At 35.9% G+C, this 72,089-nt stretch overlaps 3 protein-coding genes, 1 non-coding gene and 2 pseudogenes across 8 annotated transcripts in view; 3 read left to right on the top strand and 3 right to left on the bottom strand.

Annotated features, from left to right (window-relative positions):
* Positions 1–6,508, top strand: part of LOC116126882 — a 14,575-nt pseudogene extending 8,067 nt beyond the window's left edge.
* On the top strand, positions 4,138–4,244 carry LOC116126902. Its single transcript, XR_004127551.1, has one exon. It is a non-coding gene; the product is annotated as a small nucleolar RNA R71 (small nucleolar RNA).
* A 7,483-nt stretch (positions 6,509–13,991) lies between the features above and the next one.
* LOC116126881 lies at positions 13,992–17,689 on the bottom strand (annotated as a pseudogene).
* Positions 17,690–33,235: 15,546 nt separating this feature from the next.
* On the bottom strand, positions 33,236–41,882 carry LOC116126889 (ABSCISIC ACID-INSENSITIVE 5-like protein 2). 3 transcript variants are annotated; one of them, XM_031412570.1, is made up of 4 exons: positions 41,755–41,882; positions 40,825–41,423; positions 40,674–40,745; positions 33,236–33,636 (listed from the first exon to the last, which is right to left on the bottom strand). In XM_031412570.1, exons 2-4 carry the CDS (start codon positions 41,404–41,406, stop codon positions 33,556–33,558), a joined length of 735 nt encoding a protein of 244 aa, XP_031268430.1. In that variant the 5' UTR covers positions 41,407–41,423; positions 41,755–41,882; the 3' UTR covers positions 33,236–33,555. The 3 variants fall into 3 exon arrangements, with proteins under 3 accessions (XP_031268430.1, XP_031268429.1, XP_031268428.1); XM_031412569.1 differs by having other exon boundaries at positions 40,825–41,416; positions 41,755–41,881; XM_031412568.1 differs by lacking the exon at positions 41,755–41,882 and having other exon boundaries at positions 40,825–41,727.
* Positions 41,883–49,538: 7,656 nt separating this feature from the next.
* LOC116126886 (la-related protein 1A) lies at positions 49,539–64,010 on the top strand. 2 transcript variants are annotated; one of them, XM_031412564.1, is made up of 15 exons: positions 49,539–50,011; positions 50,110–50,641; positions 51,346–51,508; positions 51,785–51,875; positions 52,046–52,117; positions 52,547–52,769; positions 52,848–53,082; positions 54,433–54,502; positions 58,410–58,514; positions 58,641–58,981; positions 59,207–59,350; positions 59,430–59,493; positions 60,162–60,307; positions 60,488–60,592; positions 63,415–64,010. In XM_031412564.1, the coding sequence occupies exons 1-15, from the start codon at positions 49,826–49,828 to the stop codon at positions 63,563–63,565; spliced, it is 2,628 nt and encodes an 875-aa protein (XP_031268424.1). In that variant the 5' UTR covers positions 49,539–49,825; the 3' UTR covers positions 63,566–64,010. The 2 variants fall into 2 exon arrangements, with proteins under 2 accessions (XP_031268424.1, XP_031268423.1); XM_031412563.1 differs by having other exon boundaries at positions 52,547–53,082.
* Positions 64,011–64,944: 934 nt separating this feature from the next.
* The window catches only part of LOC116126885 (protein argonaute 4-like), an 8,558-nt gene continuing 1,413 nt past the window's right edge, over positions 64,945–72,089 (bottom strand). For both annotated transcript variants that reach the window (XM_031412562.1, XM_031412561.1), the window contains exons 3-24: positions 71,237–71,509; positions 70,925–71,130; positions 70,609–70,833; positions 70,386–70,522; positions 70,213–70,310; positions 70,023–70,120; positions 69,708–69,879; positions 69,472–69,588; positions 69,278–69,385; positions 69,085–69,147; positions 68,895–69,008; positions 68,641–68,806; positions 68,442–68,554; positions 68,228–68,365; positions 67,991–68,121; positions 67,722–67,787; positions 66,755–66,818; positions 66,553–66,664; positions 66,405–66,478; positions 65,486–65,580; positions 65,362–65,393; positions 64,945–65,258 (exon numbers count right to left, since the gene is read on the bottom strand). In XM_031412562.1, the coding sequence (XP_031268422.1) occupies positions 65,083–65,258; positions 65,362–65,393; positions 65,486–65,580; positions 66,405–66,478; positions 66,553–66,664; positions 66,755–66,818; positions 67,722–67,787; positions 67,991–68,121; positions 68,228–68,365; positions 68,442–68,554; positions 68,641–68,806; positions 68,895–69,008; positions 69,085–69,147; positions 69,278–69,385; positions 69,472–69,588; positions 69,708–69,879; positions 70,023–70,120; positions 70,213–70,310; positions 70,386–70,522; positions 70,609–70,833; positions 70,925–71,130; positions 71,237–71,506 (2,775 nt within the window). In that variant the 5' untranslated portion in view covers positions 71,507–71,509 and the 3' untranslated portion in view covers positions 64,945–65,082. The remainder of the gene's footprint in view (positions 65,259–65,361; positions 65,394–65,485; positions 65,581–66,404; positions 66,479–66,552; positions 66,665–66,754; positions 66,819–67,721; positions 67,788–67,990; positions 68,122–68,227; positions 68,366–68,441; positions 68,555–68,640; positions 68,807–68,894; positions 69,009–69,084; positions 69,148–69,277; positions 69,386–69,471; positions 69,589–69,707; positions 69,880–70,022; positions 70,121–70,212; positions 70,311–70,385; positions 70,523–70,608; positions 70,834–70,924; positions 71,131–71,236; positions 71,510–72,089) is intronic.

Genomic DNA, 72,089 nt, shown 5'->3' with positions numbered 1-72,089 from the left:
GCTATTGCAAAAATGCAATCCTCCATCACTGATGATTGCCCGTGGTACTCTAAATCTTGAGAAAATGTTCTTTCTCACAAAATTAACCACCACCCTGGCATCATTGGACGGCAATGCAACTGCTTCCACCCATTTCGATACGTAATCCACCGCTACCAAAATGTACATGTTTCCATAAGAATTAGGGAAAGGACCCATAAAGTCAATTCCCTACACATCGACATCTCAACAACTAGGATATTGTTCAACGGCATCTCATCTTTCTTCGAAATATTTCCACTCCGTTGGCATTGGTCACATTCCTGAACCATCTGGAAAGAATCCTTGAAAAGGGTTGGCCAATAAAACCCAGATTGAAGAACCTTGGCTGATGTCCTAGCTCCTTCAAAATGGTCACCCACTTCCCTCTGATGGCAATGCCTTAGAATACTCTCCATTTCCTCTTTCGGGACATATCTACGTATCATCTGATTAGCACAATGTCTATACAGAAATGGCTCTTCCCAGAAGTAATACTTCAAATCTTAGAAAAACTTCCTCTTTTGTTGGAAGGTCATGCCAATTTGGAGCACTCTCGCTGACAACTAGTTTGCAAAATCTGCATACCACGATGCTTTCTCCACTCTCATCAATTTCTCATCTGGGAAAGTTTCTCTGATTTGGGTTTCTTCTTCATTTCCCTAAATTGGTCGTTCAATCCTTGACAAATGGTCCGCAACCACATTTTCTGACCCCTTCTTATTTCGTATCTCCAACTCAAACTCTTGTAGCAATATGATCCATCTTATTAGCCGATGTGTCGCTTCTTGCTTTGCCAATAGGTGCTTGAGTGCTGAATGGTCCGTGTAGACTATCACCTTGGCAACTAGCAAATATGAACGAAATTTGTCAAAAGCAAAAACCACAACCAACAATTCTTTTTCAGTGGTGGTGTAATTCAATTGTGCATCAATGAGTGTTTTGTTTGCATACTGAATTACATGCAACACTTTGTTTTTCCTCTATCCTAACACTACTCCTAATGCAAAATCACTAGCATCACACATCAATTCAAATGGCAGTCCCCAATCAGGAACTGCAATAATAGGTGCAGACACTAATAATTTTTTTAAAGTTTGAAAGGCATGCATGCATTCATCATTAAAATCAAAAGCAACATCTTTAATCAATAAATATCAAAGGGGTTTAGAGATCTTAGAAAAATCCTTGATAAACCGTCTATAAAACCCTGCATGCCCCAAGAAACTCCGAACTGCTTTAACATTTGAGGGTGGTGGTAGCTTTTTAATCACGTCTATTTTTGCTCGATCCACTTCTATGCCATCCCTTGAAATTCTATGACCAAGCACTATTCCTTCCTAGACCATGAAGTGGCACTTCTCCCAGTTGAGCACCAAGTTCGTCTCCTTACATCACTGCAAAACAAGTGAAAGATTAGATAAACAATTATCAAAAGATAAACCAAAAATAGAGAAGTCATCCATGAAGACTTCTATAAACCGCTCCACCATATCTCTAAAGATCGACATCATGCATCTCTGAAATGTGGCTGGTGCATTGCATAACTCAAAAGGCATCCTTCGGTAAGCAAAGGTTCCATAGGGACAAGTGAAGATCGTCTTCTCTTAATCCTCAAGAGCGATGGCAATCTGATTATATCCTGAATAACCATCCAGGAAACAGTAGTAAGCATGCCCTACCAATCTCTCCAACATCTGATCAATGAAAAGAAGTGGAAAATGATCCTTTTTTATCGTTTCATTTAATTTCTAGTAGTCAATGCATACTCTCCAGCCTGTGACCGTCCTAGTTGGTATCAATTCATTGCTTTCATTTTTTATCACTGTGATACCTTTTTTCTTCGGAACTACTTGCACCGGGCTCACCTATGGACTATCAGAAATAGGATAAATTATGCCCGCATGTAGAAGTTTAACCACCTCCTTTCTCACCACTTCCTTCATCGAAGGATTCAGTCTCCGTTGTGGTTGCACCCTAGGTTTGACATCATCTTCCATAAGTATCTTATGCATACAAAATGACAGAGATATGCCTCTAATATCTGAAATAGTCCATCCAATTGTTGATCTATGTTCTCTTAAGACCCGAATCAACCGCTCTTCTTCCAATTTGCTCAACCTTGAACTGATGATTATTGGGAAGGTTTCTGCTTCACCAAGATACACATATTTGAGATGGGAAGGCAAAGGCTTCAGTTCGAGCTTCGGAGGTTCTTCCTTTCTTTCCTTTTCCTTCTCCTTCTCAAAATCAAATTCCTCAAATTCTAGATCTTAGCTCTCATCAATAGGCTGAAGTGCTTCCAACAATCTTGTACATTCATTCTTCGCCGACTCATCTACCTCTACTATTTTTTATTGGGCAATACAAGCTTCTAGAGGCAATTGTGGAGTGTTCTCTTCAATAGCCTCTACTACTAGTTTATCCACCACATCAACGCTAAAGCATGAATCCAACTCGGATGGAAACTTCATAGCTTCAAACACATTGAACGTTATTGTTTTATCTTGAACTCTTAACAGTAACTTTCCTTCTTGCACATCAATGAGTGCTCTTCCCGTGGCTAAAAATGGTCTTCTCAAAATGAGAGGAATTTCTTTATCCTCTTCCATGTCCAAAACAACAAAGTCCGCCAGAAAGGTAATCTTGTCCATTTTCACCAACACATCTTCGACTATACCTCTCAGATGTTTGATGGATCTATCTGCAAGTTGCAACGACATGGTCGTTAGCTTCACTTCACCAATTCCCAATCTCCTGAAAACAGAAAAAGGCATTAGATTGATGCTTGCACCTAAATCACACAAAACTCGATCAAAAGTAATGTCTCATATAATGCAAGGAATAGTAAAACTCCCTGGATCTTTGAGTTTTGGGGGTAGCTTCTTCTGGAGAATGGCGCTGCACTCCTCCGTGAGCATCACTGTTTCCTCATCTTCTAGCTTCCTTTTGTTTGATAAAATCTCCTTGAGAAATTTCGCGTAGCTTAGCATCTGTTGCAATGCATCTGCAAAAGGAATGTTAATATGCAGTTTTTCAAATATTTCAATAAATTTGGAAAACTACTTATCCTGATTCTTTTTCTTGAGTCTTTGAGGAAAAGGCACGGAAGGAGTGTGATGTGCCAATTCTGGTGGTATCTCGAGAAATGGCAATTTCTCTTTCTTTTGTCTTTATCTCTCTTCCCGCTTTTGTTCATCAACCCTAGAACTGGTTGGTTTCTCTTCAGCAACTATCTCTTCATCAACTTCCTCATAAGAATCTTCCTTTTCTTTTGGTGGGCTTCCTTCTTTCCCTGATCGTTCTACTTCTTCTAACACTGTCCCACTTCTTAGAGTTATTGCATTTGCTTGCTCACGTGGGTTAGTCACTGTGTTGCTCGGTAGGGACCCTTATGGTCTCTCATTTAGCTTTGCAGCCAATTGCCCCACCTGTACCTCCAGGTTCCGAATGGAAGCCCCTTGATTTCTGAAATTTGTCCTCGTCTCATTCATAAAACCTGTGGTCTCTTGCATAAACTTTCCAAACATGTCCTCCAATTTTGTCACTCTTTGCTCTCCTGGTTGATTGTTCACCCCTGCTTGGTTGTTTGGCAATGCTCTTTGGTTCCATTGATTGTTTTACTGATTCTATTGGTTCTGATTGCCCCAAGATAGGTTCAGATGATTCCTCCAACCGGGATTATATGTGTTGGAGTACGGGTTGTTCGATTGCCTTTGATTTCCTGCCAAGTAGTTAACCTACTCCGATGATGAAGACGTTGAAGCAAACGTGTTCCCCACTTGGCATTCACTGCTCACATGACCACCTGCACAAAATTCACAAATTAGTTGAGGAGCTTGAATAGAATTTACCTGCATACTTCCCAACTGTTTCTGAAGTGCTGTGAGTTCGGCTGAAATGGCTGTGTATGCATCAACTTCATGAAGACCTATAGATTTCTTCGGTTGCACCTTTTCATTAGGTCTTTGATAGTTGTTACTTGACAGAACTTCAAGCAACTCATGAGCTTCTTCAGGTGTCTTATTTTGTAGTGCTCCTCCCGAGGCTGCATCCACCATAGTTTACACATTTACCATCAATCCATTATAAAACGTTTGAACTTGCATCCAAACTGGCAACCTATGATGTGGACACTTCCTCAGTAATTCTTTGTATCTCTCCCACACCTCATATAATGATTTAGACTCTTCCTGTAGAAAAGATGTGATATCATTTCTCAATTTCGCTGATTTTGCTAGAGGAAAGAATTTGGTCAGGAACTTCTGTGCTAAATCATTCCATGTTATGATCGTTCCTGATGGTAGTGCCATTAACCATCCCTTAGCCTTATCCCTCAATGAAAATGGGAACAGTCTCAATCTGATGGTATCATCTGACACTCCGTTTGACTTGAAAGTATCACAAATCTCCAAAAAATTTGCAATGTGCAGATTTGGATCTTCCTTCAAATCTCCCTTGAACTGTACCAACTGTTGTATCATATGGATGATTGCCGGCTTTATCTCGAAGTTGTTGGCTTGTACCACTGGTCTAGTTATGCTCAACCCACTGCCATCAACTGAGGGAACTGAGAATTCCCTTAATGTTCTATTCTCTGCCATCTCAATAACTATGACTTCTGGTTCAACTATAGCCTCTCTTTCTCTTCTTTCTCTGTTAAGTCTTCTAGTGGTTCTTTCAATCTCAGGATCAACAAGAACCACTGGCTAACGTTTTGCTCTTCGCATAAACTACACAGAAAGAGAGAAAAAGTGAGATCACACACCAACCAAAAAGAACAAACAAAAATTAAACTAAAAACAATTAAACAAAGAAAAATAAAGCTCCAATCTAGCTAACACAAGAAAAATTTAATGTTAACATACAACTCAATCCCCAGCAACGGCACCAAAAACTTGAGGCGTTGTAACTATAACATGCAATGATAGCCAGTGCACTAGTCGCACAAAGTAATAAAGTGATGAGTGAGTATCGTTCCCACGAGGATTGATTGTTAAGCACTAATTTTCCTAAGTATTTTTCAAGTTGGAGAGATCGAAATTGTTTGGATTAATGGGAGATTAGAAAATAAACTAAAAACAAAACTTACTAAGTATTAAAAACTAATTAATGAGAGCAAGAATTTAAAGGCAAGAGTAATATCAATTTAAGAAAAGGTTAGGGTTTTGACTTCATTCAGACTCTATGGATGAATTTTACGGATTATGCTATTTTCACACTTATATGCACGGATTGTAAATCGAAATCTCTAAGTTGTCAAACATACCTTCTCAGGCTATGAATTCCTACTCTTCCCTATTAAACTTCCACACCCAACAATTTGAAGAATAATACATCCAAGTTCATTAAGCTAATGGAATCCTAGATTGATTTCATTGATTCTCAAATCTATCTCTAGCATTCAATACTACAATGCTGATTACCCAAGAAGCTCAACATGATTCATTTCTCAATCTCATCATATTCATCAAATAAAATCAATAAAAACAGAATAACCACACAATCTTTGCAATAGAATATGAAAATAACAATAATCAATTGATTAACCCATAGAAATCTGAGTTACATCAAAACCCTAACCCAAAATGGGTTAGTTCATAACTAAATCAACACAAAAAGCAAGAAAAACATTAAACATAGTAGTCAACATATTGAAATAAGAGAAAAGAGAAGATATCCCCCCTAGTTGAAGAATCCACAAGGTTGACTCTCGAATCTTCTCCATTTCTCCACAAAAATGTCAAATATATTCTAAACTCAATGAAAATCAGACGAAAACTACATGAACCTCCACGAACCTCTCTCAAAATGGTAAGGTTTTCCTTAAATAGCTCGCCCAAAAGACCTAAAGACTTTCCTAAAATAAAACTATGCATTTTAGAGAAACTAAAATTCGCAGACTTCGCCGCGGCGAAGAAAGAATTTCGCCGCGGCGACGAGGTAAAATGGACTCTCGTGCTTAACTGCTTTCGCCGCGGCGAAGAATAGACTTCGCCACAGCAAACCTTCATAAAAATTATGAAATTACATAATTGCCCTCTACTTGCTTCTTTGCTTAAATCTTCGATCTTCGATGCTCTCCCATGGGAACAAGTTTCATAGTGCCTCACTTTGCTTCAGAACTTTCCCAAATTCTGAGATCCGCTTACTTCTGGGTCCAGAAACTCCAATTCGTTCATTATTTGCTCAAAGTGTCCATTTTGGCCTACAACACAAAATGTATAGAATTAAGTAGCAATTCAGGCATAAATGAACTAAGAAGTATCTAAAATCCGGCCAAACAGCCTAATTAAAACAGTATAATTCTCGAATTATCACTAAGCCAGGGACAACAATTAGAATTGTGAAGAATCTTCGAGTATGTGGGAATTGTCATTCTGCAACGAAGCTAATATCAAAGATCTTCAATAGGAAAATTATTGCTAGAGATAGAAATTGTTTCCACAATTTCAAAAATGGTTCTTGTTCTTGCAATGAATATTGGTAAAATTCAGACCTTGAATGTACAATATCTAGGATAAATTTGAAGCACTAGTCTCATTAAGAAGGTTGCCAACCAACATAAGAAAAGAACCACTATAGGAGACTAAAAACAAATTGTAAACCTTAAAAATATTAGTAATGAACCCTTTCCACTCATGTAACTGTGTTTTAAACCTAAATATAAAAGAACCGCACCTTTCGATTTTCTACTATAAATAACAACAGACCTGCTTCACTGTCTGAAACTGAATCAGGGAAAGCACCCATCACAAACCACAACTTTGAATAAAAATAGTTGTCCACTCCCACTTATAACAAACTTCACTTTCTAAAACTTAAAAATCAGGCAACATAATCCCCCCCAGAAAATGCCAATGACCAAAGCAACAACACTAGGCTAAAATCAAGCTAAATTATAGATTTGTCAGCTCTATGAAAAATGTCAAATGCCAACATGCTTTTCTCACCACCTAAAATGCATTTATAGAACAAACATCCTTTGAGACACAAGACTCCAAAATGACCCACATCAGCATTGCAGCCTTAAAGAATTAACCACAAAATATAACAGTCAAATATTGGCATTCTTTTTCATCCATGCAAAACTAAAGCATTATGAAGCACAAAATAGAGAGATTCACTGAAAATAGCTTTGTCATAATAAAACACTTCCAACAAATCTAAAACCCCTTGGTCCGAAGAGGGTGTGCCAACAAAATTCCATGTTCTGAAACCCCTCGCACAACAAAATTCCCCCAAATTCGCACAAATCATCCATTTTCTCGTCCAATTAAAAAAACAAGTAAAAATATGTACCATTTCTTCGCCCGCGTCCTCCTCGTCGCCTAAATTCTCGTTAGCGTCCTCCTCCTCGCCTGAATTCTCGTTGGTGTCCTTCTCTTCAGAACCGTTTTGCGATTCTTCTCTCTGTTGTTGTGCTGCCGTCGTCTCCTCTGCCTGTGGACCACCTTCACTGATCGGATGGTCCACCGGAGCAGCCATTGAACTGCTTACACCGCCAGACTCTAGGATTCAAAGTGGCGTTGGGTTTTCCTCCTCTTTGTGAATGTCAACCATGGTTTTAAGAAAGGAAGCTTTAGGATTGAAAATGGATCGAAAATTTGCAAGAATGTGGGACTGTAGCCGCCGGAAATCGCAAAGAATGGGTTTAGGGTTCGTCGGTCGATATTTGCCTAATACATTCGATTAAGCGATTTTGAATAGGTGGGGCTCATTTTTAATTTTCAAATTTTAAATAACTTTCATTAATTATGATTTTGCCCACATATGTTTAAATCTTTTCATTTGAACCCATTTTACATGTTTAATGAATCCTAACTGTGCCACGTCAGCTTTTCTAAATTAAAAAAAAAAAAATCAAAAATATTTTCAGGGCCATTTTGTTAAATGGAAACTTTGGATGTCCGAGAGTTAAATTTTCTCGAAATTGCTCCCCTCCCTCCTGCCATTACCATCGGAACAGCCCCTCATGTTGCTGTTTGTTCTTAGAAAAACCAAAGCCCCTCCTCCCCCTCTACATCTTCTTCTTCCTCCACCCTTCTTTTTTAGTTTAATTGTGTTTTCTTTTCAAGTTAGTTGTGATTACTGTACTTGTAATTGTAGAGTCTGCAGATAATTGCATAAAGATAGTAAATTTTTTTCTTAAATACTCAGACAGTTTGTCCCTTTTATACAAGTCTTTGGATTTTTCCTATTTGAAATGTTTTGAAACTCTCACTCTCTTCCAGATGTTACATAATTGTAAAGTTGCTCGTGTGCTTCCTCGCATAGCTGATTGTGCAAAGAATGATCATAATGCAGTGCTCCGTGCAAGGTATGACTACTCTTCTTTGAATTGATGATGCAGTTTTATGCTGTTGTTCAAATCATCTTTTTTTGGATTGCAGGTGTTGTGAATATGCCCTATTGATATTAGAACATTGGCCTGATGCTCTAGAAATAAAGCGATCTGCTGATCTATACGAAGCTTTTATTAGGTGTTGTGCTGCTGATAGTGAGGTATTTAGGTTGGAAATTTCATTTTCCTTTTTTTTTTTTTTTTTTCCAAAATGTTTGGAGACCTGCATTTGGTCTCTACGTGCTTTCTTATACTGTCTATATAATTGACTAAAATACTTCATATCATTTTCTTTTTCCTTGTTCTCTACATTGCCAGTAATATCGGTTGAAGCCTCATTATTTACTTTGTTATCAATTTTATTCTTGAATCTTAACAGGTACAATCAATTGCAAGAATGTGCTACACACTTTTTGCAAAGACTTGCCCAGAGCGATCCCATCGCTTATTTTCATCCTTTGATCCAATCATTCAAAGGGTATATAGTTTGTTCTTTTCCAAAGAATGTTTTTACATACTACCATTGGTAAGGCCATAGTTAAAGGGATTGTGGTTTTGACAGATAATTAATGAAGAGGATGGTGGGAGGCATAGGCGAAACGCTTCTCCTTCTCTCCTGGCCCTCCTGTCTTTACTTCACCAGTTAGGCCTGCTACTATGCCTTTTCGGACATCTCCTACAACTCTACAGCTTGTCGCTTTCTCTTTAGGTTCATCTTTGCCCACATCTTCACCTCTCTATTTCTGTAATGGGTCAGTTGAGTTGCAGCACCAAGTTCTTGATGTTATTGAAGAAACAACACCTTATGGGGAATCTTTATGTGTTATGTTTTCAGCTCATAAGGTACCCCTCTTTCTCTCTAATTCATTGCAAAGGCATCCTTATTCATCATGAACTGACGTTGCTGTAGTATCTCTACTATTTGCATGTGTTAAATCATGAATATTACGTGTTTTAATATTTCATTACATTCACATTCATTTTGTTATGTAGGTGTTGAAACAGAAGAAACAAGCAAATGTACCCAGTTTAGGTTTTAGGGCACTAGTTTCTCCTGGGAGAGGTTTTACCAATTTATGTTTTACTTAGTAGATGAAACCAGCATTTAGTAATGTAAAGTCATTCGATGATGCAGTGGTGACTGATTACTTGAATGATTGATGAGTTAAAGTGTAAATCAATTATTAGTAATCAGAACCAACTTTAAAGCAACGAATGGAGAAAGAAAAGAAGGCATTTGAAGCTAGTGGAGATATAAAAGCATGGAATAGATTTAGCTGTGTTTTTTTAGCAGCAGAAAGTGTATTTAGTTAGAAAGGGTTGGCAAGATCCATAGAATCTTTAGAGTATGGACTGAAAGTGTATTTAGTTGAGACAAAACGCATGGTTTGGTAGGTTGTCATTTTAGGAACTGTTGGAACTATCATTTTTCAGATTTCTTTATTGTATTTGCTTCTTATTAATCAATATAATTTCCTTATTTTTTTCTCTTAATTGATTATTTGCTAAGTGAGGATCTTGGTTGACAGATTTTTAGGCTATTGTTTTATCGGTTTTTCTCTTAATTTGTTGAACACTTATACTGAATCAGAAAACAATTTTCATGGTTTTGATGAGTACTTTATATGAGATTATCAAATTAGCCTTGGTCGCTTAAGAGATGTGGGCTATTGCTTAAGCGATTAAGGCTTATCTATACTGGATTGCTTAAACGAGAGCAGACATCGTTTAAGCAATCATGTACTTGAGGATTATTTAAATACAAATTAGCCTTGGTCGTTTAAGCGATGTGGGTTATCGCTTAAATTATCAAGGCTTATATATGTTGGATCGCTTAAGCGAGAGTTGCATCACTTAAGCGATTGTGTACTTGAGGATTATTTAAACACAAATTAACCTTATCGCTTAAGCGATGTAGGCTATCGCTTAAGTGATCAAGGCTTATCTGTACAGGACCACTTAAGTGAGAACTGATATCGCTTAAGCGATCTTGAATTTGAGAAGGAATAGTCAAGTATCAAGAAAATTGGTCTTGGTCGCTTAAGTGACGTAGGCTATCGCTTAAGCGATCACGACTTATCTGTATAGGATCACTTAAGTGACAGTTGACATCGCTTAAGTGATCAAGGGTAATTTGCTTTTGTGCTTAGAATAATCCTTCTCAAATACACAATCGCTTTAGTGATGTCAGCTCTCGCTTAAGCGATCCAATATAAATAAGTTGTGATCGCTTAAGTGATAGCTTACGTCCCTTAAGCGACCAAGGTCAATTTGCTTCTTTTCTCCTCAATCTTTTGATATTGTGTGTTTGAGTGAGAAATTATATTCTGTAATGTATGTCAGTTGTATGTTCAATTATAACCATCCATATTTGTGAAATGAGGTACATTTCTACTAACGTGTCACACTAGTGTGCTATGACATTCCTCCATGTATCATAGGGTTGTTAGTCACATATCATAGCTGTTATATTTTAATGTTGTGAACGTCCGAAGTTTAAATTAACATTGATAATCTTCTTAAATGGCCTTAATATGTGTTGATGGAATTAGGTTGTCAAATAATCCTTCTTAATTGGTCTTAATATATGTTAATAACCGATGTCGCTTAAGTGATCAAGGCTAATTTGCTTCTTTTCTCCCGAATCTTGTGATGTTGTAAACGTCCCAAGTTAACATTAACATTACTTAATATGGGGTTGTCAAAAAATCCATATAAAAAAAAATCACTTAAGCGATCCAGTATATATAAGTCTTGATCACTTAAGCGATAGCCCACATCGCTTAAGCGACCCAGGATAATTTGTGTCTAAACTCGTCCTCAAGTACACGATCGCTTAAGCAACGCAGCTCTCACTTAAGCGATTAGTATATATAAGCCTTAATTGCTTAAGTGATAGCCCACATCGTTTAAGCGACGAAGGCTAATTTGTGTCTAAACTCGTCCTCAAGTACACGATCGCTCAAGCGATGCAGCTCTCGTTTAAGCAGTCCAGTATATATAAGCATGGATCGCTTAAGCGATATCCCACATCGCTTAAGCAACCAAAGCTAATTTGTGTCTAAACTCATCATCAAGTACACGATCGCTTAAACGATACAGCTCTCACTTAAGCGATCCAGTATTTATGCCTTGATCGCTTAAAGCGATAGCCGACGTCGCTTAAGTGACCAAGGCCAATTTGTGTCTAAACTCATCCTCAAGTACACGGTCGCTTAAGTGATCCAATATTTATGCCTTTATCGCTTAAGCCATAGCCAACGTCGCTTAAGTAACTAAGGCTAATTTGTGTCAAAATAATTGTAATCGCTTAAGCGATGTCAGCTCTCGCTTAAGCGAGCCTACACAAATTAGCCCTGATCGCTTAAGCGATCAAGGCCAACTACTGTCAAAATCATCCTTACTATCATCTATTTAAAACTTCAAACAAAAAGATATCCAATTGTCAACAAATTGGCCTTGGCAACTGATAAAACAGCAACCTAAAAATCTGTCAACCAAGATCCTCACTCACCAAACAATCAATTAAGAGAAAAACTGAAGAAATTTCATTGATTAACATGAAACAAATTGTTAGAGTAGGTGCCCTAGAGCCAATCAATTATTGTAGAATTGACTCTTTGTAATAATGTTCATTGATCAATAAAAGGCATTTTATACTATATCACGTAAATCATCATTGTATATATTGATATATGTCCTTAGAATGACTCTTTGTAATAACGTTCATTGATCAATAAAAGGCATTTTATACTATATCGCGTAAATCATCATTGTATGTATTGATATATGTCCTTAGAATGGTAAAACCGTGACGAGGGTATCAAGTGTTTCAAATCTTGATAGTGAGAACCCTATAAGCACATAAGGTGGTCATTCTAGAAACGTCCGTAGCCCCAGTATTATTCTGAAGTAAGGGCACAGATAATACGGTAAGGCTATCATAGTGTTGAACGACCCTGTCGAAAGGCAGTGACTGATCTCACTTGTCAAGGTTGTTTGGTGACAACCTGGTGCAACACATGGGTGCTTGCTGTAGGCAAGTTCACTGGACTGACCCACCAGAGGATTCCATATGGATGGTAACCCCAGTGTCTATGGAACAAATCCTCTAACGAATGGTGGAGCATGTGATCCTTAGACTTGAGATCACCGGAGCGCCTTGTGCACCGATTGGTATAGTTTGACACTAGCCTAACACAGTTCTATTTAGAGCTGTCAATACGGTGGTGATTGGCTGCATTAAGGAGTGTATCAAGACTATGGTGGATAGACAAAAGATTTATCACTCTCGAGTACGGAAGAAGTTATCTCACGACGCAATTCAATAAATAGCAATGACACTAAAACTGTGGCCACAGTGAGATTGAGTTGTTGCTCTATCCAGTTTATAATACAGGTCATTGGTCCAGTAACTGAATACATAATATCGAGAGTAACTGAGGTTAACACTATTTCTATGCCCCGGTCTTGTCGAGATAACGGATAATGAAAGGATCGAATTGTATGGTAACCATATCGTTGACAGATAGCTACTTCGCTAAATCCGAATCTATCGAGTGGCCATGATGCCTTGCTAGGGGCCAATCTTGGTTTGTGTGTAGTGAAATGATTAATTAGTGTTAATCGCGATACTATACACTACCGATATGATGAGTAGCCTATGGGTCACACACATAGAAAATAATTTAAGAACCAGTTTATAAGAATAGCGTTTTTGTCTTTTTAGACGAAATGGTATTTTGGTAATTTCACAGTGCAATTAAATTTGCTGAGGTCGTAGCCTTTATTTAATTTGATATTAAAATTAAATAAGTGAGATTATGTTTAAATATGTGTTCGCATATATTTAAATAAATTATCATTATTGTTAAATGTTAATATATATTAATTTAATTTAATTGAGATAATGATAAATTAAAATTAAAATATCTAAATGGGAATGTTTGGATACAAGGGGTGTTTGGGTTGGAGCCCAAGCTTATTCCATAAGGGAATAGGGCAATTACACTTGTACTATATAAGTGTAAGTTTTTTTGTGAATGAGATAGATATATTCATTCACTCATTCAATCATTGAAATAAATATTTCCAGCCCTTTTTCTTCTCTCACGCCAGTTTTGGTTTTTGCTAAAATCAAATACACTTTGTGTTTCTTCTTGGTTCTTAAAAGCTAAAGAGGATCTAGCAAATCTCTCTCTAGTTCCTTGAGGTTATCTTCGTGTGTACTACATCGGTTCGATCCTACACTTGGGTTGGTAGCGAAATACGTTCAGAGACAAGTTGGAGGAGCCTCCAAACGTGCGTATGATTTCTTAAAACTCTAAACTAAAATCTGCAGATTCTTATTTAATGTATAAACTGTAAATTTGTACCCTGATCTTGGTTCTAAGGAACGATCCGTTGTTGTAAATTATTTTTGTTTTCCATTGCGTAACTGGATCGTTTCCTAACACAAATACAATCAAGAAATCTGGAAAATGATAGTTCCAACCGTTCTAACAATTCCCAGAATAACAGCCTACCAAAACAGGCCAACTTTGCCTCAAACTAAATACACTTTCAGTCCCTACTCTAAAGATTCCATGGATCCTGCCAACCCTTTCTAACTAAATACACTTTCTACTGCTCAAAAAACATAGCCAAATCTATTTCCAGTTCCTCCAACAACCCTGCCAAAAGTTGATCCTTGTTGGCTGCTGAAACCTCTGAATCCACCACCACCTACAAATGTTTACATAAGACAATTGTTAGCAAAACCATCTCACCTTCACAAGGACTTAACCCAAATATAGAAACAAACAAGACATTTGGTACCATCCTCTATGTTTTCATGGATTTCAGTTTCTTATCAAGCTTTCTTTTTCTTCTCTGCAATTTTTGTAACATAGACAACTGCTGCTTATACACCAACTGAAACAATGTAAAGAACTCCTCTGTGAATGGATTCCCAGCTTCCTTAAACTTCTTTAGTTCCTCCAACGTCTCGACATACCTTTTCTCATCAACCCTGTCACGCCCCCTCCCGAGTATCCCTATCCCACTGGATCCAGGCGCTCCAGGAGACTCAAGATCCCAAAAGGAAGGTGAATACTCTTTATAAAAAAAAAACATTCCTAAAAACAATTTCGTCTATAGACGAAAGTGAAAAGTAGTGCATTTGCATGTTTAAGGTTTAGAAAGTGGAAATACACAAATAATTATTCTAAAAACAGGAACTGAAATCCAGTTACAAAAGAAACATAGTATCAGAGTCCACTAAAGTTTGTAAAAGATGCAAATCATCATGCGTCAAGGCCAACCTAGAGCGTAGAGTATGCTCCACACGAACCCGATCTACGGTCCTGGGGGAGGAAACATAAAACAGTGAGCTGGGAAGCCCAGTGAGCGGATAATATAATTTATACGAAAATAACTTTAACTTTGAAAACATGTATGAATAATTGTATGCCACACAACACTAATGCACTTACATGATAAAGCAACAACAGTATATATATATTATTCTCGGATTCCATGAAATCACACACCACTATCATATAAAATAAATCAATTATCACCACCCTACTAGCACTTAGGGGCCGGGATCATAACTATCTGAACCAGTCCCTAACTCAAACATGAAGCTACACCACCCGCAGTCTACCCTGGGGATGGTACGAACATCATTGGATAACCATGCTCAACCCACAGTCTACCCTCAGGGTGTCATGATATGGTATCAAATATAATCTCGCCCACAGTCTACCCTCGGGGCATCCAAAATCCCACACCGGCCAATAACCGTCTGGTGTAATCCCGCCTGGAACTCGTCAGGCGTCCGTCTTGTTCTAGTAGGATATACCAATGGTTCGGTAGGACGGACCATCTCAATGCGCGCATGAGGATAATGTCAAATACTAGCTTATGTCTGGAAGGGGGATGGGTACGGTTTCCAATCCGGGAGTCAAACATAACAATAATCATGCATCCACAATTTCATTCCAAATATGCATCATGCATGCCTTATGCATATATAAAGTATAATATGATATAAATTCCAATAAAAGGCATGTAATCATGAATACAATGCTCACCACGTCAAAATACAAAAGTATGTAAAATTCTATTTACACCCTATATTTATCATCAATCATAGTAAGGTCCCAAAACTTCTAAAAATGACAATTAACCCCCTGCTGCCAAGAGCCTAGTGCCCATAAGAAAAAATCTCACATTTTTATTCAACACTCTTTCCGCAATTTCCAAAATAAAAATGGACCATTTGTACTATTTAATATCTCATTAACTTCATATCCATTCTACCTTAATATCAATTCTACCTTTTTACCAACTTCAAGCACTCATTCCCACTCAACAATCACGTTTAAGTCAAGTCTGCAGTTTATGAAAATGCACCAATTACTACACTGATGGCTCCAACAATATCAAGCCAACAATGCAACAACAATACAGCAAATATATATATATATATACACACACTTTAAATAAACCTCCAGCTCATGATTTCATACCCATTGCCTCCAAAAAAATCCAGCCAATCTCTAACCTTTTAGGCAAAGTAAACGTCCACATTCTATACAATATAGGCCAACAGTTTCATGCCCATTATTTCCCAAATTTTCTAGCCATCCACTCATCACAAAGTTTAACAGAACATTCAAATATAAATTCAAAAATTCATTTAGTATCCACCCATATTCATGTTTCTAATCAAAGTCAATTTTATAACTAACCCACAACCTTCCAATTCATTCTACACCATTTGTTTTCAAAACAAATAAAATACTCCCAATTGTAAACAAATAAATGAGCCCAATAGCCAATCAAATCAACCAACCATAGCATGCATTTCCGTATAATCCAAAGGAAAGATTAAAAAAATTACATAAACACAATTTTATAACCATTCCTATTAATGAAATTCACTGGCCCAATCTTAACACCTTCTTAATATAATCTTTCTCTTCCACTTCCACTCTAGCACATAATTAAACCATTTCATTAATTAAAAGAAACATTCAGCAAGGTCAGCACCCATATGAACAAAATAGAATCCAAACGGAGATGAAATTTTAGATGCATGAATTCTTTTATGCAATACTATTCCACTCACACTTTCTCCTTTGCTTTTAACTCAAGTGCTCGGTCCTCCTATCTTCTTCACCTATTTGATCCAAAATTATTATAGGAATTAAGATCTAAACAAAGAGAAGGTGAAAGATTGATTAAAAAGGATTGAAAATGCATGCGTAACCTTATTCCTTTACCCAAAAATTTCTCTGAAAACTCTTCTCCTACAAGCACCACTCGGTTCTCCTCTATTTAACTCAAATGTTATTTTTTTCTCTTTTTCAATGTGCGTAGGAGAATGAATGTAAATGTGAAAGACAAAGAATAAACAAGCTTCTCCTCACACTTTATTTCTTTTTGTTTCTCTCGGCCATCTCTTTCTCCACTCCACCATTCCTCATCTCAAAATTAATAAAATTTCACACCCATCAATGGCAAAACAATGTGCCAAAACCGTGGGCTAATTCTCCTAAAGAAATTGCCTTTAATCCATCTTGCAATGGCCAATTATGCATGCATCCCTTAGTCTTTGATTCTTACATCTTGCACCCCAAAATCCTTTAAATAAAGTTAAGTTTTATCATGATCTCACCCCTGGAGAATTATGCATGTACCCTTGCATGACACAATATTAAAAGGACCCCTCATCTTAATCAATTTCATAAAGTTGTTAAAAGATTTTCACACTTCCAATTTCGCACAAGTACTCTTGCAAAACTACCTAATAACCCACCATGCCTTATTTCTTACTAAAACATCCCTGAAAAGTTTCAATTCTTACATATTACCCCCTAGATTCACATAAATAAAATTAAATAAAACCCATAAAGAAAATACAGAGTATTACAAACCCCACCCTGTAATCCCATTTCTTCCTCAAACTGGTTAATGGCAAGCTTAATAATTAATTGGCTGTTTCGAGCACACTTAAGGCAATTCTTGATTATTCCATATATCTTTCTTCCATTCTAGAATTACTTTGGCCACTTCTTGGTTAATATCAAGAAGAGATCCGGTGACTTCTTTGAGTGAGTCAAAAGACAAGGAACAAACCTCAACACCGGTAGAAAGTGAGCTGATAACACGGCTGGTACTTTCATGAATAACATTATCAAAGGATTGCAAGTCCGGATCAAGTGTACAAGCGGCCTCATATGAGCTAAGATCAGCTGAGAATTGGGAATCAATGTTTATTGGGAGGGCTGGTGGCGTTGCATCACTACCTTTCTTCTTGCTAGATTGTCCTCCTTTCATGGTGATCCAATTGATTGCAGCGGAAAAACCCAAAATTGTATTTCAGGAACTTATATTTACAGCTTTACTATGAAAAAGAATCGGTATGCAAGCTTGGGGTACTGAATATTTTAGCTTAAAAAACCCCAGAAAACTAAGATCTTCATAACCGAAACGGCAATCCTTTAATTTGACTAAGATGACAAAGATATTTATGATAAAGAAAGAGTACAGAATGTCAAAACTAAGCAAAACCAATAAATTAAAGCTGAACCAAATTGCACCAACCACTACTCTACGAAATTGAGTCAAGCTTAGATCTAAATGAAAAACCCAAAATCAGTATGTAAACTTTAATTGAGAGAAATTTTGTTGAACTTAAAAGTACCTGAATTTCAATCGAACTAAATAAGATAAGACGACTTTACTCTCACTTCGATCCTTCGCGAAAAGTAAACAAGCTGAAATATGAGCTAAACCCCACAACCAGCTCTCTTTCCATATAATTGAAAATGCGACAATAGATATTTGATAATATATAATAATGTGTTATCAAAACCCTTTAGTAAATGTAATGACACCGGAATTCACATCCGGGTAACATAGCGTTCCCCTTTAAGAATTAGTTTCAATTAAAGCGAACAACTTTACACAAAACTGAAAGTCAACCCTTAATTCCTGTAACGATACCAAAATTCTCATCCGGGTATAAAAGAATTCACACTTAACAAATAATACTAAGGAACTTCCCATTAAAGCAAACACATTTAGTAAAAACCTAAAATCAAACACAATCAGGTACCTCAAAATTCATAGCTCAAAAGTAAACATATACTGTAAATTCTCCAGAAGCAGTCCGAGCAGACAACTCAGCCCTCTGTTTCTCTCAAGAAGCCGCTCCACTCTCTTCACTGCACCATCTCCCGGCTCAGGCTCCCTCCCATTTGAAGAACAGCACGTCACTGCCATAAACAACCTCCCTAGGGGCCTTGGCTTCCCCGATCCTCTAGAAGCCCAAAACACCCACTCCTCCAATGCCCTCCCATTGCTCGACAAAATGCAACAATGACCCTACCAACAAACACCAACCAAATATCCCTAAATTAGCACCAACAACCAATAATTTCGTAAATTATATAGATTGTTACTTGTTTTTCATCTTCTTCCACCTCCTCGTTGGAATTTGCGCCAACGTCCTCCTCTTCAGTTTCAATTTCAACTCCTGTCCTTCCTTGTTCCGCCGACGAGATGTCTTTTGCTGACGCTGTCTCCTCTCCTAGTGGAGCATGAGAGAGAGGAAGGTGTTTGAATCATGTTTTGAGAAAGAGAAACGGAGAGAAATGTGTTTTGCCTTTCAAATTTTAAATTATTTCTTTTTATATCCTTTAACCCACAAACATTCAAATCTTTTCACCCTAACCCTTTTTGCTGCTTTAATTACACTTAAGTGTGCCACGTCGGGTTTTTAAACAAAAAAAAAATCGAAACCTTTTCAAGGTTATATTCTCACTTCTCAGTTAAATTTCCTGGCCGTCAAACCTAACTATTCTATTTCACCACTTTTATTTTATTAAAAGAAAACAAACAAAATTACCGAACTTTTTGGTTTTTATTATCCACCCCTAAGAGATAAGGACTATTCAAAGCACCCACAAGAGTTTTGCATTAGTATTTAAAGGTCCTTATAGAGAATAAGCAAAAATTTAAATGATGCAAGGGTAATATAATAATGGGACATTTTATTAAAAGACCATTTTAACTAAAAATTTAATTAAAAGGCTATAGAGTTTGTAAATTTTAACTAAATGGCCTTGTTTTTTATTAAGCTTAATTAAACATAATTAGGAGGTTAATTAGGATTAATGAATAATTGTGTAATCTTTTAAAAATTATAATAAATCTCCAAAGAGTCGAAAATCTTGCAAACAAACCCAAACACCTTCTTCTTCTTCCTCCCGCCACATTAACGCATTCCTCCGCCATTAACATCTTCTCCAACACAGATCCTCCTCCTCCTCCTTCTCCTCCTCCTCCTCCTCCTCCTTCTGCTGAAATTCCGTCCAGGTATGTGTATCTCCCCTTTCGATTTACAAAGATTTAATGATGGATTGGGTTTGGGTTATGATTTTGATTTAGTTGTTTAGGTTGTTGGGTTGTGTTTGATGTAATGGAACTTGAAAGGAGTTGAATTTGTTGAAAATTTTCTTGCATTGTGGGTAGCTGGGGGTGGTAGCACCGATTGTAGGTAGAGATGATTAAAAACGTGTTCTGGTTATGATGGATCGCTTAAGCGATCTGGTGTATCGCCTAAGCGATCTGGTATGTCTGGTAATGCAGCAGATAGATCACTTAAGCGATCTTCTAAATTCTGGTGTATAGCAACAGATCGCTTAAACGATCAGTAAATGGCATAATATCGCTTAAGCGATCATGCCTATTTACACTGGATCGCTTAATCAATCCATTATATCGCTTAAGCGATCATGCTTATTTACACTGGATCGCGATCCATTATATCGCTTAAGTAATCCTGCAAACGATATACCAGATCACTTAAGCGATACACCAGACTGTCAAGCGACTGTGCAGATGTTTTTAAAAAGATTTCAACCCTTAGTACATCAGTTAAGAATATTTTTTTTCTTGCATTATAGGTAGTTGGCTATTATTAGACATGGGACAAGTTGTTTTGGGTGTTAAATATTTTGGTGAGTGGGTGGTGGAAGAAAGTAGATGGAAGTGGATTGGGAAGAGCAAAGAAGTTATACCAATTGATGTGAGCACAGAGGTTAGTTTTGATAAGTTGATGGATGAAATAATTAGAAGAGGTGATTTGAGTTGCTCACGTAGTGATATAGTTGTGAAATATGTTTTAAGCAGAGTTCCTGAACATTATAAGGTACCTCCTGCTATATTAAAGTCGGATGAAAGTGTGAAGTTGATGTGGCCGATAATGGTTCGAGGCCGATTTTAAGGGTTTCTTTTGTAGGAAAACCGTTGGAAGTTGGTTCAAAGGAAGGGGATAACGAGGAAGTTGACAGAGATTTGCCTGGTTTTAATTTGAACTACGAGGGCATTGATTTGTTAGTTGAAAAATCAAAAGTAGACGGTGAATTGAGTGGTGAGGAGGACACTATAGAAGAGGTTGGTCATGGGCGGCAAAATAAAAATGTTGAGGAGGAGGACCCCGTACATGTTCCTGCAGATGTAGAGATTCCTTTAAATAAAAATTATACAGAAGGTGTAGTTTGTGAGGAAGATAACACTATGGTCATTTATGCAGGTTCAGAGGGGGCAATTGCAGGTAATAATGAATCAGTTTATGTTTTTACGGATGGATCGGAGTTGCGCATAGGGTATTTATTTGACAACAAAGAGGAAGTGGTAAGGAATCTAAAACCTATTGTGGTGAGAGGTAATTTTGAGTTCAACACCAAAAAGTCAAATTCATTGGTTGTGACGGTTGCATGTCATAACCGAAAGTGCAAGTGGCAGGTTTATTGTAAAAGGTTGGCGGAGTCAAAAAAAATTATTCTTAGCACATATACCCATGAGCACACATGTGGTTTGGGACATATTTCAGGTGAGCATCAACAAGTCTCTGCTGATGTTATTGGACAATTTGTCAAAAGTCAGTTCGTTGAAAGGAAAGGTCCATCTCCTAAAGAGATTCAAAGACTTGTGCGCACAGAGTTGGGATGTGTTGTTAGTTACTGGAAATGCTGGAAAGTGAGACAACGTGCACAAGATTTTGTGAGGGGCACGCCGGAGCACAGGTACGCAGTATTAGAAGCGTACCGTTATATGCTTGAGTTGACAAATGAAGGTAGCAAGACGACTTTGAAGTGGGACAGGAATATGATGTTTAAATATTTTTTTGTTGCTTACGGTTCTGCTATAAGGGGTTTTGTAAACATGAGAAAGGTGTTGGCTGTTAATGGTTGCTTTTTGACGGGAAAGTATGGAGGTACATTGTTGGTGGCCATTGCACAGGACAACGAGAATCACACATATCCTCTTACATGGTGTGTGGTTGACTCTGAGAATGATAAGTCATGGACTTGGTTTTTTCAACAATTACGTACGATAGTGCTTGACGGTGACGAGTTGTGCATAATATCTAATAGGCACAACTCTATAAAGAAGCGGATTGCCACTATTTACCCTCAAGCACATCACGGATTCTGTATGAGGCACCTTGGTGAGAACATAAAACAAAAGTTTAAGTGTGTTGGCCTCCTTCAGACATACTACATGGAAGCAAAAGCTTATCAGGTTTATGAGTTCAAGGAGCACTTCCAGCAAATCCGAATCAAGGATGATAGATCTGTTGCTAAGTATCTTGAGCATGATGTTGGTTTCGAGAGATGGAGTAGAGCTTACTTTCTTGGAAGAAGGTTTGATGTCATGACCACAAACATAGCCAAGTCCATAAATTCGAAGTTGTTAATAGAAAGAGAGTTTCCAATAGTTGCACTTTTTGATGCAATCCAAAGGACACTGTCGCGGTGGTTCCATGAGCGTCGTACGGAGTCAGATAATTTTACTACAACCCTTGTTTCGTCAGCTGAAAAATTATTGCGATAACATATGGAACTGTCAAATGCCTTATTTGCCTATCCTCTTAATTCTCAAGAGTTCACTGTGCACGGTTATAGTCCGGATGCCCTAGTTAACCTTGTTAGTAAAACTTGCAGCTATAAAGTGCTTAACATTCAACGTTTACCTTGTCATCATGCACTAGCAGTACTGAAACACCAACGGAAGCCGGATTTTGGTTCCAAAATGTACATGGAACTTTGCTCCCCTCTCTATATGGCAAATCACTACATGCTAGCTTATTCAGAGACAATATATCTAGTGCCTCCAGAAGAGCAGTGGGTAGTGCCGCCAGAGTTTGCTGACATTATCATCCATCCACCATTCAAGAAGACAACAAGGGGGAGAAAAAGAGTTAAGCGTATTCCATCAGCCTCTGAGGTTCCTCGAAAGATGAATAAGTGCTCAATTTGCAAGCAACTTGGCCACAAGAGAAGTAGTTGCCAGAAGTAATCACATGTAGATCCAGAAAATTAGGTTCGAAGAAGGATGAAATTCAGGGAGTTACCAAGGCCAACCGTTGATAAGTTAGTGTTTTCAATTATTGATGTTTTCAATTTTATTGTTATCTTGAATAAATAATTCTTTATATTTAGTATTCTTGTTACACGGCCTAAATATGTGTTGGTTGGTGATTTTGGTTTGGAATTAGGTTGTCAAATTGAGGAGAAAGTATGGAATTAATATGTGTTGGTAATTTTAGTTTGTAAAAAATCAGGAGAAAAGATAGAAAAGTATGTATTGCCTAAGATATCACGGATCGCTTAGGCAATCATGCACTTGGGCAGATATTGATTCTGCCTATCACATGATCGCTTAAGCAATCTACGATCGCTTAATCGACCAAGTGAAAAAGAGAAGAATCGCTTAAGCGATATCACGGATCACTTAATCAACCAAGTGAAAAAGAGAAGAATCGCTTAAGCGATACCACGGATCGCTTATCACTTAAGAGATCATGCACCTAGGCAGATATTGATTCTGCCCATCACATGATCGCTTAAGCAATCTACGATCACTTAATTAAGCAAGTGAAAATTTAACCGTCTTCTTCTTTATCCATATCTCAACTCTGAAGCCATTTTCTTACTCGAACTCTGAACATATAGGGTGTATGATTCGTTCAATGGAACTTGACCATTATTATATTTTAATTAAACATATAGTTCTTGTACATCTATATCAAACATATATGGTGTAGAGTGTTTACATCTATATTAAACATATGTCCATAAACTTGGAAAAGAAAAATGGTAGTAAATTACCCTTAATCACTTAAGCGATCCCGTCTATTTAGCAAGCGATCGCTTAAGAAGATTACAACAGTTGTGCTGAAAACCTTATTGTGATAACAGGAGCCGTTGTTAATAGTCAAAAAGTTTCTGAAAAATTCTGGCACTCTCTTGGTCTACGGACTACAGATCATATGGTTACAGGGTTCAAATTTTTATTATTATTATATTTTAGTGTTAAGCGAGACATTAAATCGCTTAAGCGATTAAACGAATTTCCTTTTGTAGAGGCGATCAAGGATCGCTAGATCTTTGGGTCGAAGAGAACTAGATAACCATGCAAGCTTAGTAAACATATCTTCTTCTTCTTTCTTCAGAACATAAAGAGTGTGTTTGGTTGAATATTCCTATCCATATTCCCAATCATATTCCCAAAATATTTGTTTGTTTAATTATTTAGGAAATATTAGTATATTTTTTTTAATTAATTAAGACCCCTTAAGTTTATTAATTTCATTAAATACCCCCAGAAAAAAAGTTTAAAAATTAACAGAAACACCCTCACCCACCCATACTTGCTAGATTCTGGCAACCACCGTCGGTGGTAGCAGGAATTTGTGACAACGGCCTACAAACGATCGAAACTAGCCAATAATTCATCGATGTGGCCTTTTTCGGCCAGAACCACAGTGAATCTAGCCGGAAAAGGCCAGATCTGACGGCCAAATCGTGGCCATCATTAACCGACAACGACGGCCATATATTTGGCCGTGGCTGACACCTAGATATGAACTTTTGTGATCGTCGACGGCCAGATCTGGCCAGATCCGTGGTCGATGTGGCCGGAAAAGGCCATATCGACGTCGTACCCGCTAGATCCGATAGGTTTGTGTCGTAACGCCCTTTTCCAGCCAGATTCCGACAGTGGTGGGTAGGTGGGGGTGTTTTTGTTAAATTTCAAAATTTTTGCTGCCGATTTTTATGCAATTAATAAACTTAAGGGGTCTAAAAGTAATTAAAAAAATAAACTAATATTTACTAAATAATTAAACAAACAAATATTTTGGGAAAAAGATTGGGAATATGGATAGGAATATTCAACCAAACGCACCCTTTATGTTCTGAAGAAAGAAAAATAAGATATGTTCACTAAGCTTGCATGGTTATCTAATTCTTTTCTACCCAAATCTCTAGCCTTGAATTTGAGAATGATTATTGTACAATACAAAGGAAATTAGGCATGATCACTTAAGCGATGCGAGATATCACTTAAGCAAATCATGACTTATGTATATAGGATCGCTTAACCGATATATAAAATTAACTTTGTAACAATATGCTCTGCATTCTGTAGACCAAGAGACTGCCAGAATTTTTCAGAAACTTTTTGACTATTAACAAGGGCTCCTGTTATCACAATAAGGCTTTCAGCACAACTGTTGTAACCTTCTTTAGCGACCAAAGCTAAATAGACGGGATCGCTTAAGTGATTAAGGGTAATTTACTGCCATATTTCTTTTCCAAGTTTATGGACATATGTTTAATATAGACGTAAACATTCTACACCGTATCTGTTTAATATAGACGTAAAAGAACTATATGTTTAATTAAAATATAATAACGGTCAAGTTCCACTAAACGAATCGTACACCCTATATATTTAATATAGACGTAAACATTCTACACTATATATGTTTGATATAGATGTACAAGAACTATATGTTTAATAAAAATATAATAACGGTCATGGTCCACTGAACGAATCGTAAATGACTTAAGCGATCCTGTGTATTCGGATTTTATTTATTGTATTTCAGAAGATTGGTTAAGCGATTAACGCTATCTTAAACATATAAGGTGTACAATTCGTTCTCAGTAGAACATGACCATTATTATATTTTAATTAAACATATAGTTCTTTTACGTCAATATGAAACATATAAGGTGTAGAATGTTTACGTCTATGCTAAACATATAGGGTTTATGATTCGTTCAGTGGACCATGACTATTATTATATTTATATTAAACATATAGTTCTTTTTGTTTTGCATAAACAAAGAAAGAGCGAGAAGTACCTCATGAAGTTTGAAGGGTTTAAGTGAACTAGGTAACCATGCAAGCTTAACATCTTTATGTTCCGAGAAAAGAAGAAGAATATCTGTTCACTAAGCTTGCATGGTTACCGTGTTCTCTTCAACCTTTCAAAATTCATGAGGTACTTCTCGCTCTTTCTTTGTTTATGGAAAACAAAAAGAACTATATGTTTAATATAAATATAATAATAGTCATAGTCCACAAAGAAGAATCGTAAACCCTATATGTTTAGCATAGACGTAACCATTCTACACCTTATATGTTTCATATTGACGTAAAAGAACTATATGTTTAATTAAAATACAAAAACGGTCATGTTCTACTGAGAACGAATCGTACACCTTATATGTTTTACGATAGCGTTAATCGCTTAATCGATCTTCTGAAATACAATAAATAAAATCCGAATACACAAGATCGCTTAAGCGATTTGCTATATCGTTTAAGCGATCCTGTGTATTTAGACTTAGTCGCTTAAGAGATCCAGTGTTATTTATGATATCGCTTAACCGATCCTAACCTTTTACACTTGGTTGCTTAAGCGATTTATGATTGCTTAAGCGATTATGAGCAAAGAATACACAAGTGCCCACACAGACGATCGCTTAAGAGATAACTTAAGCAATGCCCGCGGACATGATCGCTTAAGCGATCTTAAATCACTTAAGCGATCATTACCGAGGCAAAATCATTGCCCAAACCTATAATCGCTTAAGCGATTCTTTGCTTTTACTCTTGGTCGCTTAAGCGATTTCAAATCTCTTAAGCGATCTTGTCCGCGGTAGAATCATTGGCCCAGATCTATGATCGCTTAAGCGATCCGTTTGTATCGCTTAAGCGATTCTTCGGTTTTACTCTTGGTCGCTTAAGCAATTTCATATTGCTTAAGCGATCTTGTCCGCGGCAGAATCAACATCTGCTCAGATCTATAGCGATTCCTACGTATCGCTTAAGCGATTCTTTGGTTTTACTCTTGGTTGCTTAAGCGATTTCAGATCACTTAAGCAATCTTGTCCGCAGCAAAATCAACATATGCACATATCTATGATCGCTTAAGTGATCCCTACGTATCGCTTAAGCGATTCCTGACTTTTACTCTTGGTCACTTAAGCGATCTTGTCCGCAGCAGAATCATCTGCCCAGATCTATGATTACGTATCGCTTAAGCGATTCCAGCTTTTACTCTTGGTCGCTTAAGCGATTTTAGATCGCTTAAGCGATCTTATTCCAGGCAGAATCTTCTGCCCAGATCTATGATCGCTTAAGCGATCCCTTTGTATCGCTTAAGCGATTCTTCGGAAAAGACTCTTGGTCGCTTAAGCGATCTTGACCGAGGCAGAATCAACTATGAATCACTTAAGCGATCTTATGAATCGCTTAAGCAATTCTTCGTAAAAGAACTCTTAGTCGCTTAAGCGATTTTAAATCGCTTAAGCGATCATTTGTGGAAAACTCTTGGTCGTTTAAGAGATATATATGGTTACTCATATACGTAATTGTTTGGTACCATGCCTGTCTTTAAGTTAATTAATTTCGAAATGATTGTGATTGAGATATATTTCTACCTCACTCATTTCCTCCCAAATCTGAAAAGAATTTGTATCGCAAAATTAAGTAATTTATATCAATCTAATTCATCACAACTCAAAATATAAGAGACATCAATGTAATTGAAAGTTTAAACTTAAAATCATCCATAATAGTGCCGAAACACAATAATTCCTAAGACATTTAACTCTAGTTCTGATTGTAATAAAATTTCCTCCACCCAAACAATTGCAAAAAAGAACCCAATTCCAAGTATCATTTTTCGTCCCATTTCCCTTCCATACATTCTCATTTCCCTCATGTGACTTGCCAACCAGCCTTTGAGAAGTTTTCGAATTCTGTATAATCACTGTCTGAGATCATTGTTTGGTACCATGCCTTGCCAGCAGCCTTGATTGCAAATGCCTCCTCCTACCAACCAGCCTTTGAGAAGTTTTCGATTTATGTTTGCCAGGAACCTGTCTGAGATCATTGTTTGGTGCCATGCCTTGCCAGCAGCCTTGATTGCAGATGCCTCCTCTTGCCAACCAGCCTTTGAGAAGTTTTCAATTTCTGTTTGCCAGGAACCTGTCTGAGATCATTGTTTGGTACCATGCCTTGCCAGCAGCCTTGATTGCAGATGTCTCCTCCTACCAACCAGCCTTTAAGAAGTTTTCAAATTGTGTTTGCCAACTTGTCTGAAATCATAGTTTGGTACCATGTCTTGCCAACAGCCTTGATTGCAGATGCCTCCTCCTGCCAACCAGCCTTTGAGAAGTTTTCAAATTCTGTTTGCCAGGAACCTGTCTGAGATCATTGTTTGGTACCATGTCTTGCCAGCAGCCTTGATTGCAGATGCCTCCTTTTGCCAACCAGCCTTTGAGAAGTTTCCTCTCATTGTTTGCAAGGAACCTGCAAAATTATCTGGCACACACCTGCAGCCACGTCAACTTTTGTAAATTAAAAAAAAAAAATCCAAATAGTTATGAAGTGCAAGATTGAGAAGTTCACTTAATCTATCTCTTTCGGTAAACCTCTGTATAAGCATGACACCTGCAGCATCAGCACCACAACCCAAGTATTAACATCAACATCACATAAACTACAATATTCAAAGTCCAACTTCCATACCTTTTGATTGGGTTCTGGTCACTCAAAATGGATCCATATGCCCAAACAGCCCAGTATTCCTGACAGCTGCTCATTGTTTCGTCATTCAAGCCGACCATCGGGGTGTTGGTCATGTCGAACTGAATAAATTTTAGGGCATATGCCCCACAATCAACACTACAATAGGAAGAAGACATTAGCATCAGAATCAACTTATAGAACAATTGTATTGTGTAAGTTAGTTTTATACAAAATTTACCTTGACTCATTCTTTGGGATGGTAGAGCACTTAACTGGCCACTTTTTGGTCAATACTTGATCACCGAAGTGCTCAAACATCCCGCTGTCATGCAACAGCTACAAGAACAACAATGAAAGTGGCTCCAACTCGATCTCCAACTGCTTGTCTTGACAAATAGTTGGGTTGTAGTCAAGGATCTTCAGCAACCCCTCCTTTAGATGCACAACGACTACTATCCAATGCATATCTCTGACGTTGATGATGTAGTAGACTCTTTTAACCTTTGCCCAATTGTGGCCATATTTGGGCCTTTCCCCCCGTACATACTACATAATCTTGTCATCAAACTTAAAATCATCAGGGATGCAGTCCAAGTCTTCTGGGCCCAATCTTTTTCGCTTGGCTCCTTTTGCTGCACCTCTACTAACGGCCTTTTTAATTAAATTGCGATATGTCGAAATAAGCATTTGGCCAAACGCTACATCGGTGATGGCACAGTCGGGATACAATAGATCACCATTACTGGTCTGTTGTTGCCTTATCAGTGCCAATACCTCATCGATGTTCTGCATCAAATAAAAACAACATGATAAGTATGGAAAACATAAGAAAAATTAAGCGAAAATAACTCACCGAGTCCTCAAGCCACCTGCCCATCATCAACAACTGTTCAAACCATTCCCGACAATAATCCCCTGTCTTACACTCTACATGGGCATCACTTCCTAATTCATTCTAATAGGCATAGAAGAGTTTTTTCTTTTCCTCCTCTATTGGCCTATACAAATCGACCTTTGAGTCCATTTAAGCTTGACCACTTCCTCCCACTTCCTAAATTTGTACATCCACACATCCTTCACCTCCCACCTCACCCTCCTCCATTATCACTGCCCCACTTCCTCCACCAACCTCTTTAACCTCCTCCATTTTTGCTTCTTCCTCCATTTGTTTCTTAATTTTCTTCTTCTTTCCATGTGTTACTACCGTGTAAGGCGATTTGACAAACTTGCTCTTTCAGCTCTCTTTTTTCAGCCCAGATTGCACTTCAACCGCCTTTAATACTCCACCAACTTCCTCCTCCATCGTACCAACTTTCTCTGCCACCTTATCCACTTTCTCCTCCACCCTTTTCATTCGCTCTTCCATCTTGTCAAACCTGTCATAAACGGCTGTTGTAAAACTCTCAAACAGGCCGTTTATGAGGTCAACCACCTCATTCTCCTAACGCCAACGTCTCGGCAAAGCGGTACTTGTTGTACCAGTTTGCTGAGGCATACGAACATCTTCCTCCCTCTCCTCCTCCTCTTCCTCCTCCTCCTCCTCCCTCCCGCCAATTGGAGCTTCATCATTCTCGGCGTCAACCACGTTCTCAAGCAGTGGCCCTACAACTGTTGTCACATTCGTGACCCCTGCTAGGTCCCGCATCAGGCGGTCTATCCTTTCATCCTCTACTGGTTTGAAAGATGTGACATACTCTTGTTCCGCTTCACCTCCAATAGCGGTGAGAAAGGGACGGACGACTCCCTGCAAGGAGAAACAAAATTAATCAGATTAAAGCAACATTTTAAAGCAACTGCATATTCAAAAGCTTAATCCTTTAATCTTACCCCAGCCGCTTCAATTTCAATGTCTATTTGGTCGTAATCCTAATGGAACACTTCTCGACATGCCAGCGCAACATCCTAAGAAATTGTTGTCGCACATCCGAACTCTTCCCCCTCCCCCCCGTCTTAGCGAAGATAGGGACAGCCTCATACATCCAAGCTACATTATAAAAAAAAGTCCATATCATAATTCAAACACATATATTACAAAAAATATAACAAAAAGCTATTAATATTTACCTGCATTGCCCATGGGAAGCCAAACCAATTATACGTGTTCGGTTTATCCTTCCCGACCCATTGTGACTGCTTTAACGCCATGTTTTTCCCTTGCAGGGAGTCCATGGTTCGCTTAAATGATACCCGTCCCCATGGATAAGAATTAAAGAAGTTCAAGTTGTTTGCAAACCTCACCCAATCCATATCAACGGCTTTTGTTGAGTCACCAGCCATTAGGATCGAATGTAAGAACAATACCAAGCACATTTTGAACTTCTCTGGATCGATAAACTGAACTCTTCCTATCATCTGCTCTAAATCGCGTCCTGTAATAGACGCTTTCCCCTGCAAAACCTTGTCAGCCAACCTTACGGCTACCACACTCTCCTTTATTGGCTTTTCCTCATCCTCATCTAGCATTTTCCCACATCCTAAGCCGATCACCAATGCATATTCCATCATCCCAAAACGTAATGACTTTCCATCCACCACGAACCACATTTCTTGCTTTTTTTGGCATTTTACTGAGTGCAGCAACATATAATGCACTCCCTGCCCCCAAAATGCCTTTTTCCAATTTGTTTTGATTTTCAAAAACTGACCGAAACAAGTCTCTTTGAATCGCCGTGCACCATTCCTCAATCCATCTAAAATCCCCTTTATTCTCTCAAAAACATCCCAACTCAACTTGACCGTCACCCTTACAAGGAAGTACGGTACATTCTCGATTACAATGTCCAACCTGTAGTCTTTATAGTTTACAGTCCGCACAATCGATATAAACAAAATATTAGCGACAAAAATAAACCAAAACAACTAATAAACAATATATTAGCAACAAAAAATTACTTCTGTGGTCGCTTAAGCAATTTCGGATCGCTTAAGAGATCTTGATTCTGCCTCTTACAAGATCTCTTAAACGATCTAAAATCTCTTAAGCGACCAAGAGTAAACTAAATGAATCGCTTAAGCGATACGAAAGATCGCTTAAGCGATCTTAGATCTGGGCAGATGATTCTGCCTCGCACAAGATCGCTTAAGCGATCTGGAATCGCTTAAGCGACCATGAGTAAAAGATATGAATCTCTTAAGCGATACAAATGATCGCTTAAGCGATCTTAGATCTGGGCAGATGTTGATTCTGCCTTGGACAGGATCGCTTAAGCGATCTGGAATCGCTTAAGCGACCATGAGTAAAAGAGATTAATCGCTTAAACGATACAAATGATCGCTTAAGCGATAGTACACAGCAATACTGCCAAAACAAATACGTACCCTTTCTTCAACGGCCTCCTCGTCGCCTGCATTCTCTCCAGCCTCCTCCTCCTCGCCTGAATTCTCGCTGCCTCCTCCTCTTCAGAACAGTTTTGTGATTCTTCTCTCTGTTGTTTTGTCGCCGTCGTCTCCTCTGCTTGTGGACCACCTTCACTGATCGGATGATCCACCGGAGCAGCCATTGAACTGCTTGCTCCACCGGACTCTAGGATTCCAAGTGGCGTTGGGTTTTCGTCCTCATTGTGAATGTCAGCCATGGTTTAAGATTGAATTTGGTGTGAAAATTTGCAATTTTGATCAGAAATCTGGACTGTATCGCGGGAAATCGCAGAGATTCCGTTTAGGGTTCAAGAAATTGATTTTAGGATTGAATTTGGTGTGAAAATTTATAGTTTCAATTGGAAATCGCGGCTGTATTTCGTTTAGGGTTCAACAAATTGATTTTAGGATTGAATATGGTGTGAAAATTTGGAGTTTGGATTGGAAATCGCACAGTCTCCATTTAGGGTTCAAGAAATCGATTTTTGCTCTAATGAGTTTCGATTAAGCGATTTAAATGGGTGGGGCGAACTTTTAAATTTCAAATTTTAAAAAACTTTCATTAATTATGATTTTTACCACATATGTTTTAATCTTTTCATTTTAACTCATTTTACATGTTTAATGAATCCTAATTGTGCCACGTCAGCTTCTCTAAATTAAAAAAAAAAATGAAAAACATTTTCAAGGCCATTTTATTAAATTGAAACTTGGGATAGCCGGGGAGTTAAATTTTCTCTATAATAATGGCATCCCATATTGTTCATATCACTCTATTTACCTCCACATTCCCAACTGCCATCTTCCAAAACACCTTTTAACACTTGATTGTTTCACAATTGTATTTCTCGTCTCTTTTAAAATGTTCATGTTTCCCGTGGACAAGAGAAAAACAGATTTAATAGGAAGATTCACGTTAATTGGTCAACAATATGCAAATAAATAATGCCAATCTAATAACATCAAGCTAATCTATGTATTTTCTTTAATACAACTAATGGTGCCAGTTTTCTCCATGGAGATGAGTATGCCCTCAAAATGTAAACATATGGCTTTAAGAATTTGTGAACTGATCATATGGCTTAATACACTTATGAATGAACTCAAAATGGAGAGTGACAAAACCATCAACATAGCTCACAATCCTGTTCAACAAAAGAAAAACTTGATATGTGTACCATATGTTCCCTAAAAAAATCAGTTGGCTGATGTTCTTACCAAGACAACAATATTCTTGAATCAACTTAAGTGGAGTATTACTATTAAGCATCAAATCTTTTAGCTGGCTTAGAAAATATTCTTCAAACTCCAATTTTTTTTTTTGTTTTTTAACTTAGAACCTAAGGCTCGCTCACCTTCCCAACATATGTGTATTAAGTAGATGTGGTTTATGAAATTAAGATGCAAGTCACATCAACTCTGAACAAGGAATGCAAAGAGGGCTTTCATGAAGCCACATCCTTTAAGAGCAAGAAAGTAGGGCTCAATAAATTTCCTGCCACATTCCTTATACAACGTAATTTAGAAAAGGCTGGTCCACCTACCAATACAAAATCGCTTACTTGCTGCACAAAAATACATAGCAAAGTTCAAAATGCAAGAAGGTGGTTTGAAAATTCAAATCACTAGCAAGAAAGTGAAACCTTTAGAGTTCTTCCATTTCCTAACTTACAGCTTGGGCTTAATTCTTTCTAGATTATGTTTTCCAACAAACAAACAGTACCTAATCTTATAAACATGGCACATTTGGTGCTGTTTGTGTTTGATTTCCAGCATAATCATAAATTTACATATAAACCAGACCCTAACGGTATGTGGGGAAGAAGCACATCAGCAGCAGAAGCAACAGGCAGCTTGATCACAAATTACCGAAGCAGGTCACTTACATACCCAAATACTCTAGTCTAACATTTAAGGAACTACTAAGCTCTAAAGCCAGTTTCACATCAGAATGAAGCTGAACTCGTTCTACGAAGTTGGCATTTTGGTTGGCTTAATGATTCAGATCCAAGCATCTTCTCAAATTCCTACAAATAAAAAATTTCCAAAATCAAAAACTGTTATGCAAAAAGTTGGAAGAATAAGAATCTGAAGTTTGATCAAAATTGAATGCACACTTTGTCTATAAATTAATTTAATAATTGCTAACAGTTATTTGCTCATCTCCAAAACAAGTTGCATCACCCACACATACAAGAAGTAAACTTTGATCAGCTTTTAATATTACAAGTTCTTTTAACCACGAAATGAGCCATCCAAATGGGTAGTTTAATGGTTTCACTTTGAGTTTCTTACAAGATCAAAGGAATACTGTTTTAAGCAACTATATGGAACTAAGAAAATACAGAGTAGTAGCGAGCTTTCCAAAAATAATGAACAGAGAAGTGATAAAAGAGGTCAAAAGAGAATGAACACATAACTGATAGGAACTTAAATCTCAAACCTACAAAAAGTGAGGCTTTTGTTGTACTAGAGTGGTGAATTAAGATTCACCTCTTTTGACTCCTCGAATTCCAAACTATTGTTGTTAGGTGATGCTAGTACATATAAGCTCACAGTTGCATGTTTTGATGACAAAAGTGCCACCAAATACGTATATGATACAATTATCCACTTTTTATTATATTCAGCCTTGAAAGTTGAAAGCAACTAACAATATAGGAAATGCCCACAAGATGAACATTATATGAATGAACAAATTCCTGAAGAGGCCTATGAACAGTGTTTTCCTACCTCCCAACCCCACTAGGAAGGGATCCGAGGTCAATTCTGGGGCTAGGTCTGGGGGAAACTTTACCCCTGGTCCCAAGGGTGGGGGTGTGGTTTCCCCTTGCAAAACCCTGGACTCACCCCTGGCTTTTGAATGATTAATAAATTGCTTATTTTATTAAATGTAGTTTTCATAATTTTATTTTTACTTTGGACTTTATTCAGCCTACTATCCCAATGGCTTAAACCATAAAATGCCTAAAGAATCATTAAAACTAAAGCCCAATGTTAACAACATCTTAAAAGCCAAAAAGAAACAGTAAGAAAAAAAAAAAAAAAAAAAAACACTCATTAAACAGTGTGGAGAGGACCAGGTACAGGGTGAGTTAGATTTCACTGTTTCCTGCTGGGAATTACTCGCCCCACCCCAAAAAACTTGTGTTGCAAGGCAAGGGGTGGAGAAATTGCTGTGGACCAGGGTCAAGTCAAGAGATGCTGAATCTGGGTTTACCCATTCATCAGCCAACTGATCGTGAACAAATTGGCTGAAGCCCTATTTTGCATTTTTTATGCTTCAGACAATCCAGAACACAACCTAAAACATTCTTTTCACATCATGGAGAAACTTTAAGGATGAAGCATAAGCCATCACAAAACCACTAAAGCTCAAAATACACTCAACTTAGCTAATAGAGGTAAGTTTTAAGCAAGCAAGTTGAATTGGACAATGCCCAAAAACTGGGCAGTTAAGATAATGCAAAAGGTGAATGTGTGGGACATACTAAACTCCCATTACAGGATTTTAGTTCAATGTAAGTTCATGTAATTAATTAATTAAAGCCATACAATTAACAGAGGTAGAAAGAGTAAGAATGACAGAATGCCAAACAAAATAAGGGGAAGAGATGACCTTAAAAAAGGACATAAGTACTGCAATGGTTTTAAAGATAGAACAAACCTCTGATGTAGGGCTTGGGAAAAAGATATTATTGCACATCCATAGCTTGGCTAAACAGAAACTGAGAAGACAAACCCATCACCCACACAAAGACAGACAATAATTCGGGAATAAGTGTCCTTTGGTCATTAATATTCCAATTAAATAGTTGTATCAAGCCTTAGTCTTAAGGGTATCCAGTAATTTATAGTTCTTGATGAACTAGGCAGTGTTTAGATTCCATTTGATCTTTTTCAGGTCTATATTGAGTCATTAGATCTTTGATACTGTCTTCAGCTTAATTAGGGTAATTGTTAGCTAATCCTCAATCTTACTACTACATACAGTGATTGAATCTGTATACTATCTATCTTTTTATTCAAAGCAATATTCAGGGTTCATAAAACAATAGATTAAAAGTTTTAAGAAGTGCGGTACCGTGATTGTTCTTCCTCTAATTTTTCTTTTATTTCACTCTTCTACCTTCATTTCTTCTTCTTCTTTTTCTTCTTCTTCTTCTTCTTCTTCTTCAAGTTCATTTTTATTGATATTCTGCCACCTTATTGGTTCAAGTTAAGAGAAATTCGATTCTTTGTCAACAATATTTCATCCAACAAATCCTTCACTAAACACAAACCACAAACAAAATCCATAATTTATCTACTTCCTCTTAATGGCTACTGTATCCTCACAGCAAGACTCACAAACATTGGTCTTACTCCTTATTGCAACTTAAAATCAAAGCCTTTTTCACCACATCAAAACCTAATCTCTGCAATAATTATAATTGTTTCTTTCAAATAAACTATGGGTTTATTTATTCATCCCCCTACAAGATCGCTTAGTATGAAAAACGTCCGCTTATCAAGAAGTATTATATACCCCTTATGAGTATCAAAATCCCCCTAAAAATATCAAACACCTCCTTCCAAAATTATCAGAAACCCCTTGATAGGGAGATACTTAATACCTTTCAATAACAGCGGATGCGTTTCAAATTAAGCAATCTCACAAAGGGGTAAATAAAATAAACACAATAATCTATTAAAAGCATAACTAAATCTTAATTTAGTTGGCGCTCTCAAAATTCAACAAGCTGATTCATCTGTTTCAAATATCTTATTTCACTTAAAAAGTCAGTACAACCTAATAGTAATAACAAGCAATAGAAACACAAATTTTTTGCTGAACAGTCATAAATCAACAAAGATGATAACAGAGAACAAACAGCTCTTGTCATACTGACTAGTACCCAACTTTGAACAGTTATTTTATAAAATCTTAAGGTATTTAAAAGTCCCCAACCAGATAAGCCTTCACAATAGGGCCCAAAACAACAGCTCTAAATATGTCCTAACTAAACCCATAAATACAGTTTCGTATGAATTTCTTATGTGAAATTAAGAATTGATCAAAATTTTTACAAACAAGATGTCCATAAAGATATTGAAAATCTGTAGTTCTTCTATTTCTCTTTATCATATTATTTATTTTCCACATCAGTGTATAGAGGAGGATGCAGCATTATATCAGTTTACCAAATCAAATCGCTGTTGAACCATTTATGCTACATGTTAGACACTCCAAATACACATTTATTCTTATATGAATCATGCTTATGTGTCTATTTGTATTTACAACAATTAGAATAATTTATAGTAACTTTTATGAATAACAACTTCTAAATAATGTTTAATAAAAGTAAAACTGTTCACAAGAATCTACATACATAAACTCCATGTAGTACATCATTCTAGCTAAGCATTCACAATTATAAACCATAGAAACAAGAAGAACCAGCATCAACTCTCTCTTGATTAGAAAACATTATTTAATCAACTTCACAATGTCTGTGACCTCAGTATGAACAGAGATTGAACTAAAATCCAAGATGAGTCCCATATATAGTGCAGAAACTGCATGCCAAAAGTCATCCACTAACAGCTATTATGGAAAATATTTGACCAAGACAAATATTATTCATACTTTTTTCCAATTAAAGTGGAGGCGACTTAGGGCAAGTAGGGGTGTCATGTGACGCACAAGTAATATAGCAAGCTCAAAAGTGGCATTTCCAAAACTTATTGCAAGAAAAAGCATTAATGTGATCTTAACCAACTTAACCAGACGACTAAAACATGAGCTTATACAAGAGGCATGTGCTTTGTTAACCAGGTATAGACAATCTAACAGTAAAATACAACAGCATTGACTTATTTGAAACATAAGATATACTTTTACAAATTAAATGACCAAAATAATTAGGTGCCATGAACTAATAAGAAAAATTGATCACTCATTTATTCAAAAATTTTATTTTACTTCCTTACAAGTTAAAACTTCAATTTGAGAAAGCCAACTTGACCTACCTATTTTTGCAAAATGCACATCACAAAAAGCTATGGTGCCAACCAAAATATGGTATATAGATTGAACATAACTGTCAATTTCATACTCGTTTTTATTTAAAATAATCATAATATAATACAAAAAGGCATATTTTTTTCAATTTATATTAGAAACTTTTGTATTATAATGCTCTTTCATCAACATATTTAAATTATGTACATGGATCTTAGTAATAGTAAGCTTGCTTTCTTATATGGCAAAAAGAGATACGGTGATTGCTTTCATTGTCTCAAGCCACACGTATGGTAAAAGGGTTTGTATATTTTGCATGTCATATATTACGGAACAAAGTAGTCAAAGATTTAAGACATGATTCTGCTTACTACTTGACGGAAGGGTTTGCTGCTTGGACTCTCTCATGAATCGTCTATGTTGATTATTTTGAGACATTATTGGTTCCTTGCCAACTCAGTGACCAACAAAAATATGAAAAGAAGTTCATCAGAACGTTTGCACAATTTGTTTTGGAGAACGTTTGCTAGAGACAGAATTTTAAGCCCTTGAAAAGAAGTTCAACTTTGTTGAAGGTGAAATTGATGAATTTTAGATAAAATTATTCATTTAAATTCGGAATCTAAAATACCAACACTAAACTAGACCTAGATGGCCTTTTATTTATCCTTTCATTTTCTTTTTCCAAATCTATTGTTACAATGATTTGGAAATATGTACCCACCTTTGGGAATTTTGTGTGGTATTGGGTTTTAGGAATGATTAGTTGAGCATGTTTGAAGTGGGAATAGGGTGTTCAAAGTTTTCTTCAACTTGGTTATTTCTTATTATCAATTGCAACAATGGTTTTTGATGAGGAAAATTATGGAGCTTTGAATTTTAATGACAACTATACAATGTTTCTAGGAAATTTGATGATAGCATTGTATAGAATTGATGATTTAGAAACATAATCTGCAATAGCCCTTAATTTTCTAAATTCAGGTAAGACCACCCAAAGAAGAACGTTTGAAAATAATGGGTTTTAAAATCCCTTCAGTTTGATTTCACTAAAGTACCTCATCCAAGGACAATCTTAGGATATCAGTTTTTCAACATCACATTGACAAGAATAATGCACATTCAACACATAAAATCAATGTCTCAACCAAGGTCCATTCATGTTCATAGGTAAATTATTCAGAATGAACGAGAACATAAGTAATAAATATAATAAAATAAATTTATTTTTAAAAAAAAAAAAAAGCAACAGAAAGTAGAGAGATATAAAACTTCTCTTGCAGGGACACAACTTGGAAAAGAATTATTATTTATACTCGTTCACCCACTTATACAAGAACTGAGAACACAGCACCGTAAGCATAAATTTTTTGCTCTGCAAAATCCAAAATTTATGTGCAACTACCTTTTTTTCTAACAATTTGCTAAGCCTATAGTCAACTCAACTCAACTAAGCCTCATACTAACAAATCAGCTACATCTACAGATATCTTTCAGCCAACTCACTCAATGTAGAGCTATAAACTCTGCAAAGTTCTGGGCAATTTTATCTTTGCGTCTTCAAATCAATCATACAATTAGATGGGTAGGCCTGTAAGCACTAAACATAACATTAACGTGGAGCTAAATCATCCAGTTCTTAAACAAGGAAAAACAAATCTTGTTTACCTAGGTTTAGCATTAGATGACTGCATGATAATTGTTCACTGATTAAGCCTCATCTTGATAAGACAAAGAATGACTTAGAACTTTAAGACTTCCATAACCTTCCAGTAGGAGTCCAAGACCATATATAATCATAAAAAAGGCTTCACTCTTTTATCAGATTCTGGCAAGTCTATATCAGAGACTGACTTCAGTAGCTGGCATAAGCTAATCATTTGGGGCCAGTATCTATGATTGCAGGAGTATTGGAATCTGATGGAGGTAGTAATATGTAAATAAATAAAGTGTGAGCATTTAGGAATAGTAGTTGTTTTGTGGGGTAGTAGTTCTATATTTCTCTCTTAAAAGGGGTTCTAAATATATATTTTGTAGTGGCTTCCTTGAGAAGACATGGTCTTACTATAAAAGAGGCTGTTGGGCTAGAAGCTAAAGGAGTTTTTTGGAGACTCGGATTGAGAGCTTTGCTCCACCCCCTTTTGGCTAGTGTTACTTAGTATTGGAAGATTGGGTTTTGAGAAGTCGACCCTGTGGCAGCTTCCGATCCCTCTCCTGCTGCTGTAAGTGCAAGAGGTCAGCCTACTGCCACCTTATCTCCCTTCACTGCTCATTTTCAATTCCTATAGTTGTCAGGGATTTAAGTACTCTACTGTATTAACCATAATCTAAATTTTGTCACTATTGTACTGTTAGTTGTGGAGTATTTGATTAAATATTACTAGTGAAAGTACTAGTTGTGCTATCGGGTTTACAGTAGAATCTATATATATGTCTCAGCTTATGAAGATTTTTCTTCCTTCATCATACTACAGTTTCAATGAAATCAAAAAATGGGTCACCAAAATTACCATCTACACAAAAGTTTGTCTAACAGTAATAGGACATCAAGCAACACTTTCACTAACATACTAATTTTCTAGAATATTCCAATCACATATTAATAAAACATCACTATCACTTGGGTTAACTGAGACTAGTCCAAAACTCTTATGAGAATCACACAAAATCGGTGATCCTCAAACTGCTCACCAGTATCATAGTTCCAAATTAAGAATAGTAACTTTTCAAGTTTCCCTTCCCCATAATAGAGACCAATCGTCAATTTTTCAAAATAAATATAGTAAACTTGTCAAGTAATTGTAAGGTATAAAAATAAAAGCTACTAGCATATATTGGATTATTTAGAACCCCCAATTTTAACTAAAAGTAAAGAGCGTACAAAACAAGAAGAAACAAATTCGCCAAGCTGATCATTTAATATGCACACATGCATCACAAAGCATTAAGTAATACATGTCAAAAAACAAACAACAAACAACATGGACAAAAAATACAATGCTAAATAGGAAAGAAAAATATACTAATGCACCAAAAACAAAAATAAAATATTACTACCTTCTCTTTCTTGAGCTTTAAATTGTCTTCTTCAAGACGTGAAACCTTGCTAACAAGCTCATTATGATAGGCCTGCACAATAACTCCAGTATTAGTAGCTATCATATGTACATAAATCATTGTCAAAAGATAGACATGGTAAAAATCACACCTGTTTCCTAGCTCGCGAACGCGCAGCGGATTCCCTGTTTTTGATCTTCCGCCTCAGCCTCCTCTCAATACTCTTCTCGATCGCAATTGCATCAGCCTCTCTCTTTCGGGTTGGCGTTACTGCGTTTGATAAGGTAGGAATTGAAGGGGTCATGGGCATTGGTTGAGGAGAATCCAATTCCATGGAAGGACTTACTGATGCTGCCTGTATCAAGAAATCCTCCAAAGTAACTTCACCAAGTGATGGTTCCCTTTGACTCCCAAACCTCTTCTCATAACCTTGCTGAATTTCCTTCCAAACTTGATCCACTGTCTTCCCACTCAACGCCCTGGCCAACGTGAGGCTCGTCTGACGTTGTTGCAGACAAGACGGTGATGAAGTGTTCTCAATTTCATCAGACTCAGTGGTCCATACATTCTTAAGAAGCTCATCCATATTCATACTTCCCAAGGGTTTCTCTAAATTACCTAATTGATTCTCAACTTCATTCAGAGTTAAACTGTACCATGAGTTTTGTCTAGACGGCAGTAGATGTGACTGTTGTAGCCCATTACTTTGACTTCCCATTGTTTGAATCCCCATTCATCCAAATCTAATCACTCAAAACCCCAAAAAAAAAATAATAATAATAATAATAATTAAAATCAAATCCAATCAGCTCAGCCCTAAATTACCATTCCATTTCTAGTCAAATTCAAAACCCATCAAGCGTCTCACTAGAAACCCCAATTGCTTTGAATCGTTGAAATAAAAACCAAAACAGAGCGGCCAAATTCAAAAATATGACATTTCATCAAACAAAATGAGAAGATCGAGATGATCATGGTCATAAAATAAAAATTGAAAAATCAACTGAAAATGGAAATGTCCAAACACAGAAAAAAAAAAAAAAAAGTGGGAGTATAGTTATTTATATATAAATAATAATACCTGGAGGAATACGATCGGATCTTGAATCGAGAAATAGGAAGAAAGAAAATAAAAAATTTTAACTTGGACGATTTGTTGTTGTGACACCAGGGTTCCACGTATTAAGTGCAGAAAGAAACCTCAAAATTCAACCCCCAAAAATCGAAGCTGATTTGTTGTTGGTTGGACCCACCTAAAAGGTTTTCGAGGGCTTATTTTTTACACCACCAGTCAAAATAAACCATCTGTAAAGACTAACGCATCCCGCAAATAACACCTACACCTACCCTTACTCCATCCTCATACCCTCCCAAGTCGATTTTCGATTTCCTAGGGTACACACCATGTTCATTAATTACTCTTCGAGAGCCCATCAAGCAGTCCCATATAATCGCCTAATTGGAAAAACCCAAATATGATTGCATTCCAAGAAACCAAGTCTCTCACACATTTTATCAAACAATTTGAATTGCATCTTTAACATCTCCACATTTATAAAAGATACACAAAAATTAGTCACAAAGTGTATGCAATAGCCACAACCACTACAAAATTCAACTTTGTGAAAGTCAATCATAAAATAAATATCCCTTACACCACAATATAAGTTGTGCTTATATTGTGACATGCTTGTTATGAGGAAGAGCTTTTCCTCAATTTGTTTTGCTTGAAATTGGTTAAGAGTCGACTCTACATTACGAGTCGTCTCTCTCTAGAAGTCTAGCTCTACATTACCAATCGACTCTACATTGATGTCTGGCTCTACATTGAGTCCGACTCTAAATTACAAGTTGGTTGTACATCAAAGTCCAACTCTACATTACGAGCCAACTCAACATCAAAGTACAAATCTATATTACCAGTAGGCTCTAAATCGATGTTCGGCTCTACATTACCAATCGAGTCTACATTGATGTATGGCTCTACATTACGAGTTGGCTCTACTTTACTAGCAAGCTCTACATCGATGTTGGACTCTACATTACGAGCCGGTTGTACATCAAGTCTGACTCTACATTATGAGCATGTTGTACATTGAAGTCTAACTCTACATTACGAACTGGCTCTACATTGAAGTCCAACTCTATATTACGAGCCTACTCTACATTGAGTCTAGCTCTACATCGAGCTCGACTCTACATTACTAGTCTAGCTCTACATTAGGAGCCAGCTCTACATAGAAGCCTAGCTCTATATTACGAGTCGACTTTACATCTAGTCAGGCTCAACATTACGAGCCAACTCTACATTGATGTCCAACTCTATATTATGAGTCGACTCTACATCGACTTGGGCTTTACATTACGAGCTAATACTAGTTGACTCGACATAACACGTCAAGTTGACTACTCCATTTCAAGTCGACTTGATATGGCAACTCAAACATCGCTACATTGGGCGACGTCACATGAATACTACATCTCAATTACAAGCAAATTGCACTCTACTTTGTGACGAGTGAGACCCAGCCTTGGGATGACATAGCAACTCAACATCGTGTCGAGGCAAGTTCTATGAGCTTTAGGGCTCGAATCACCATTTCTTGGTCTCCATGCTCTAGTTAACACAACATGTCGAGTGGAACTCCAACATTTAATCCAACATGGCATTCATCAAGACGAAGCGCATACATCCTCCACTCGATAGGGTCTTGCACCCTGCACAACAAAGCATATCGAGTCGACTGCTCCAGCCTCAGCCGACTCGGACTACGTTGCTCATACTAGACTCAACGTCGAATAAACATCCTTTCTTCGCCAAGTATGAGGGAGATTGATCAACCTTCACTCATTCGACACCTACACCCGACTCGAACTACTCTCTAAGATAAGAGCTTTTTAACTTAGAGAGTTGAGGACAAATTGTTTGAGCAAAAAATCATATTGGGCCCACGTTAGGCTCAATTGCAATTGTCTCTACGCCATGGCCCACAAACAGTTGGCTCTACGTCATGACCCAACCTCAGTTGGCTCTACAATCCACATTTGACCCTTGATAGGCCAAATAGCGACGACTCTGTGCCACGGCCCAACTCCAGTTGGTCTTATGCCAAGCACACTTCATGAACTAGGTTATTCTACGAGTTAGGCCTCTCTACAATCTAGGTCACATTACTCACCAAGCCCATCTATGAGTCAAACTCAACACTCACTCCTCAAGATTGCGAGTCTCATAAGGATTCCAACATCCCAAGGACTCTGAGTCCCATACGAATAAGGACTTCGAGTCCCATACAAAGAAGGACTCAAATTCATACATTCAAAGGACTCCTAGTCTAATGCAATTTGGAACACCCCAAGTGTTCCTAGTCTTATGCGAATTCTAACTCCTAGTTTAGCAAGGACTCAACTCCCTTGAGCTCCTTATAAAAGCAAAGGCCAAGCCTCTTAGAATTCATTCACGTACAATCCCTCTCTTTACTTCTATTGTTCTTGCTCTCTCAAAAGCCACTGTTCCTCACCGTAGAGCCGAGTTTCAACCACTTTACGTCGTAGAGCCAAGTTTCGACCACTCAACACTGACAGTTGCGCCACCGCTCCATGCTCATGGTAAACCCTACCTTGCCTCACTAAACTTCCCTCACAATCGTGCTGAGTTGAGCGCCAGAGCGCCTATTACCGACACCACACTGATGTCCCCAAGTATAGGTCTATGATATTATCAGTGGCCTTTTCCCCATAGGACCGTCTATAATGATAAGTATAGCATTTTAAATCAAGTTGCCCCCTGATATTTAATAAAATAGTCAAGTTCTCCCTAGAAACTGAACGCCATCCATTTTGTCATTAATGGCTGACTCGAAACTATATTAAAAGATCATGATGCCCCTAATTTGTTCTTAATTAACATAGAAATTATTTAATTTAAGTCCTTGAGGTTGGTTACAAATGTATTGAGTCTAGTAAAATAAAAAACCAACACTTGGGTCCAAATGCCCCATTTAAAATAATTAAAAATTAATAGCTCTTTTTTATGTAAAAAAAATCTAGCACTCACACCTTTCAACGTAAAGGTGGAAAAATAACCCACCCGGCCCACCGCTGGTTGTAGGAATTGGCGGGTCGGGTTAGGCCTGCCTCTTGGCCACAAAGGCTGGCCCAGCCCAGCCTGCCAACCTTAACCCGGCGGGTTTTGATGCAGGCTGGGCCGGGTTAGCCATATTTTTTTTTTTTAAATTTTTTTTCTTTTGTGTAATTGTTTTTACTTTTTAGTTAACTTTTCAAATATCAATAATTCAATTAAATTAATTTTTTTTGGTTAACATTTCAAATATTAATTCAATTTTAATACAATGAAATTGTAATATAAGAAAAATTAGATTTATTCATTTATCAAAAAAATAAAATAAGAAATTACAACAATTATTGCCTCGTTAAAAACCTTACTAAGAAAAACCCAATGGGACAAAAACTTGGCAAGGAAAAAAGAGTGCAATAATTGATAATTAATTTACAAGTTACAATTTACAAAACAACTAATTTGGGGGCTGACTAAGACCTCCCTCATCCATATAATCTATATTACAAAATTGAAATAATTATATTAAAGTATCATCGACAACCTCGTATTGATCTTGATGGCACGACCGTTCCCAATCTCGAAGACATGTGATGACTTCGATCATTTTTTTGTGAAAGTTTAGTCCCCCTTTCATTTAAAATTCTTCCACTTGCACTACATGTTTGTTCGGATGAGACATGAACAAAGAAAACATCCAAGGCAAGTCTTGATAATACCGACAAAATACATTTTCTGGTTTTCCAATATTCCAAGACAACAAAGTTGACTCTTTGTTGTGGATTTACTAGTAACACTTTTGGGGTTCCCAAATATTGGTGAAGCTTATTACTTTGTAACTGCATGGAGGACAGTACATTCATTATTAGTGCTTCTGAAGAGGAGGTTGTGCTTCGGGTTCGGGTCCTCTTCGGCCTATTAAGTGTACTCCAGGAGTCGAAGTTTTCATTTTTTTTCTTTTGATGCAACTTGCCTGGGTATTTCGCCTCTTTGTTGGTTCCCATACATGTTTTCATATTGCAACTATACCTCTACAAGACACTCTGTTACCTCTCCTAGTTGATTGACATATGCTTCGTTTTGTAAGTTTTTAGTTAATGTGTATAAACAATTTTCTAAACCGGCTACTTTAATTATATGATCAAATATAACACCTAAACAATAAAGAAAATGAACGAGTTTTCAATATTTTTAAAATTTTAATTCCATTGCCTGTATTGGTCCCGCTAAAATTTCATTGTTTCTATTTTTTCTAAATAAATCTGAAATTTTTATAATTGTATGTATTACCAATAGAGTAGTAGGATAATACACACCAGAAAGTTGTAAAGTAAATTGGTAAAAAAATTTAAGAAAAGAATTAAATTTTTTAGCTATATGTCAATCATTTTTTATCAAATAATGAGGACTTCTATTATTTGCTACAAAATAACTAATTAAATTTGTATAAGGTAAACATGAATCAAGCATTAAATAAGTACTATTCCATCTAACATGCATGTCTAATGCAAAAGTTCTAGAAGACATATTTGATTTTATACAAGCATCTTGAAATTCAGCATTTATTTTATTACTACTAGTAATCCAAGCTAAAGAATCTCTAATTCTATCAATATTATTTCTAATTTTTTTCATATCACTTTTCACAATTAAATTAATAATGTGACATGCATAGCATTGGTGAAAAAACTTCAAATTGTCATAAAAAAGAAAATTAATTTAAAAAAAATCTATAGCTGTACTATTAACACTTGCATTATCTAAAGTTAAACTTATCACTTTATTAACAACATTATAATCTTCTAAAACTTCAACAATTTTATTATAAATTTGTTGACCACTATGATCCAGATCCATTAATCTAAATCCCAATAAAGATTTATTTAATTTACATTCGTTATCAAAATAATAACTAGTCACACAAATATAATTTTGTTTAGCTCTACCACTCCAAATATCGGCGGTTAAAGCCACACTAACATGACAACTATGTATTTTATTTTTTAATTCTAATTTCATTTTCCCAAACAATTTTATTAAGTTATTTCTAGTTGTAGTTTTATAATAACTTTTAAATCCTGGAAAAAATAAATTTTTAATAAATCTTTCAAAATATTTATCTTCAGTCATATTAATAGGTTGATCAGTTGCAGCAATATATAAAGCTAATTATTCCCTATATACATCAGAATTATAACACCAAGTAGTACCCATATTAGTTATTTGAGTTTAATTGGTTTCTCTATTTCCATATTGAGTAATATGTTTATTAGCATGTCTTTTTAAAGTATTAGTACCATTATCTGAATCAGCTGTATAAATATTTTCACAATACTTGTATCTTGCTTTCTTTACTTAAACTCAATTTTCTGTCTCGTAAAACTTATCGAAATACACTCAAATGTCTGATGTGTGTCTGTCATCGGTTTTGACAGTAGTTGATGAACCCGCTTCTAATTGAGATGAAGTTAGACGATGACGACTTCTAGAACCACCGGGAGCTGTAGCAGCATGGGGAGGAATCGGGGGAATATTATGAGGTGTATTAGATTCTAAGACTAAGAAAGCGAGACTATTTGAATCTACTGCATTTCTGTTAGTAAATTCAGGGGAACTATGACAGTTTCCTTCATCATCGAAATCTATGGGATGAAAATATATATCCATTGTAGTTAAAAAAAAAAAAATTGATATAGAAGAAATAAAAAATTAAAGAAGGAGAATTGGAATTTGGAAATATGAATTAAAAATTGCAAAAATTAATAAAAATTAAAATGAGAGCAAATTGACAACAAAGAGAATAATTGAGAGATTTCAATAGAGATTAGAGAAAATGAGAAAATTTGGGATATTAGAAAATATGAGAGTTTAGGCCCTATTTATAGAAAAAAATTACGAAAAAAACCCCTCCAACTACTATAAAACGACGATATTTCAAGGGTAAAAGGGGTATTTGTAAAAAAAAATAAAATTATTATTTAATTTTTTTCGTCCAACCTGCTGGGTTGAAAACTCCCAACCTGGCGGGTTGGAGGGTTTTAAAAAAAAAATAAAAAAGTTAACTTGTCGGGTCACTGGGTTGACATATTAAAACCAGGCCCACTTGACGGGGTATATGCAGGTTGGGTTCAACCCGATCCGCCTTTTAAGTGGTCTGGATTGAACCCGTCTTAATGCAGGTCGGGTTAGGGTTGACCTGCCTAACCCGACCTATTTATTCCACCTCTAGACTTCAACTCCCCCACCACCCACCGACCCAAAAAAATCCAGCCAAACATTTCCCCTTGAACAACACCGCTGGTCCCCCACCTCCTGGCAGATGTCAAGGTTGATGCTTTTCCAAATGGGGAGTGTAACAAATAGGACTTAGGTTTATTGAATAGTCTACAAAATTATTTTCTAAAAAAAATCCTAGTTTTTTTTGAAAAGAAGTATTCATAAAGTTTTTCTTCATTGTGTGCAGGTGTATTTCTTGATGAACATATAGAGGTGGTAAACGTTGGGTCAGTGACGAGATGGACATACTCAATCAAATGTTTACTCCATATGACTCAACGTGGACAAGAACACAAGATACCTACACATGTGCACATGTGGATTCAATGGCAAATATCATGTCATACATGTTGAAGAACCTTCTTTATTATATAATCAATAATACTTACAAAGATTTTCATATAAAGTGAGATGGTAAAAAATAAATAGAAGAGTGAAATAAAAAGTCAAACTTATTATATTCACTCTTTTATTCACTTTTTGTCACATTTATTTGTATGAAGATTTTTGTAAGTTTAACATTACTCTTATATAATAGGTATCCAAATCGGAAAAATCTTAAAAAATTTTAAGTTAAGCATGGAATTCCACAAGAAGATAGTAGTGTACCATGAAATATATTGAATACCTTATGATGAAAACCTTCCACGGAATGCTCAATTTCCCATAATATTGTTGAAGTAAACATGATGTAGGGAGGTGTTTAAGGGAAATGAACGAGTGAAGAGGAATGAGAGACTTGGTTTAACAGATGAAAGAGATTCTAAGGAATCCTTCTTTTAAAGGTGCGGAATAGGGGCCATTTTGGGGAGAAATGTCAATTTTCCGTTTGATTCAGTTTTTTCTTATTTTACTTCTGAAGTAGTTTATTTAAATTTTAATTATTTTATAATTTAGTAATTATTTTATAAAAAAATCAAATTATTGTTCCGCCGTATCATTGCAAGTTTGCAATCATGACAATTAACCGCGACGTTGTAATTTTTTTTTTTTTTTTTAGTTTTGAAGTTTTTTATTCAAATGAAAAAAGAATAATTGTATATCAATTAAATAAAATTAATCTACATACAATATCTAATTTTAATTTAAAATTTAAGAAATGATTTAAATTATGGTATGATTTTTATCTAATTAATTTTTAATTGGTTCCATTATATATATATATAAACTTAAAGTGTGTTTTTGTTCAAAAACCATAAATTTTATTCATTCCTTATTGTAAATAAACAATATAATAACATTTTCGTTCTCCAATCCATAAAGTAATATATTTTTTTCTATTAAATGGGGTAAATGATAACTTTTTCTATTAATACTTTCTCAAAACCTAGGGATACTTTTTCATTTAAGATTCATTACCCAATGCTAAGACAAAGAGAAAGAAGTTTCCGGGCCGGGCCGGGCCGAAGAGTAATTTAAATGGTAAGTGGGCCAGAAGGAATAGTCATATATTATGCATTAATAAAATTTTAGGGTTTTACATTTCTCTCAGAGTAAGTAGTAGAAGCAGAATGACTCCACTTACAACTCCTACCTCTACCTGAACACAAACCCACTGCCATTTCTATTTCACTCTTCACTTCACTCCCGTCTTTCTCCTTCCCACATATAAAAACACCCCTGTTTTCTTTCGCCTACACAAGCACACTCTCTCTTACACGTTTCTCTTGAGCTCTGCTGTGGTCCTCCTCTCCCTTTTCCACACCATCAATCTCTTTCTTTCTAAGTAAACCCTAATCTCTCAACACTCTATTTGTACTTGGATTAGTAAATAAATTCATTATTATAGAGTATTATTATGGTGATGGCCGATAATGAAGGAGGAGATGATCATCAGAAGGAGACGGTGAGTGGGCCCAAGTCTCCATGGAAGACGACTCCTGTAATCATGGATGCTGCTCCCGTCATCAGTGCCGACTGTTGGCCCGCTCTCGCCGACGCTCAACAACGCCCCTCTAAACCCTCTGATCCGCCACTTGTCCAGGTCTTTCTCTTTTCTCGTTTTATTCGATCCTCAGTGTTTTTTTTTTTTTTTTTAATTGTGTGCTTATTGTGAATTTAATTGTTTTTGAGGTGATTCAGGGAGCTTCTGTGCAACAGAAGACTCACGGTTCTGGAAATCCTAATCCTAATCCTAATCCGTCACATAAACATTCACATATGCGTAATCAGAAGTCAGGGTCCAAGCGTAATCCAAATACTGCGCCACCGTTTCCTGTACCTCTATCTTACCATCAGCCAGCTCCTATGTTTCATGCTATGGTGCCTCCGCCGCACATTGGCTATGCGGCTTACCAGCCCTACCCTGGACACTTTCCAGCTGTTGAAAATCAGACAGGTTTTGTTCCCCCAGCCGTTCATGCTGTTGATGCTGTCCGGAATGTTCAGCCGCCTCCTCCTCCGCGAGGAGGAGGAGATCCCAATGCTTCTGGTGTCAATGTTAATCTGAATTTCTCTAGTAGAAGACCTCCTAATATGCAAGAACCTGCTTGGCATCATCCCAGACCGTTTAATCCCCGTGACAGTATTCCTATTGGAACCCGGCCTTTAGTAAGGACTGCTTTTTTGGGTCATACTCCGGGTCCTGGATATATGGTTGGTCCAAGCTTTACTGGTAATACTTGGGTATCCTGCGTAATATATTCTGCATTTTCAATTGTGGTGTATCTACTTTTGTTTTTCAAATAAACAACATTGAAATATGAAATATAAAAGCAAATAATTATACATATTATGCCTTTCAGATCAACAAATTTTGATTTTATTGAAAGTTGTGAAGTAAAAGCAAACGCTAAATGTAGAACAACAGATAATAAATAATCTATCAATAAAAATAGAATAAATGATGGCTTGAAACTGAATTCAAACAAGAATTTCCAATAGTTGAAGTTTGTTTTTATTACAATGAAAATAAAAGGTTAAACACGTGAAAGTGTTAGTTCTCAAAGTTTGGTTTTATTACAATGAAAATAGAATATTATATGTGTGAAACTGCTAGTTCTTAAAGTGTTTATATTACAATGAAAATAAAAGATTAAATATGTGAAAGTGTTAGTTCTTAAAGTTTGTTTATATTACAATGAAAATAAAAGATTAAATATTTGAAAGTGTTAGTTCTTAGATAACTAGTTCAAATAAAGTGAAACAGTAACACACTCATTAATGTAAGCAAGATTGACTTAATTGATTTTATAAACCTAAGAGTGCTTGTTAGCAATAGTATTGCTGAGAATTTTTTAATTTGACTTAATTGTTTTTAAAATCTTGGGGCTTTTGATAGTATAGTATTACTAATTACTTGTTAATTGGTTACCACAGGACCTGCAGTTTGCTATGTGTCTGTAGCACCTCCAGGCTCTGTTAGGGGACCTCATCCTCCCCACTTTGTTCGATATCCTATACCTCCAGGCACTCCTATGCTACCTCCAGAGACACTGGCGTTGAGGGCTAGCATTGTAAAACAAATTGATTATTACTTCAGGTAGTGATTGATATATTGTTATGTGTTATAGTTTTGATTGATGACTTGATGATTTAAGAACATTGATCATTTTGACTGCCATTTGATAGATCATTCAACTGCTTTGCATTAGATATTCTGTTTAAAACAAATCTGTATTAGTTATTCAGTTTAAAACAAAACTGGGCCATCCAACAGGACAAGAAAAATTGCTAAAAGAAACTGTAGAATTATCTGCTTATAATATAACATGACTTTGTTCGCTGTTGACTTGGTGACATGCCTTCTTTTTGCCAGTGATGAGAATCTTCAGAATGACCATTACCTAATTTCCTTGATGGATGCCCAAGGATGGGTTCCGATATCCACTATTGCCGAATTTAAAAGGGTATGTTTTAAGCAACCAATGCTGCATGTTATTATAATTTGTATATTTGCATGCGATCTCTTATATGTGCATATCCTAAATCATGTAATTGTGATATTTTCATTTTTGGGTTGTAGGTAATGAGATTTAAAATTTCATTTAATTGTGATATTTTCATATTTGTGTTGCAGGTAAAGAGAATGAGTACAGATATACCGTTTATACTTGATGCAATGCACAGTTCTAGTACTGTAGAAGTGCAGGTTAGGTTTTTCACTATGATATATTTGCTGTGTCTGCACTATATACAGATTTTCCCTCATATATAAATTTGTGGTGATAAATCCTGAAGCTTAAGGAAGTATGATGTTCAAGTGCTACTTTTCTCTTGTTTCTTTTGATTCTTTGTTTGTCATGAATGCAAATTGTTTAAATTGCCTGACTGGCAACTGATTTGTATAAGAAAAAGTATTGCATTTTCGATTGCTGTTGTTTTTCTGAACTTGTAGAATTCTCAAATTTATTTTTTCGGAAGGGGAAAACTACATATGAAAATCCTGCTTAATTTAGGCACCGTATTAATCTTTATACTAGTGTATGATGGGCCTGTAATATGGACATATATTTGGTGGCTTTATTTTTGTTATTCTTTTTTTTTTTTTTACCTCCTTCTTATGGTGTTATTTATCTAGGGTAATATGATTCGAAGACGTGATGAATGGTCCAAGTGGATTCCAGCCTCTGCTGAACTTAAGCAGACCCCCCCAAGCCAACAGTTAGACAACTCTATTGATTCGATTGAGAAGGGTGATACAAATGAAGATAATAAAAGGGAAACCTCTGAAGAAAATACTGAAATACGGTCCAATAGGGATAGTGCAGATATAACACATCACAGTAACACTGAACAGAGCGGTGAGTTTGTTATTGATGGCGGAAAACAAGCATTCTGTGCTGAAAATGGTGTGTTGACAACATCAATTGTTGATTCAGACAAGTTGTCAGGCATTGAGAACAGTGACAATAGCTCCTGCCAAAACGAGTTACAAAGAGATGAGCCTGCAAGATTTGATGACCACAAGACTGAAAGCATGGAGTCCACTTCCAATATGGCTGTACAGCATCTTAATGACCTGTCAAATGATTTTGCAAACACATTTATGCTTGATGAAGAGCTAGAGATTGAGCAGAAAACAACAAAAAAGGATGAGCTTAACAGAGGCAGAAGGTACTGCATGCTTGATTTTCTATTGCTTTTCTTTTAAATCCCAATTCTCTTTTGTGCTAGGTTGGTTAATTATTGAGAAAGTAGATTGAAAATTGTTGAACTTGGATTTAACTAGTTTAAAGGTATGTCCATTACATGTCATTTGTACTGAATAACACTTATTTTGACATGTAAATGATACATCATAAATTAAATAATAAATTACTCTTGTTTTGATTAAAATTTGCAATAAATAGCTTGCGATTTGGTACTATTTTTTAATAGAAAGAGTTTTTAATGTTTTTGATCAAGTTATCTAAGTCATTGATGGTTCAAAAGTTTGGTAACTAAATAAATTTTACACATTGATGTACTGTAATAAATCTTAATAATTATTGGTTATTATTGGTTCCATTTAATGGATGCCTAAAACACTCCAGGCCTTACCATAGGCTAAAAAGCACAGCCCTGGCCTGGGTTTATAATATAAAATGATATATGAATATATTATATGTTATATAAAATAATACTTATACATAATATTTTATTTAATTCTCAAACAATAATTAATACTTTAATGTTAAATAATTATTGTATTTTATAATCAATGATTTTGAAAAAATACTTCCATAATTTAGTTAAAATAACCCTTGTCTAGGACTGGGGTGGCTAGGACTAGGGTACAAGAATGCAGGCCTAAACCTGGGCTTGAGGTTTGCCAACCCTTGTGGGGAAAAACGTGTACAACCATGTTTAGTGATCTTTGACTATCTAATTATAATAGACATAAAATTAGTCTCTGCTGTGAAAACCCCAAAAAATGCGTTTAGGTTACAACCGTCCCAGTTGAGCAGAATATAGGGAAAAGATAAGAACACTGAAATTCCCATAGAGATGCTAGGAAATGAGTCTGGTCCCTGAAAAGTATAGATGAAGGTGTTCAGGGTGGTTTAAAGCCTCAGAACATGTTGTTGTGCTAGTAAAGTTTATGAAGATTAACGAGGTTTTCTTGTGTTAAATTTCCTATGTTCTTGTGTTACTTTTTATAGATATATCCAGGCATTTCATTTATAAATTTAGTTTCCATTTCTGTTAAAAGTATATTTTTGAAAATGTTAATTCTTTGTTAGCATAAGTTTGCTATTTAGACTATTACCTTAATTGCTCGTAGGAGCTCCTTTAAAAATAATATTTAACAGCACTCTTGATATTACAACTTTTTTAATACTGTTTGGCTGATTCAATTTCAACTTTAATATGGGGTACATATTTCTTGCTGTTGCTCAGCTACTGTTCATGTGCTTTCTAAGTAATGGTTCTGTAAAAGCTGTCTGTATTCTTGAATTTCTGAACGGCTTGCTTTTTCCTCAGGATTGATGATGAAGATGATGAGATTGTTGTCAATGATCATGATGTTCAGAGACTTGTAATTGTCACACAGGTATGGCTGTTCAGCACCCAGCCTTTTTTTTTTTGGCTCTTTGTGAGATTGAAACCTCTTGCTATGCCATTCTTTAAAAATGGTTATCATAATGCTGTCAATTGATTCTGTTTATTTTGATCTATACTATGTTGAAAATTCTTAGAACATATATGGTGTAGGAAGCTACAAGCATCAAGTGGATGCATGCTTGCATGTACTATACTGTTACATATATATTGCTATAAGNGTTGTTTTTCTGAACTTGTAGAATTCTCAAATTTATTTTTTCGGAAGGGGAAAACTACATATGAAAATCCTGCTTAATTTAGGCACTGTATTAATCTTTATACTAGTGTATGATGGGCCTGTAATATGGACAGATATTTGGTGGCTTTATTTTTGTTATTCTTTTTTTTTTTTTTACCTCCTTCTTATGGTGTTATTTATCTAGGGTAATATGATTCGAAGACGTGATGAATGGTCCAAGTGGATTCCAGCCTCTGCTGAACTTAAGCAGACCCCCCCAAGCCAACAGTTAGACAACTCTATTGATTCGATTGAGAAGGGTGATACAAATGAAGATAATAAAAGGGAAACCTCTGAAGAAAATACTGAAATACGGTCCAATAGGGATAGTGCAGATATAACACATCACAGTAACACTGAACAGAGCGGTGAGTTTGTTATTGATGGCGGAAAACAAGCATTCTGTGCTGAAAATGGTGTGTTGACAACATCAATTGTTGATTCAGACAAGTTGTCAGGCATTGAGAACAGTGACAATAGCTCCTGCCAAAATGAGTTACAAAGAGATGAGCCTGCAAGATTTGATGACCACAAGACTGAAAGCATGGAGTCCACTTCAAATATGGCTGTACAGCATCTTAATGACCTGTCAAATGATTTTGCAAACACATTTATGCTTGATGAAGAGCTAGAGATTGAGCAGAAAACAACGAAAAAGGATGAGCTTAACAGAGGCAGAAGGTACTGCATGCTTGGTTTTCTATTGCTTTTCTTTTAAATCCCAATTCTCTTTTGTGCTAGGTTGGTTAATTATTGAGAAAGTAGATTGAAAATTGTTGGACTTGGATTTAACTAGTTTAAAGGTACGTCCATTACATGTCATTTGTACTGAATAACACTCATTTTGACATGTAAATGATACTTCATAAATTAAATAATAAATTACTCTTGTTTTGATTAAAATTTGCAATAAATAGCTTGCGATTTGGTACTATTTTTTAATAGAAAGAGTTTTTAATGTTTTTGATCAAGTTATCTAAGTCATTGATGGTTCAAAAGTTTGGTAACTAAATAAATTTTACACATTGATGTACTGTAATAAATCTTAATAATTATTGGTTATTATTGGTTCCATTTAATGGATGCCTAAAACACTCCAGGCCTTACCATAGGCTAAAAAGCACAGCCCTGGCCTGGGTTTATAATATAAAATGATATATGAATATATTATATGTTATATAAAATAATACTTATACATAATATTTTATTTAATTCTCAAACAATAATTAATACTTTAATGTTAAATAATTATTGTATTTTATAATCAATGATTTTGAAAAAATACTTCCATAATTTAGTTAAAATAACCCTTGTCTAGGACTGGGGTGGCTAGGACTAGGGTACAAGAATGCAGGCCTAAACCTGGGCTTGAGGTTTGCCAACCCTTGTGGGGAAAAACGTGTACAACCATGTTTAGTGATCTTTGACTATCTAATTATAATAGACATAAAATTAGTCTCTGCTGTGAAAACCCCAAAAAATGTGTTTAGGTTACAACCATCCCAGTTGAGCAGAATATAGGGAAAAGATAAGAATACTGAAATCCCGGTAGAGATGCTAGGAAATGAGTCTGGTCCCTGAAAAGTATAGATGAAGGTGTTCAGGGTGGTTTAAAGCCTCAGAACATGTTGTTGTGCTAGTAAAGTTTATGAAGATTAAAGAGGTTTTCTTGTGTTAAATTTCCTATGTTCTTGTGTTACTTTTTATAGATATATCCAGGCATTTCATTTATAAATTTAGTTTCCGTTTCTGTTAAAAGTATATTTTTGAAAATGTTAATTCTTTGTTAGCATAAGTTTGCTATTAAGACTATTACCTTAATTGCTCATAGGAGCTTCTTTAAAAATAATATTTAACAGCACTCTTGATATTACAACTTTTTTAATACTGTTTGGCTGATTCAATTTCAACTTTAATATGGGGTACATATTTCCTGCTGTTGCTCAGCTACTGTTCATGTGCTTTCTAAGTAATGGTTCTGTAAAAGCTGTCTGTATTCTTGAATTTCTGAACGGCTTGTTTTTTCCTCAGGATTGATGATGAAGATGATGAGATTGTTGTCAATGATCATGATGTTCAGAGACTTGTAATTGTCACACAGGTATGGCTGTTCAGCACCCAGCCTTTTTTTTTTTGGCTCTTTGTGAGATTGAAACCTCTTGCTATGCTATTCTTTAAAAATGGTTATCATAATGCTGTCAATTGATTCTGTTTATTTTGATCTATACTATGTCGAAATTCTTAGAACATATATGGTGTAGGAAGCTACAAGCATCAAGTGGATGCATGCTTGCATGTACTATACTGTTATATATATATTGCTATAAGTGTGCATTAGATATTATTATTATTTTATTTTTTTTACACTTAAATTGATTGCTACATAGGACTTGTGTCCTTGATCATTGAGAGTGAGGAAGAGAAAGTGCATTCTTCACACATCATAAAGTTTGTCATATTGGTAGGATAGGGAGCTATAACTTTATCGACCTCTTGAGCACCAGGCAGACTTTGCTAGATCATTTTTTCCCCTGTGAATATTCAGTCCCAGTGTCAATTTCATGCAGAGATCCTTTTAATTTAGTCTCTGATCCCCACCTATTTGATGGTTTCAATTATGGAGTTGAAAGTTTTCGGCACTCTGGATTCAGTCTCTTGAGAATGTTGTCATCATCTTTAGTCATGTAAAAAGCTTTTAAGCATTTTCGTTTGTTAGCTAATAGGAAGAAGATACTTGAGAGGTTCATTTTTTTTTTTTTACACTTTTTGTTTACTTTTTTTTTTTGGTAAATCTTCCTTGTTCTTATGAACTTGAAAGAGTTCTGCATTTCTCTTTCCTGTAAAAGAGAGAATACACGTGTGTCACGGACAATTGCTTGATTCCTCTGTATTAATTTAAGTATTTCATGGTGTAAAGGATTGCATTCTGTGTCAGCCTGTAACTGAAAGATATTACCATCCATTATTACATCAAGAGGAACTTGAAAGGCGCTAAGAAAAAAAGTTATGCTTTTCATTAGAAATTTTTTAGAGGCGTTTGGTAATCATTTTCCAAAAAATAATTGAGTTTTCTGAACTAAAACGTGTTAAATAGTAACTATTTCAGAAGCTGTTTTGAAAGTATAGAATGACCATTTTCTTACTCGTGCAGATGGGAATTCAGAAATTTGGTTTATAATTATGATAAAAGTACATTTTTGTAATAGTTCCTTCTCTATCAGCATAAGTAATCAGTATAATCCTTTATTAGCAAGTATAAGTTTTGAGTTGTTTTAATTGTTTTCAAAGATTTACTTGTCAAAAACTTAAAGCACTTTTAATAAGTGTGCTAATTTTACACTTCTAAATGGAAGTTTGAAATTATTAATAAGGCATTACATTATCTGTTTTAACAAATTTATGTCTGATTTTATTTTAAGAAAAAGATAGGCATTCCTGAATTTTGAAAATGCAAATCTGGTTTTTATTTTTTGTTAACAAATTCAAAAGAAGATACTAAACAAGCCCTTATATTCTTAAAAGAAGCTTGCTTTAGCAGCCTAAGAAAAATGTAGTTTGAACTTCCTCTTTTAAATTTGTTAAAGGTTTGTTGGCTCACTCTTCTGTGTCTGCTATGCAGAATAGTTGGACAGTTGAAGGATCTAAAACTGATGACGAAGGATTAAAATCCATTTCTAATGAGCTTGCTTCTGCAATAAACGATGGTCTTTATTTCTATGAGCAGGTTGAGATGCCTATTGTCTGTTGGTTTTTCTTTTATTACAAGCTCAAGTTTTGCACTGTTCACATTCACTTCCCTTTGAAGTTTCTTAACCATATTTAATTATTTTAACATAATCACCATGGGCAGGAGCTTAAAACTAAGAGATTATATCATAGGAAGAATAACTCAAGTTTTGAGAACAAAGATGGAAACCCCAGGCCTTCAGTTTGTGCTCCAGGAATGTCAAATTCAAAAGCAGGTGACAATTCTGCTGCAAGCAGTGGTCATGAAGAGTCTGGAAGTGCCAGTTCCCGCCGTAAGCAAAATAAAGGTTTTCACAGGCAGCAAGCTTCCCACAAGCAGCGATTTTTCTCCAGCAACTTTAGGAATCACGGAACTGGTCGGAATTCTCTTGGAATTGTATCAGAGAGCCCACCAAGTAATTCAGTTGGATATTTCTTTGGTTCAACACCTCCAGAAAATCATGGGTCAGTTGAAAGTGACTGTTGCTTGTCATTTGACATTGTAGATTATTTATACAACTAAAAGACTTTTGGCTAGCATAATATTATTGCTATTACTTGCTTTTGAGGGCAATAATTATTCAAATGCAAAAATATTCCATCCAATATGCTGTTGTCCAGATGACGTCTTAGCTGATGTAATATTTTTAGGGTCGACTAAGCTAATACACTACAAATTAAATCTTACAGCCTAAGGCCTTCAAAATTGAGCGTATCACCACATGGGTTTCTCTCTGGCAGTAGTCCACCTGTGGGTTCCATGCCGAAATCATTTCCTCCATTCCAGCATCCAAGTCATCAGCTGTTAGAAGAAAATGGCTTCAAACAGCAGAAGTAAGGAGATGGTGATTGATTTTATTTATTTTTATGTGTGTATATGAAGATTGTCTGATCTGGTTGTTATTATCTGAAGGTACTTGAAGTTTCGTAAGCGGTGCTTAAATGAGAGGAAGAAGTTGGGAGTTGGCTGCAGTGAGGTGGGCGTCGTCTCTAAACTTTCTGATTAGATGTTCTAACGATGTTTCAGAAAAATGGAAAAAGTAATTCTGAGTTGCATAAGTTTCATTGTTTTTATGGGTCGAGAAGTCTATATGATGCAATTTTCTTATAGAATGCTTATTCTAATTCAGAATCTTACAAGGCTTACTCATCTTGTGATTATTTTCCTTTTCAGTAACATAAGAAATGCATGGTCATCTCTCTTTCTTTATTTTCCTTATCCATTCTTGTGATTTTATAAACACAAAGAATAACCCTGTTTCCTTGCGCATATTTGAGGTGGTAAAAATAATATTAAATGAAAATCAATTCAGTCATTTAGCTACAGGATGGGTAGCAGATTTGGTGTTGCAATTATTGGTTTATTAGTGTCTGATCATCTATGATTTGCTGTAGCTCTTAAAATCAGTCTGTTTTTATTTTAATCTGGCTGCTCACCTCGCTTTTACAAGCTATGCTTTAGAAGTTGAAAATTCAAAACATTTGTCCTTATGTTTACATGTATATGCAAGGACATAAAATTGTCTGAGTATTTTGGTGTCTTATTTTTTTTAAAATATAAAGCTCAATAATGTCTGTTATCTCTATCTACATTTGTTCACTTTATATACTATTGAAATATGCCCTTCTGTCTTTTTATATGTAGGAAATGAATACACTGTACAGGTTTTGGTCATATTTCATTAGAGACATGTTCATCCCTTCAATGTACAATGAGTTTCAGAAGTTCGCTCTCGAAGATGCAGCTTCTAATTATAATTATGGGATAGAGTGTCTTTTCAGGTTTTATAGGTAACGCTCGTAAATTATGCTCCTTTTGTTTTCTCATTATCTTAGAGAGTTTGAAGCCACCTTTCAAGTTCTTGGCTTGCCTTTTTCTTTTTTGTTCTTTTTTTTTTTAAAATACTTTTCACTGTTACATGCATAATGGCATAATGTGTTTTATTTAATCCAGATTCTTTTCCCTTTCAGTTATGGTTTGGAAAAAGAGTTCAGAGAGGACCTTTATAACGACTTTGAACAGCTGACTCTAGACTTCTACCATAGAGGCAATCTTTATGGCCTTGAAAAATACTGGTATCTCTTTTGTTCTCATTTTTTTTTTTTTTTTTAAACTTACAATGCTAATTTAGATGTTGACAGTTCAAATTCCTAATAAAGCTTGCATAATTGGCTAATTATTTATTTTTTATGCTTCATAATGAAGAACTATTTCTTTTTGCTTTACTTCATATTGTGAATAGAATATAAATAATAGCTTTTAGAACTATTGGATGAGAATTTGCTAATATGTGGAAATAAATAAATTAGGAAACAGCCAAGCCATTGTGGAACAAGAATGCAAGTTGTGTATCAAAATGAATTATAATATTAAGTTTGTTAATTGCTTAGGCTAAATTATTTAATCTATATTTGTTTTGATGGAACAATATCCTAATGACAAATTTGAAGACTAGAATGATTTCCGACATTAGAGAAATTTGTGATGGGATAAATAAGGCTCCTGGGACTGGATGTGATAATTGTCGCAAGGAAAACGTTTCTTGTAGTTTTGAGAATCAGATGAAGGTTGGAGTCAACTTCCTCTGTGAATTAAGTTGTTTGGAAAGTTTGGAAAATATTGGGGAAGTGATTGAAACTGCTCCATGATTGTAGTCTTTTAGGTCTTTAAAGTTCACATAGAATAGATAAAAACAGCAGGGTTTTAAATTGTGAGGAAACTGGGTGGGAGCATTTTTAAAGTAACTTTTTTCTGTTGGTAGTATTTCAGACTAGGACACAGGATTTTTTATGAAGGAGCCTGGTGAATGATATATTGTTTACTTTTCATTGATCTTGTGCATTCACATTTTGGAATTTCAAAAGATGCTTTGGCAGATGTAGTATGCTTTGATGTATGATAGAAGTAAGATCCTGATCTGCTTCTGGCAGAACAATTTACAAGGACTGACTCACATTTGAAAGTGTTTTCCTTACCTTTCCAAGCGAAGCTATATGTTAACAAATCAATATATAAAAAACACCACCAGATTATAGCATCTTTAGAAATCACTGTTCTGTACTACCCCTCCATGGGGGCCTTTTTGACAGGATAACATTATAAAAATTGATGGTGTTGGAATGTGTTCCAGGATTAAATTTGTGACAATGATGATCATAGATTTCTATAGATAAGGAAGTTAGCATTGCATTTGCAATTGATACATTATGGATCTAAAAATTACCTGATGTATGATATATGTGACCTTTAAATCTTTCAGTGTTAGGGGCTTATAAGTGGGTGAAAACTTCGGATAGATTACATAATTACTGTGGAAGATTGATTAAATGACTGAAATTGGAAGTGTGTCATTCTGTTTTAAGACTCATGCAGCGTTACCACATTCTGTTTCAGAAAATCCAAAACTCAAGAAATTATTTTTAATTAATAGAACTTAAGAGAAGTCAGAATATAATAAATAGCCTAATAAAACGGAAAATGAACCTAAAAGTAGGATGCAATACCATCTAGCCAATAGTATAGTGGCATGTACCTTAATACAGATTTGACACTTATCTTTGACAGTGCTCTTCAGTTAGTTTCGTGTAGCCTGCATCATTACCTCAACCACATGCCTCATTGTGTCACCGGTCCCAACTTAATAATTGCTTTTTGCCTTCTCAAATGAAAGGATGCATTTCTTCAACCTCAACCAAGTTTTTCTAAGATGTTTCATCAACTATTTGCACATTCATTTATTTTATCATGGCCTTGGTTGGCTTAAAAAATGCAAACAAAGAAAAGAAAAAGAAAATTAAATGTGATTGGGTTATTGATGTAGGAAGAGTAGGATTAATCTAAGGTTATGTTAGTCTTTGCTTTAATTAGTAGTAGGGATTTATTTATCAAAGTATTTTTTAGAATTTTAGTTTGTTTTGAGTTGTATGCGTTATTTCGCATTTGATTTCTCTATTTCATGAATCTTTATCTATTTTCTCTTGTTTCTATATAATCTACTTGTTTTTCCATCTGCTATTCTTATCAATTATACTTTGGACTTTGGCAGTTCTGATTGTCTTTGGTCCAAACATGATAATTACTTTTTCTATTCATATTTTGAAGTTTGTTAGTTGATTTCTTTTATTGCCTTCTTATTTTAGAAGTATGACTGGGTTCTTTTCTAATTCGCAATGATTGAAAGTCCCATGGTCATGTGATCAACACCAAATTGATCCCCTAATCATCATTCAATGCTTAATGATAGGATTTTGGTGTAATGGCACCCATATAGGTCCCCATAATCATCATTCATTGGTGTGAGGATCAATATCATATGTTTCCATTGAATATTTGCTGCATGTAAACAGTAAGTTCCCATACTTTGGGCTTAAGTTTGGGATGCGGGATCTCCTAATGTGAGAATAGCATTATTCAGCTGTGTTGGTTAGATTCTACCGAGTCATACAAAGGCAAATTTGTCTCACGAATATTTAAAAAAAAAAAAAAGAAATTATTGTACAGGGAGTCACAAGTGCATTGTGGAATGCAAGCTTTTCAATAAGTCTCTTGACCTTTATAGGTACATAAAGAGACCTATATATGTGGTCAAAAGAAATGCATGACCTTTATGTCTTAACTTTGTTTTTCTATTTTTTATCTATTGTAATTTTTTATCCCTTCATTGGAAAGAGAAATAGATGCTGAGGAGTTGGCAATCTGTCTTAAAGAAATTCCAACTTAATTCTGGTATTTCTTTCTGCATTGTTAATTTATTGTTCGAATTCACTTTGTGTTAATAGATTGTTAATTTAGCTGGAATGCAGTTAGAATCACTCATGACGGTGACGGTTTGCTTCTTCTATGGACTAGTTGCTCATAGATTGTAATGAGTCCTTTGTTTTTCTAATTTATATGACAGGGCATTCCATCATTATCGAGGGCTACGCGAGCAGAAAGAGCCCCTAAAGAAACATCCAGAGTTGGAAAGGTTGCTTAGGGAAGAATATCGTAGCATAGAGGACTTTCGCGCCAAAGAAAGAAGTAATAGTTTGAAAGAAGAAAGCCATTAGCCTCAAGTAATTACTTTGTTTACTGGTGGCATTGAAATGATGACATCCCAATTTTGAAAATGAATCCTGACAACTTAACAAAGGGAGTTGGAGATAGCGGCCGATATTTGGTTTCGATGCCAATGGATATTTTTTGTATATTGTATATTTTGGGGGGATCGTTTACTTGTGAGGGCTGCTCATTTCTGAGGTTTTGATATGGTTCTATTGCTTGAGCCTTTTCTGGCTCCCTGTCTTTTTTAATTTTGTTATTTCTGGGTTGTCTGCAAGCTTGGAGAGGTGCCTGTGTTTTTATTTTTGGTCAGTTCACTTCCCCCCGAATTGTAACTTGTACATAAAGGAAAACTGAAAAAAAAAAAAAAAACAAAAAGAAAAAAAAGAAAAATAAGGTTGTAGGAACCTTGTGAAAATGAACAATAAGAGATTCAATTTTTAATTTGTCACAGATTTTTTGTTAATTTTTGTCTTTGATATTTTTATAGGTGATGGTTGATGAATGATAAATACGTAGAATTAGAAATATTTATATTTTTTTTTTTAAAGAAAGAATGGGATGGGAAGATTTTCTCGCCTACAGATTTGCTTCAATTCCTGAAGCGCTGATCTGTCGGATTCATACCAGGATTTTGAAATAATTTACATTTGTTTTCAATCTTCACTATAATTTGTGCTGTTCCAATTAATAAAATGGGCGGCGATTATCCGAAGAACTAAGCACATGATTCTTCGACAACCCATCTGATATAATTTATAAACATTGAAGCAACCCCTTTTGATTTTGATCCAGGATTAGTACTCACTCAAAAGCCTTGTTCACATTACACAATTTTCGATGGTAGGCCTAAGGATTTGCGATATTAGCATTGACTTGCCTCATCAACTTATTGGCAATGGTTTTAAGCTCTTAGTTTAGTTTAGCTTCGACATAACCAGGTAACCCTCGTGCATTCATGTTGGATTGCACTATTTTTCTAAACAATGTCACATTAGATCAGAGCGGTCTGACATTCCACCAGCATATTTAACGGGATAATCATCATCAGAGGTTGGATTATTTAATTTAAACCATGCTTGCCTCCACCACTGGATCAACAATAGCGGCATTCTGATCACCTTCCCCATCACCCTAATAGAATTTAAAACTAGTAAACTCCCAGGGTCATATTTAATTAAATCTTCACTTTTCAGCAACTGTCAGTAAAAATTAATATACTACAAGAATGCTTCTTTGTTCGTTTTCATAAATTTAATAAAATTTGATTAGGTGCTCAAGGGACTAGTAAACGATTGAATGCAGCAAGGCAAACACATGCATTTCACAAAGCCATCAGATGCCTATATCAGCATAAATACCAAAAGAGAGTCTAAGTAGTTAGTTACTTGGGTACTACATAACCAGTTTGTACACTAATGCCAAAAGTCGAATTCAGAGTCAGGAAGGAAACAAGGCATCACCAATGTAAAACCAAAAAGTCTATACAAAAACTGAGTTATCTTCTTCTGCAGGACAAAAGGCCTCAACAAAAGAACATTGAGTTGCACACTTTCTCCTGCAATCTAGGTAGTTGAGGAACCGCAGCAGCTCCCACAGATGTCATACCACCATGGCTTGAAGATGTCTCAGATTTGTCTTCAAATTTCACGAACGATCCTACCTGGGCGGCTGCCAGGTGAGCATAGCAAATCGGAGCAACTGCATAGGGAGAACACATCTTGGTTACTAGAGAACAAAAATATTAAGAACACATCTTGAATTTAACCAAAATAGTGATCCACATCATGACAAAATAACTTACCCACGGAAATGGCTGTAGTGCTTCTCTGGTACCTGAAATATTTGCAGATATAATTTAGATGGCAGATCATAACAGTTACTACAGATTGAGACACATACCAATGCAATTATTCCACTATACTTACACATACGAAAGAGAATGCACAAGCTCCTGCAAATCATCAGCTGAAAAGCCCACCTCGTCTAACAGAACATGATAATGTGTTGGCCTTGTAGTTCCCTGAATATCAACCACATAACAAAATAGAAAAACTAGATAACAATTCATCAAATATTTGAAGAAAAATAAAGTATATTACACTGATCATTGAAATATTGCTTAACAAAAGCTTGCATGGTAAACAAAAACCTTTTGAGATGATAATAATATTAAATGATACTTTTGACTTTATATATTCAACATTGGACTAGACACAAGTTTGGCTACCTAGATGGTAATACATGAGGATCCATGTAACCACTGTACACAATCAATTACACTATTTTTATACCACCACAGTGTACAAGTATTTTGGACAATCAGGACTAGATCTGGCATGCATCACAAATGCATCTTGGCAAATCCAACCAATCTTAACATGCATTATGCTTAAATATTGATGATTTAGAACACTGTAGGTTATTATTAATCTTATATGCGTACAAGTTAATTTATATCATAATATAAAATAAAAAAAACAAACCAATCAGAGTATGTGTGTTGTATATATACATACATATACCGAATTTACAGAAAATATGAATCCATTAAAAACACCTTTCAGTATAAATGGTATTTTCAATGTAGCAAAACAAAATTGTTCAATATCTACACATGATTATTGACTAAAAAGCACCAACAAAACCAGTATGTAATTAAAATTTAATACTCCATATACACTACTTCATAAAAGCAATGGACCAATTTAGAAGACTATAGGGTACAGACTTGGCAAAGAACAGCATAGGTAACACCACCGTTCCAGTCTAATACAACTTCCTTTCTTAATTTTACTCTGTTTAAAAATCGAACTACTTCAGGTTTAAAAACCGAAAAATACTTACAATCATTCCAGCGTGTGCACAAAGATAGAAATCGTTGTTCTTCGGATGACAGACTCTGTTGTCTATAACAGTTCCTGGTGAGGCAGCAATAATTGTTACACCAAATGCTGTAGAAGAGTTCCAGTGTGAAGAGTTTATAAAGGCATACCAGGTGGAACATTATCAGGAGATCCAGACTGAAAGAACTTAGTATGGTGATTTTTCTGTGCAACAATCACCACAAACTTGGGGCACCAGTTCTCATCCAAAAACTTGCATGCCTGGAATTATTAGTCTATTTAGTTCCAAGGAGATTAACGATAAGTTTTAAAATTTGTAAAACATATATTTTAAAGGCACTGGGTATAAACCTCTATGATCTGATCAAGTTCAATGTTCAAGACTTGATTGAACTGTGACTCACTGACACCATCCCTGAATTCAACATAATATTAGACAAAAAACTGGCACAATAGACATCTGAAATTTATAAAGCTGATTTTGTTGCAGAATATATATGCAGTAGCACACAGCAGAAAAAAATTAGTGGTTACATCATAATACAGCATCAAACTGGAACAAATGTTTAAAGCATAGACAAAATAGATGCATCATACAAGCTCCAATAGTTAAAAGAAAAATGGACAAAAAAGTAGGGTTACTAGGAGAAATTCTGAATGCCAAATAATTTTCTTTAGGAAGCAGGAAAAACCAACCAAGAATACCAACATCCATCAAAGGTCAGAAAAGAAAGCCTCAAGCTGAAAAAATAATGTTTCGCTGGGTAATGCAGATTCAAACCTGAACAATGTTTGTAGCATAGCTAGTATAGAAGAACATCAAGAAGTCATCGAACAAAAACACAAAAGCTGGTGGAGTGGACTGATATTTGAGTATGATGAATGCAAATTGGTAGCAGGAAAACCACGGCAAATCAGGTAATTAATCAAGTGCCAAAAAGAAAAAAGACATTGGACACTGTTTACCAAGAGCTGACACAGTCCTACCTAGGTTGCATTCATGTCCATTCTCATGTCTCATGTTTATCTCTGTAGGAAAAAAGAAAGTGCCCCAACAACTTAAAGCACATTGGCATAACCCAAACATATCAAAATTTTGCAAAACAAACAAAGATATCCTCACTCATGGTAAGCTACTTGATCAGCTCCAGCATTAAACAAATGCCATATGGTGTCTCAGAGGCTTGCATTTTAACCAACCTCATATTACTGAGGACTAACAAAACTACTATATTTTACATAAAATTAAGAGATATCAAAATGACAAAAAATGCATTGAACATTCTTCCTTAGAGCAAAATGTAGAAGTAAGCAATACCTGAATATGATGATTTGATCAGGTTTCCTTTTCCCTGAACTAGTGTAGAAGTCCAAGAGCAGCTCCCTGATAGAGAAAAACGATTATACATATTATATCTGAGAGTACATTTATATTTATTAAGTGTTGAAACAACAAATAAAAAAACAAATGACGTTCAGCATATATGATTTAAACTCTTAATTTCAAGAATCAATATATAATCTCCAAAAATATATCTATCACCACACACCCAGACAAGAAAAATAGAAACAAAAAAAAAAATGCACCTCATAATGCCTTCATCTTCAGTGTCAGAGACTTTTTTGAACAAAGAATCAATCATTTCAACCTTTGGAGACTGTGTACGAACAGCTGCTCTGTAACGAGAAATCAGAGGCCAATTCCTGGAGCTGACAACCTATAAACTCCAACAGCAACAAAGCAACAAAAATAAATTCCAGAGTATCAAAACAATAACATCATAAAGAATTCACATGAACCACAAAATAGTCAAAACATAGTACCGCAGCAATTGATGGAATGTCAGACTGTCCAGGAGACCCATGTGACACATCCATCCCAAGGATTATGGTGGGAGCCTTGGAAACAATTGGGATGGAAGGAGAATGTTCAACTGCCAACATAGAGTTTAACCCACCAAGCTGCAAGACAATTAAAGGTACATTACGAGGTAGGACAACTGTACAATAACAAATAGGTATGCTGCATAGTACTCACCTTTGCGTTAATCTTGAGGAGAACATTTGTAAGATATTGGTCATTGACCCTCATTGGAGCAATGCACTGAGTAACTATTCCAAATTCAGCAAGATTCTTTCGTTTCCATGGACCTTAGGGATTCAATAAAAAATATACATTAGACCAACAGTAAAATACTGTAACATTTTTTTTAACAAATCCAACGATAAAAATCAACCATAAAGATCAGAGTTCTTCCTCTCAGGAAGCAAACAAAGAAGGAACTGTGGGGCCCCAGGAAGTTTAGACTGAATATCCTCAAACATCTTCTCCACTCTAACCAATGGTGGAGCCCGTCTAAACTGTGGATTCTCTTCAAACACATCAAATGGAGCATCTATTTTCTGTAACAAGCCAAAGAAAAGGACTTCAGTCAATTTTTGTTTTTTTTCAAGACACTGGCACCAATTGATATAAACTGACAAAACTTACAATTCCTTTCATATCTCCACATTTTATCAGATCACGAACAAGGCTACGAATATCACAGCGTGCAGAAAAGTTCACAACAGCCCATCGTTCTATCTTTGTTGGCTCCACTAATTTCTAGAAAAGCATTCGATAATAAAATGGGAATTACTGAGAATCAAATCATCATCACGCATGAAGAAAACAGCAATACCTTATTATTGAAATTCCACCGCCCATTTCGAGGAAAGAAATCCTCCCCATTTCCCACTTTTAACTGATAAAAGAAGGAAAGATATTACTTAGAGCAAATCCTAATTCAAAATAACAATGACAATCAATATATATCCACCACAAATGCAACAAGAGAATGATTTATCCACTAGAAAGAAACATTTGAAATATACCCGGGGGGCTGATAGAACACGGCCTTCCACTTGAGCAAAATTAGTACTTATTGTAATGCCACATGAACGTAGCATTGGTTCAGCATCATATTTGCTATTTCGTAGAACCTGCAATCAAAAAGACACATGACAGAAACATGAACTTGAAAGAGAATGTTGCAAGTCTAAATGACAAGCTTCATGAACACACTTACATTAGATAATGCATTCATCCTTTCTTGTGGCTTCTGCCTTGATTTCTCCACAAGCGAAGCTCTCTGTAGAGTGGAAAGCGCTTTTGTGTAACGTTGTAAGGAAACCAAAGAACAAAGCTGCAGCAATTCCATTCAAAAGATGAAAAATTCTATAAGAAAGACTTGTTCGTTATAATTACAGCAACATTCAATCATTGTACATAAACAGTTAACAGAACCATAAATCATCTACTGACTTCAAGAGGAATATAGGTAGGGCGCTTTGGCTTCCCAACATTGATGCAAGGAACATCTGCTGAATATCGTAAATCTATATTGCGATGATTGACAAAGTAGTCATAAACAGTGATTTCCTGGGACTGAACTTCACCATCCCCATTACTCACATTTTTCTGCTTGAGTGAAAACCTAGATCAATCACAGAAAACAAACAGCAGAACATGCAACACCACTTTGAATCAAGTCTTTTATAATAAGGGTGACAAAAGAATAAAAAAAATATTAACCAATAACCATAGAAAAGAGTATAAAATTAAACTCAGGAAGTTTACATTTGCTCTCTGCAGGGTTTCTCACTCAATCCAGTTATCTTGTACTCTTGGTTGGAGGGAATCACCTTGATTCTCAAATTCTTTAGCATTCGTTTAGCCTATTGAAAAGACAAGAAGCAGAGAATTCTAATCAATCAAGAAAATGAATAAATCAGCTCAAATAACCAAAATGCAGCAAAATGACAATTACCTTGGCCCAGTCTATTGAATATGGATCCCTAACGTTTTGATTGGCAATTAGAAAATCCACTACGGGGCCAGGCTGTATTATCATTGTAGTAGATACATCTGAACAAAGGCAACCGATAAGAGATAAAACTTGACCAAAAATATAAACATATTGGGACTTGTCAATCATCTAACCAATATTCAAAGACAAGCCTCCCTGAGTGGTTCTAAAGCTTGTATGGAACCCTCTACACCCAAGAACACCCCCTCCTACATCAGCAAAGTTCTTCGGATCATTGTGAAAGAATGATTGCCGTACAAGGAGGCAGCCCCTGCAACAGTTCAAGCATGGTTGGACACATAAGAAAAACTGGTGCCAAAATGACAAAATATGAGTAAAAGAGTGTGGTTTACTCACTGTTTAGCTGCATGCTGCCGTAGTATGATATCCAGAACCCTCAAGGCTTCTTGGGAGTTCTCTGATTCTTGACCACGGAGTGCATTAGCAATAGATTGCATTGGGATTTTTGCAGCAAAACTAATCTCCACTTTATATGTTTTGGAGTGATAAGGGCGACGTAATCTCTTTCGATCACTCGAGTTAGGACTTTCATGCCCCTCAGGACTTCCATTTCCATTGTTTCTATATACAAAAAGTTCCACAAAGATTTAAATCTTAAAGACAGAAACAGAAAGAAAGACCCAAGTAGTCAGTCATAAATGAGCATGTTTACCTGTTGGATGAAATTTCCTCCAGCACAACAGTAAACTCGAGCTTGTTGCGTGGAAGGGAACCAACAGTAAATAAGCTCTTCTCCCCATCATAAGCAAAGTCCTTTCCAGCTAACTCATTATCATAGGTCTGTTGCACCCTGTCAATTACTCGTCTTCCAATGCCCTTACCATCAACAGGACGACCATCTTCATAAGAGAGGGAAACCTGTTTAACGATAAATATACCGACAAAAAATTTAAGCAATTAGTATTCATCAAATTGCAAGAAAAGGTATTCAGAATTGTAGACAGATAAAAAAATGAGTACTTACACTATAATGAAAGAAGTGACCATCAACTTTTGTAACATTAACTTTGAAGTGATTTGTAAGCAGAGTTATCTTTTGCCCTTTGGATCCAAGGCCGCGCCTGGATATTGGAACCCTCGCCACCTTTTTCTTAACTGGTTCAGGTTCCACTCGTGTTGGAACAAAATCTGGTGGAATTACTGGTGGAGGAGGAAGTGGCAAAGCGTCCGCTCCCCCATTTCCTTCATGCGCTCCATTCCCCTCCCCATTCCCATCATGCTCAAGTGAATCCATACCCTAAGAATAAGTTATTGAAGCAAATCAGAATCAGAAAAGGTTCACAGGCTATTTGACTTCATAAGCAGGCACCAGGAATGGCTAAAAACCGCAAAACATCCAACAGAAAAGAGGAACTCTTTGGCGAGCATCTGAAACCCTTGGCAATAAAAAAATAAGCTCTTAACATCAGAGAGAGACATTTATAAGACTTTGGTAAGTCAGAAACATTTAAGTTTAAAATTCAACCAACACAAAATAAATTAGAAAGTCAGAAACATTAAGTTTAAAGTTCAACCTGGCGAGTGATAACTAAGTCATAGTGCCCAATTGCACTAAAACACAAAGACACAAATTTAGCGAGACACCAGCCACAAACTGCTAATATTGCCAACAACTTGACATTTCAGGCTGTAAATTAAAACTGTGAAATTTCACAAACCAGTAAATGCTACAAAATGATAACCCTAAGTAATCAACCAATTTGTAAAGTAAACAAACAAGGTGCATTCTTAAATGGCTAACACCGGTAATAACCACAATTAAGTTAAGTTGCAGGATATTGAAACCCAACTCGGAAAAGCCAGACTTAAGATATTAA

Source organism: Pistacia vera, unplaced genomic scaffold (assembly GCF_008641045.1).
Source record: "Pistacia vera cultivar Batoury unplaced genomic scaffold, PisVer_v2 Contig185, whole genome shotgun sequence".
NCBI classification, from domain to species: Eukaryota; Viridiplantae; Streptophyta; class Magnoliopsida; order Sapindales; family Anacardiaceae; genus Pistacia; species Pistacia vera.
The sequence above is the reverse complement of the archived record's forward strand: the minus strand, read 5'-3'. Positions and strand labels throughout refer to the sequence as shown.

Bases quoted from the DNA above. Each gene is read 5' to 3' on its own strand.
- LOC116126886 (XM_031412563.1), top strand. From the start codon at position 49,826: ATGGTGATGGCCGATAATGAAGGAGGAGATGATCATCAGAAGGAGACG. The intron at 60,308-60,487 runs GTAACGCTCGTA...TTTCCCTTTCAG, and splicing joins TGTCTTTTCAGGTTTTATAG to TTATGGTTTGGAAAAAGAGT. The intron at 60,593-63,414 runs GTATCTCTTTTG...TTTATATGACAG, and splicing joins TATGGCCTTGAAAAATACTG to GGCATTCCATCATTATCGAG.
- LOC116126889 (XM_031412570.1), bottom strand. From the start codon at position 41,406: ATGGGGATTCAAACAATGGGAAGTCAAAGTAATGGGCTACAACAGTCA. The intron at 40,746-40,824 runs GTGTGATTTTTA...GTTATTGTGCAG, and splicing joins GTTCGCGAGCTAGGAAACAG to GCCTATCATAATGAGCTTGT. The intron at 33,637-40,673 runs GTAGTAATATTT...TTTTATTTGTAG, and splicing joins TAAAGCTCAAGAAAGAGAAG to GAATTTGAGAAGATGCTTGG.